At 51.1% G+C, this 69,822-nt stretch overlaps 7 non-coding genes and 3 pseudogenes across 7 annotated transcripts; 4 read left to right on the top strand and 6 right to left on the bottom strand.

Annotated features, from left to right (window-relative positions):
* Positions 1-27,550: 27,550 nt before the first annotated feature.
* Positions 27,551-27,650, bottom strand: LOC140383040 (U2 spliceosomal RNA; annotated as a pseudogene).
* A 165-nt stretch (positions 27,651-27,815) lies between these two features.
* LOC140383037 (U1 spliceosomal RNA) lies at positions 27,816-27,981 on the bottom strand. The gene has a single exon (XR_011932092.1). It is a non-coding gene; the product is annotated as a U1 spliceosomal RNA (small nuclear RNA).
* A 287-nt stretch (positions 27,982-28,268) lies between these two features.
* Positions 28,269-28,382, bottom strand: LOC140383047 (U5 spliceosomal RNA). Its single transcript, XR_011932097.1, has one exon. It is a non-coding gene; the product is annotated as a U5 spliceosomal RNA (small nuclear RNA).
* Positions 28,383-28,516: 134 nt separating this feature from the next.
* trnav-aac (transfer RNA valine (anticodon AAC)) lies at positions 28,517-28,589 on the top strand. Its single transcript has one exon. It is a non-coding gene; the product is annotated as a tRNA-Val (tRNA).
* A 14,911-nt stretch (positions 28,590-43,500) lies between these two features.
* Positions 43,501-43,598, bottom strand: LOC140383042 (U2 spliceosomal RNA; annotated as a pseudogene).
* A 165-nt stretch (positions 43,599-43,763) lies between these two features.
* Positions 43,764-43,929, bottom strand: LOC140383036 (U1 spliceosomal RNA). The gene has a single exon (XR_011932091.1). It is a non-coding gene; the product is annotated as a U1 spliceosomal RNA (small nuclear RNA).
* A 7,504-nt stretch (positions 43,930-51,433) lies between these two features.
* trnav-aac (transfer RNA valine (anticodon AAC)) lies at positions 51,434-51,506 on the bottom strand. Its single transcript has one exon. It is a non-coding gene; the product is annotated as a tRNA-Val (tRNA).
* A 134-nt stretch (positions 51,507-51,640) lies between these two features.
* On the top strand, positions 51,641-51,754 carry LOC140383045 (U5 spliceosomal RNA). Its single transcript, XR_011932096.1, has one exon. It is a non-coding gene; the product is annotated as a U5 spliceosomal RNA (small nuclear RNA).
* A 9,158-nt stretch (positions 51,755-60,912) lies between these two features.
* Positions 60,913-61,075, top strand: LOC140383039 (U1 spliceosomal RNA). The gene has a single exon (XR_011932094.1). It is a non-coding gene; the product is annotated as a U1 spliceosomal RNA (small nuclear RNA).
* A 165-nt stretch (positions 61,076-61,240) lies between these two features.
* LOC140383041 (U2 spliceosomal RNA) lies at positions 61,241-61,352 on the top strand (annotated as a pseudogene).
* The last annotated feature ends 8,470 nt before the right edge of the window (positions 61,353-69,822 follow it).

Below are 69,822 nucleotides of genomic sequence, written 5' to 3'. Positions count from 1 at the left end.
AATGAAAAGTGGGTCAAAGGAAAAAGGCTGAAAAACCAAGAATGTTCAGGTCTAAAGTGAGGATGCATTAGAAAACAGAATATTCACTATTTATGACTGTATTAAAATATATGAGTCCCACGATGTCCCTCTAACAGTGGAAGAACATGTCTGTATTTAATCTGAAAGTGATAAAGTGACAAAAGTCTGACTAAAGTCTGACTAAAGTCTGACAAAAGTCTGACAAAAGTCTGACAAAAGTCTGACTAAAGTCTGACTAAAGTCTGACTAAAGTCTGACAAAAGTCTGACTAAAGTCTGACAAAAGTCTGACTAAAGTCTGACAAAAGTCTGACTAAACTCTGACAAAAGTCTGACTAAAGTCTGACTAAAGTCTGACTAAAGTCTGACAAAAGTCTGACAAAAGTCTGACTAAAGTCTGACTAAAGTCTGACAAAAGTCTGACAAAAGTCTGACAAAAGTCTGACAAAAGTCTGACAAAAGTCTGACAAAAGTCTGACTAAAGTCTGACTAAAGTCTGACTAAAGTCTGATAAAAGTCTGATAAAAGTCTGACAAAAGTCTGACAAAAGTCTGACTAAAGTCTGACTAAAGTCTGACAAAAGTCTGACAAAAGTCTGACAAAAGTCTGACAAAAGTCTGACTAAAGTCTGACTAAAGTCTGACAAAAGTCTGACAAAAGTCTGACAAAAGTCTGACAAAAGTCTGACTAAAGTCTGACTAAAGTCTGACAAAAGTCTGACAAAAGTCTGACAAAAGTCTGACTAAAGTCTGACTAAAGTCTGACAAAAGTCTGACAAAAGTCTGACAAAAGTCTGACAAAAGTCTGACAAAAGTCTGACTAAAGTCTGACTAAAGTCTGACAAAAGTCTGACAAAAGTCTGACAAAAGTCTGACAAAAGTCTGACTAAAGTCTGATAAAAGTCTGACAAAAGTCTGACAAAAGTCTGACAAAAGTCTGACAAAAGTCTGACTAAAGTCTGACAAAAGTCTGACTAAAGTCTGACTAAAGTCTGACAAAAGTCTGACAAAAGTCTGACAAAAGTCTGACAAAAGTCTGACTAAAGTCTGACAAAAGTCTGACAAAAGTCTGACTAAAGTCTGACTAAAGTCTGACTAAAGTCTGACTAAAGTCTGACAAAAGTCTGACTAAAGTCTGACTAAAGTCTGACTAAAGTCTGACAAAAGTCTGACAAAAGTCTGACTAAAGTCTGACTAAAGTCTGACTAAAGTCTGACAAAAGTCTGACTAAAGTCTGACAAAAGTCTGACAAAAGTCTGACAAAAGTCTGACTAAAGTCTGACTAAAGTCTGACTAAAGTCTGACAAAAGTCTGACTAAAGTCTGACAAAAGTCTGACAAAAGTCTGACAAAAGTCTGACAAAAGTCTGACTAAAGTCTGACTAAAGTCTGACTAAAGTCTGACTAAAGTCTGACAAAAGTCTGACAAAAGTCTGACTAAAGTCTGACTAAAGTCTGACTAAAGTCTGACTAAAGTCTGACAAAAGTCTGACAAAAGTCTGACAAAAGTCTGACTAAAGTCTGACTAAAGTCTGACTAAAGTCTGACAAAAGTCTGACAAAAGTCTGACAAAAGTCTGACTAAAGTCTGACTAAAGTCTGACAAAAGTCTGACAAAAGTCTGACTAAAGTCTGACAAAAGTCTGACAAAAGTCTGACTAAAGTCTGACTAAAGTCTGACTAAAGTCTGACAAAAGTCTGACTAAAGTCTGACTAAACTCTGACTAAACTCTGACAAAAGTCTGACTAAAGTCTGACTAAAGTCTGACTAAAGTCTGACAAAAGTCTGACAAAAGTCTGACAAAAGTCTGACAAAAGTCTGACTAAAGTCTGACAAAAGTCTGACAAAAGTCTGACAAAAGTCTGACAAAAGTCTGACAAAAGTCTGACAAAAGTCTGACTAAAGTCTGACTAAAGTCTGATAAAAGTCTGACAAAAGTCTGACAAAAGTCTGACTAAAGTCTGACAAAAGTCTGACAAAAGTCTGACAAAAGTCTGACAAAAGTCTGACTAAAGTCTGACTAAAGTCTGACAAAAGTCTGACAAAAGTCTGACAAAAGTCTGACAAAAGTCTGACTAAAGTCTGACTAAAGTCTGACTAAAGTCTGACAAAAGTCTGACAAAAGTCTGACAAAAGTCTGACAAAAGTCTGACTAAAGTCTGACTAAAGTCTGATAAAAGTCTGACAAAAGTCTGACAAAAGTCTGACTAAAGTCTGACTAAAGTCTGACTAAAGTCTGACAAAAGTCTGACAAAAGTCTGACAAAAGTCTGACTAAAGTCTCACAAAAGTCTGACAAAAGTCTCACAAAAGTCTGACAAAAGTCTGACTAAAGTCTGACAAAAGTCTGACAAAAGTCTGACTAAAGTCTGACTAAAGTCTGACTAAAGTCTGACTAAAGTCTGACAAAAGTCTGACTAAAGTCTGACTAAAGTCTGACTAAAGTCTGACTAAAGTCTGACAAAAGTCTGACAAAAGTCTGACTAAAGTCTGACTAAAGTCTGACAAAAGTCTGACTAAAGTCTGACAAAAGTCTGACTAAAGTCTGACTAAAGTCTGACTAAAGTCTGACAAAAGTCTGACTAAAGTCTGACAAAAGTCTGACAAAAGTCTGACAAAAGTCTGACTAAAGTCTGACTAAAGTCTGACTAAAGTCTGACTAAAGTCTGACTAAAGTCTGACAAAAGTCTGACTAAAGTCTGACAAAAGTCTGACTAAAGTCTGACAAAAGTCTGACAAAAGTCTGACAAAAGTCTGACTAAAGTCTGACTAAAGTCTGACTAAAGTCTGACTAAAGTCTGACTAAAGTCTGACAAAAGTCTGACTAAAGTCTGACTAAAGTCTGACAAAAGTCTGACAAAAGTCTGACTAAAGTCTGACTAAAGTCTGACTAAAGTCTGACAAAAGTCTGACTAAAGTCTGACAAAAGTCTGACAAAAGTCTGACTAAAGTCTGACTAAAGTCTGACTAAAGTCTGACTAAAGTCTGACAAAAGTCTGACAAAAGTCTGACTAAAGTCTGACTAAAGTCTGACTAAAGTCTGACTAAAGTCTGACTAAAGTCTGACTAAAGTCTGACTAAAGTCTGACAAAAGTCTGACAAAAGTCTGACAAAAGTCTGACTAAAGTCTGACTAAAGTCTGACTAAAGTCTGACAAAAGTCTGACTAAAGTCTGACTAAAGTCTGACAAAAGTCTGACTAAAGTCTGACTAAAGTCTGACTAAAGTCTGACTAAAGTCTGACTAAAGTCTGACAAAAGTCTGACTAAAGTCTGACTAAAGTCTGACTAAAGTCTGACTAAAGTCTGACTAAAGTCTGACAAAAGTCTGACAAAAGTCTGACAAAAGTCTGACAAAAGTCTGACTAAAGTCTGACTAAAGTCTGACAAAAGTCTGACTAAAGTCTGACTAAAGTCTGACTAAAGTCTGACTAAAGTCTGACAAAAGTCTGACTAAAGTCTGACTAAAGTCTGACTAAAGTCTGACTAAAGTCTGACAAAAGTCTGACAAAAGTCTGACTAAAGTCTGACTAAAGTCTGACTAAAGTCTGACTAAAGTCTGACTAAAGTCTGACAAAAGTCTGACAAAAGTCTGACTAAAGTCTGACAAAAGTCTGACAAAAGTCTGACAAAAGTCTGACTAAAGTCTGACTAAAGTCTGACTAAAGTCTGACAAAAGTCTGACAAAAGTCTGACAAAAGTCTGACAAAAGTCTGACTAAAGTCTGACTAAAGTCTGACTAAAGTCTGACTAAAGTCTGACAAAAGTCTGACTAAAGTCTGACAAAAGTCTGACAAAAGTCTGACTAAAGTCTGACTAAAGTCTGACTAAAGTCTGACAAAAGTCTGACTAAAGTCTGACTAAAGTCTGACTAAAGTCTGACTAAAGTCTGACTAAAGTCTGACAAAAGTCTGACTAAAGTCTGACTAAAGTCTGACTAAAGTCTGACTAAAGTCTGACTAAAGTCTGACTAAAGTCTGACAAAAGTCTGACAAAAGTCTGACAAAAGTCTGACTAAAGTCTGACTAAAGTCTGACAAAAGTCTGACAAAAGTCTGACAAAAGTCTGACAAAAGTCTGACTAAAGTCTGACTAAAGTCTGACTAAAGTCTGACAAAAGTCTGACTAAAGTCTGACTAAAGTCTGACTAAAGTCTGACTAAAGTCTGACAAAAGTCTGACTAAAGTCTGACTAAAGTCTGACAAAAGTCTGACAAAAGTCTGACAAAAGTCTGACTAAAGTCTGACTAAAGTCTGACTAAAGTCTGACAAAAGTCTGACAAAAGTCTGACTAAAGTCTGACTAAAGTCTGACTAAAGTCTGACTAAAGTCTGACAAAAGTCTGACAAAAGTCTGACTAAAGTCTGACAAAAGTCTGACAAAAGTCTGACTAAAGTCTGACAAAAGTCTGACAAAAGTCTGACTAAAGTCTGACTAAAGTCTGACTAAAGTCTGACAAAAGTCTGACAAAAGTCTGACTAAAGTCTGACTAAAGTCTGACTAAAGTCTGACTAAAGTCTGACAAAAGTCTGACTAAAGTCTGACTAAAGTCTGACTAAAGTCTGACTAAAGTCTGACAAAAGTCTGACTAAAGTCTGACTAAAGTCTGACTAAAGTCTGACAAAAGTCTGACTAAAGTCTGACAAAAGTCTGACAAAAGTCTGACTAAAGTCTGACTAAAGTCTGACAAAAGTCTGACAAAAGTCTGACTAAAGTCTGACTAAAGTCTGACAAAAGTCTGACAAAAGTCTGACTAAAGTCTGACTAAAGTCTGACTAAAGTCTGACAAAAGTCTGACAAAAGTCTGACTAAAGTCTGACTAAAGTCTGACAAAAGTCTGACAAAAGTCTGACAAAAGTCTGACTAAAGTCTGACTAAAGTCTGACTAAAGTCTGACTAAAGTCTGACTAAAGTCTGACTAAAGTCTGACTAAAGTCTGACAAAAGTCTGACTAAAGTCTGACTAAAGTCTGACTAAAGTCTGACAAAAGTCTGACAAAAGTCTGACAAAAGTCTGACAAAAGTCTGACAAAAGTCTGACAAAAGTCTGACAAAAGTCTGACTAAAGTCTGACTAAAGTCTGACTAAAGTCTGACAAAAGTCTGACAAAAGTCTGACAAAAGTCTGACTAAAGTCTGACAAAAGTCTGACTAAAGTCTGACAAAAGTCTGACTAAAGTCTGACAAAAGTCTGACAAAAGTCTGACTAAAGTCTGACTAAAGTCTGACTAAAGTCTGACAAAAGTCTGACTAAAGTCTGACTAAAGTCTGACTAAAGTCTGACAAAAGTCTGACTAAAGTCTGACTAAAGTCTGACAAAAGTCTGACAAAAGTCTGACAAAAGTCTGACAAAAGTCTGACAAAAGTCTGACAAAAGTCTGACTAAAGTCTGACTAAAGTCTGACAAAAGTCTGACTAAAGTCTGACTAAAGTCTGACTAAAGTCTGACTAAAGTCTGACTAAAGTCTGACAAAAGTCTGACAAAAGTCTGACAAAAGTCTGACTAAAGTCTGACTAAAGTCTGACTAAAGTCTGACAAAAGTCTGACAAAAGTCTGACAAAAGTCTGACAAAAGTCTGACAAAAGTCTGACAAAAGTCTGACTAAAGTCTGACTAAAGTCTGACTAAAGTCTGACTAAAGTCTGACTAAAGTCTGACAAAAGTCTAACTAAAGTCTGACTAAAGTCTGACTAAAGTCTGACTAAAGTCTGACAAAAGTCTGACTAAAGTCTGACTAAAGTCTGACTAAAGTCTGACAAAAGTCTGACAAAAGTCTGACAAAAGTCTGACAAAAGTCTGACTAAAGTCTGACTAAAGTCTGACTAAAGTCTGACTAAAGTCTGACTAAAGTCTGACTAAAGTCTGACAAAAGTCTGACAAAAGTCTGACTAAAGTCTGACTAAAGTCTGACTAAAGTCTGACTAAAGTCTGACAAAAGTCTGACAAAAGTCTGACTAAAGTCTGACTAAAGTCTGACAAAAGTCTGACAAAAGTCTGACTAAAGTCTGACAAAAGTCTGACTAAAGTCTGACAAAAGTCTGACTAAAGTCTGACTAAAGTCTGACTAAAGTCTGACTAAAGTCTGACTAAAGTCTGACAAAAGTCTGACAAAAGTCTGACAAAAGTCTGACAAAAGTCTGACTAAAGTCTGACTAAAGTCTGACAAAAGTCTGACAAAAGTCTGACAAAAGTCTGACTAAAGTCTGACTAAAGTCTGACTAAAGTCTGACTAAAGTCTGACTAAAGTCTGACTAAAGTCTGACAAAAGTCTGACTAAAGTCTGACTAAAGTCTGACTAAAGTCTGACAAAAGTCTGACAAAAGTCTGACAAAAGTCTGACTAAAGTCTGACAAAAGTCTGACTAAAGTCTGACAAAAGTCTGACAAAAGTCTGACTAAAGTCTGACTAAAGTCTGACTAAAGTCTGACAAAAGTCTGACAAAAGTCTGACTAAAGTCTGACTAAAGTCTGACAAAAGTCTGACTAAAGTCTGACTAAAGTCTGACTAAAGTCTGACAAAAGTCTGACAAAAGTCTGACAAAAGTCTGACTAAAGTCTGACTAAAGTCTGACTAAAGTCTGACAAAAGTCTGACTAAAGTCTGACTAAAGTCTGACTAAAGTCTGACTAAAGTCTGACAAAAGTCTGACTAAAGTCTGACTAAAGTCTGACTAAAGTCTGACTAAAGTCTGACAAAAGTCTGACTAAAGTCTGACTAAAGTCTGACAAAAGTCTGACTAAAGTCTGACAAAAGTCTGACTAAAGTCTGACAAAAGTCTGACAAAAGTCTGACAAAAGTCTGACAAAAGTCTGACAAAAGTCTGACTAAAGTCTGACTAAAGTCTGACAAAAGTCTGACTAAAGTCTGACTAAAGTCTGACTAAAGTCTGACTAAAGTCTGACTAAAGTCTGACTAAAGTCTGACAAAAGTCTGACAAAAGTCTGACTAAAGTCTGACTAAAGTCTGACAAAAGTCTGACTAAAGTCTGACTAAAGTCTGACAAAAGTCTGACTAAAGTCTGACTAAAGTCTGATAAAAGTCTGATAAAAGTCTGACTAAAGTCTGACAAAAGTCTGACTAAAGTCTGACTAAAGTCTGACTAAAGTCTGACTAAAGTCTGACTAAAGTCTGACTAAAGTCTGACTAAAGTCTGAAAATATGTGTTTATGGACTTCAATGTGACATAATCCTACTTTGAGATTCAGGAGTTTGTTCTGGACAGTGAATAATCTTTCATAGTTTATTTGAATCCTCTTGACATTAGATATGAGACATTGCCTGTACTTCAGAACTGTGAACTTTGACCTCACAAACTCCCTCCATGGACACAGTAAGTCCATACCTTTGGAATGTACTTTTGGCTGAAGGAAAAGAGGTGAGCGACATGGGAACAGACATCAGGCAATGTGACTGACTCTGAACCCAGTGGGACTCCTATTTGAATTCTGTCAAATGGTTTTCATGTTTGTGTTGGTGGATGTCTGACATTTGACTCATTTGTATTCTTCATTTCTCTGTCTTTATGTCTGTTCTTTGTTCTGTCTGAAACTTTTACACATTGGAAGAAAAAACAACCTTTATACAATTTTAAAAAAGAAATGACAAAACGATAATAACGACGACAAAAAAAAAGAGGAAAGAAGTGTCACTCACCCGAGATGTAAAGGGACAAAACCAAGACGAGTGCTCCGAGATCCATGTCCATGAACCAGGACTAAAACAAGACTAAAACCAGTCTAAAACTAGACTAAAGCAGGACTAAAACAGGACTAAAACAAGACTAAAACCAGTCTAAAACTAGACTAAAGCAGGACTAAAACAGGACTAAAACAAGACTAAAACCAGTCTAAAACTAGACTAAAGCAGGACTAAAGCAGGACTAAAGCAGGACTAAAACCAGTCTAAAACTAGACTAAAGCAGGACTAAAGCAGGACTAAAACAAGACTAAAACCAGTCTAAAACTAGACTAAAGCAGGACTAAAGCAGGACTAAAGCAGGACTAAAACCAGTCTAAAACTAGACTAAAGCAGGACTAAAGCAGGACTAAAACAAGACTAAAACCAGTCTAAAACTAGACTAAAGCAGGACTAAAGCAGGACTAAAACAAGACTAAAACCAGTCTAAAACTAGACTAAAGCAGGACTAAAGCAGGACTAAAACAAGACTAAAACCAGTCTAAAACTAGACTAAAGCAGGACTAAAGCAGGACTAAAACAAGACTAAAACCAGTCTAAAACTAGACTAAAGCAGGACTAAAGCAGGACTAAAGCAGGACTAAAACCAGTCTAAAACTAGACTAAAGCAGGACTATAGCAGGACTAAAACAAGACTAAAACCAGTCTAAAACTAGACTAAAGCAGGACTAAAGCAGGACTAAAACAAGACTAAAACCAGTCTAAAACTAGACTAAAGCAGGACTAAAGCAGGACTAAAACAAGACTAAAACCAGTCTAAAACTAGACTAAAGCAGGACTAAAACAGGACTAAAGCAGGACTAAAACCAGTCTAAAACTAGACTAAAGCAGGACTAAAACAAGACTAAAACAAGACTAAAACCAGTCTAAAACTAGACTAAAGCAGGACTAAAGCAGGACTAAAACAAGACTAAAACCAGTCTAAAACTAGACTAAAGCAGGACTAAAGCAGGACTAAAACAAGACTAAAACCAGTCTAAAACTAGACTAAAGCAGGACTAAAGCAGGACTAAAACCAGTCTAAAACTAGACTAAAGCAGGACTAAAGCAGGACTAAAACAAGACTAAAACCAGTCTAAAACTAGACTAAAGCAGGACTAAAGCAGGACTAAAACAAGACTAAAACCAGTCTAAAACTAGACTAAAGCAGGACTAAAGCAGGACTAAAACCAGTCTAAAACTAGACTAAAGCAGGACTAAAGCAGGACTAAAACAAGACTAAAACCAGTCTAAAACTAGACTAAAGCAGGACTAAAGCAGGACTAAAACAAGACTAAAACTAGACTAAAGCAGGACTATAGCAGGACTAAAACAAGACTAAAACCAGTCTAAAACTAGACTAAAGCAGGACTAAAGCAGGACTAAAACCAGTCTAAAACTAGACTAAAGCAGGACTAAAACAGGACTAAAACAAGACTAAAACCAGTCTAAAACTAGACTAAAGCAGGACTAAAGCAGGACTAAAGCAGGACTAAAACCAGTCTAAAACTAGACTAAAGCAGGACTAAAGCAGGACTAAAGCAGGACTAAAGCAGGACTAAAACCAGTCTAAAACTAGACTAAAGCAGGACTAAAGCAGGACTAAAGCAGGACTAAAACAAGACTAAAACCAGTCTAAAACTAGACTAAAGCAGGACTAAAGCAGGACTAAAACAAGACTAAAACCAGTCTAAAACTAGACTAAAGCAGGACTAAAGCAGGACTAAAGCAGGACTAAAACCAGTCTAAAACTAGACTAAAGCAGGACTAAAACAAGACTAAAACAAGACTAAAACCAGTCTAAAACTAGACTAAAGCAGGACTAAAACAAGACTAAAACAAGACTAAAACCAGTCTAAAACTAGACTAAAGCAGGACTAAAGCAGGACTAAAACAAGACTAAAACCAGTCTAAAACTAGACTAAAGCAGGACTAAAGCAGGACTAAAACAAGACTAAAACCAGTCTAAAACTAGACTAAAGCAGGACTAAAGCAGGACTAAAACAAGACTAAAACCAGTCTAAAACTAGACTAAAGCAGGACTAAAGCAGGACTAAAACAAGACTAAAACCAGTCTAAAACTAGACTAAAGCAGGACTAAAGCAGGACTAAAACAAGACTAAAACCAGTCTAAAACTAGACTAAAGCAGGACTAAAGCAGGACTAAAACAAGACTAAAACCAGTCTAAAACTAGACTAAAGCAGGACTAAAACAAGACTAAAACAAGACTAAAACCAGTCTAAAACTAGACTAAAGCAGGACTAAAGCAGGACTAAAGCAGGACTAAAACCAGTCTAAAACTAGACTAAAGCAGGACTAAAGCAGGACTAAAATAAGACTAAAACCAGTCTAAAACTAGACTAAAGCAGGACTAAAACAGGACTAAAATAAGACTAAAACCAGTCTAAAACTAGACTAAAGCAGGACTAAAACAAGACTAAAACAAGACTAAAACCAGTCTAAAACTAGACTAAAGCAGGACTAAAGCAGGACTAAAGCAGGACTAAAACCAGTCTAAAACTAGACTAAAGCAGGACTAAAGCAGGACTAAAACAAGACTAAAACCAGTCTAAAACTAGACTAAAGCAGGACTAAAGCAGGACTAAAACAAGACTAAAACCAGTCTAAAACTAGACTAAAGCAGGACTAAAGCAGGACTAAAACAAGACTAAAACCAGTCTAAAACTAGACTAAAGCAGGACTAAAGCAGGACTAAAACAAGACTAAAACCAGTCTAAAACTAGACTAAAGCAGGACTAAAGCAGGACTAAAACAAGACTAAAACCAGTCTAAAACTAGACTAAAGCAGGACTAAAGCAGGACTAAAACAAGACTAAAACCAGTCTAAAACTAGACTAAAGCAGGACTAAAGCAGGACTAAAACAAGACTAAAACCAGTCTAAAACTAGACTAAAGCAGGACTAAAACAAGACTAAAACCAGTCTAAAACTAGACTAAAGCAGGACTAAAACAAGACTAAAACCAGTCTAAAACTAGACTAAAGCAGGACTAAAGCAGGACTAAAACAAGACTAAAACCAGTCTAAAACTAGACTAAAGCAGGACTAAAGCAGGACTAAAACAAGACTAAAACCAGTCTAAAACTAGACTAAAGCAGGACTATAGCAGGACTAAAACAAGACTAAAACCAGTCTAAAACTAGACTAAAGCAGGACTAAAACAAGACTAAAACAAGACTAAAACTAGACTAAAGCAGGACTAAAACAAGACTAAAACCAGTCTAAAACTAGACTAAAGCAGGACTAAAGCAGGACTAAAACAAGTCTAAAACTAGACTAAAGCAGGACTAAAGCAGGACTAAAACAAGACTAAAACCAGTCTAAAACTAGACTAAAGCAGGACTAAAGCAGGACTAAAACAAGACTAAAACCAGTCTAAAACTAGACTAAAGCAGGACTAAAGCAGGACTAAAACCAGTCTAAAACTAGACTAAAGCAGGACTAAAGCAGGACTAAAACAAGACTAAAACCAGTCTAAAACTAGACTAAAGCAGGACTAAAGCAGGACTAAAACAAGACTAAAACTAGACTAAAGCAGGACTATAGCAGGACTAAAACAAGACTAAAACCAGTCTAAAACTAGACTAAAGCAGGACTAAAGCAGGACTAAAGCAGGACTAAAACCAGTCTAAAACTAGACTAAAGCAGGACTAAAGCAGGACTAAAACAAGACTAAAACCAGTCTAAAACTAGACTAAAGCAGGACTAAAACAGGACTAAAACAAGACTAAAACCAGTCTAAAACTAGACTAAAGCAGGACTAAAGCAGGACTAAACAAGACTAAAACCAGTCTAAAACTAGACTAAAGCAGGACTAAAGCAGGACTAAAACAAGTCTAAAACCAGTCTAAAACTAGACTAAAGCAGGACTAAAGCAGGACTAAACAAGTCTAAAACCAGTCTAAAACTAGACTAAAGCAGGACTAAAACAAGACTAAAACCAGTCTAAAACTAGACTAAAGCAGGACTAAAACAAGACTAAAACAAGACTAAAACCAGTCCAAAACTAGACTAAAGCAGGACTAAAACAAGACTAAAACCAGTCTAAAACCAGTCTAAAACTAGACTAAAGCAGGACTAAAGCAGGACTAAAACAAGACTAAAACCAGTCTAAAACTAGACTAAAGCAGGACTAAAACAAGACTAAAACCAGTCTAAAACTAGACTAAAGCAGGACTAAAGCAGGACTAAAACAAGACTAAAACTAGACTAAAGCAGGACTAAAGCAGGACTAAAACAAGACTAAAACCAGTCTAAAACTAGACTAAAGCAGGACTAAAGCAGGACTAAAACAAGACTAAAACCAGTCTAAAACTAGACTAAAGCAGGACTAAAGCAGGACTAAAACAAGACTAAAACCAGTCTAAAACTAGACTAAAGCAGGACTAAAACAAGACTAAAACCAGTCTAAAACAAGACTAAAGCAGGACTAAAACAAGACTAAAACTAGACTAAAGCAGGACTAAAACAAGTCTTAACCAGGACGAAAACAGGACTAAAACAAGTCTTAACCAGGACTAAAACCAGTCTAAAACTAGACTAAAGCAGGACTAAAGCAGGACTAAAACTAGACTAAAGCAGGACTAAAGCAGGACTAAAACAAGACTAAAGCAGGACTAAAGCAGGACTAAAACAAGACTAAAGCAGGACTAAAACAAGACTAAAACTAGACTAAAGCAGGACTAAAACAAGTCTTAACCAGGACTAAAACCGGTCTGAACCTGGTCTATGAAAGTTTCCTGTTTTCGGCACATTTTTATCTCTTCATCGTTTGTGGCTTTTCTGGGTAAAACTCAGAGCCTCGTCCTTAATCTGATGTTTTACACGATTGAAGAGTTTATTGAACCTTAAGGCCAGATACAATGAAAAAGCATTTACCCATTTATGTCTATATGTATGTATTTATTTAACATTGTCCAATCCGCTCCTGTTTTACTATTTCATTCAAACATTTCATGTCTGTAGATTTCTGTGGGACATCGTTTGGTCCAAATGCACTTTTCTCTCACATAAAGATTCTGACAGAAGCAACAGGAGGATTTGTTCACGTCTGATCCTGAGTCTGAAGAGAAAGAGAAAAGAGAATGTAACACGCGCTCATTATAAAGCATTAGAGTGAAGCTGCTATGGAACTAAACACAACACACTGGCCTAACGGGCTCTTTTAGTTCCTGTTGATAATCTTACTGCTCATTTTAGACTTGTTCAGATCTTTTAGGACACGCTGCTGTTCAGATCCTCCTTTACGTTACTCGGGCGTGGACACATTTCAACCCGTGTCACTGTTTGGAAACATGTCTCTAAGTGGACGTTACGCGCCTGTAAAAAGTCTGTGATCAAAGGATCAGACGTCAGCCTCAGCTCAGAGCTGCTCAGGACAAAACGCCCCATTGGATCAGTTTATCTCTGAAGAAATGACCATGATGTTTTCAAAGATTTTGTGGCCCCTAGGCTTTTGTGGACGGGAAAGTAAATGGGGACTAGAGAGAAGGGAGGACATGCAGCATATTGTCAGGGTTAGGGAATTGAACTCACGACACTCTTTTTCCTTTTTCATTTAATTTACATTTATTTTCAGAATACCAAAATCACAACAGCAATAAGAATCAGAAAATGTTTTATTTCTACAGTGAAAAGCAGGTTCAGAAAAGCAATAGATGAAACAAGAAGAAATTGGTGCAATGTTCAATATTATCAATATTATTAAAAGAGCTGGAGAAACAAAAGGAAAAATGGTCGATAAAACCATAAATTTCAAGTGAAGAAAAACACAAAAGGTGTTATCTAGTCTACGGAGAGGAAGGAAAATAGGACGGAAGAGACAATAAATCAATGTAGAATATTGAAATGGGTAATTGTATTAGTTGTTTCTGTTCAAAATTAGGCAAAGAATTGGAGGGAGATGCAAAATATATGCAGGGTAATTATGGAAAAACAGCAATTAAAGACATAAAACATTGGGAAAAGAGACAATTAAGCGTGCAAAGTACCATTGAATTGAAAAGAAAGGTTCTCAAGAAAAAACTAAAAAGGCAAAGAAAAAAGATGAAGGTAAAAAATGACAGCATTTTGCTCTGCACCAGCAGGAGGCCGCTCCATGTTTAGTCCTGACTCTGGCACCAGCAGGAGGCCGCTCCATGTTTAGTCCTGACTCTGGCACCACCAGGAGGCCGCTCCATGTTTAGTCCTGACTCTGGCACCAGCAGGAGGCCGCTCCATGTTTAGTCCTGACTCTGGCACCAGCAGGAGGCCGGTCCATGTTTAGTCCTGACTCTGGCACCAGCAGGAGGCCGCTCCATGTTTAGTCCTGACTCTGGCACCAGCAGGAGGCCGCTCCATGTTTAGTCCTGACTCTGGCACCAGCAGGAGGCCGCTCCATGTTTAGTCCTGACTCTGGCACCAGCAGGAGGCCGCTCCATGTTTAGTCCTGACTCTGGCACCAGCAGGAGGCTGGTCCATGTTTAGTCCTGAATCTGGCACCAGCAGGAGGCCAGTCCATGTTTAGTCCTGACTCTGGCACCAGCAGGAGGCCGCTCCATGTTTAGTCCTGACTCTGGCACCAGCAGGAGGCCGCTCCATGTTTAGTCCTGACTCTGGCACCAGCAGGAGGCCGGTCCATGTTTAGTCCTGACTCTGGCACCAGCAGGAGGCCGGTCCATGTTTAGTCCTGACTCTGGCACCAGCAGGAGGCCGGTCCATGTTTAGTCCTGACTCTGGCACCAGCAGGAGGCCGCTCCATGTTTAGTCCTGACTCTGGCACCAGCAGGAGGCCGCTCCATGTTTAGTCCTGACTCTGGCACCAGCAGGAGGCCGGTCCATGTTTAGTCCTGACTCTGGCACCAGCAGGAGGCCGCTCCATGTTTAGTCTTGACTCTGGCACCAGCAGGAGGCCGCTCCATGTTTAGTCCTGACTCTGGCACCAGCAGGAGGCCGGTCCATGTTTAGTCCTGACTCTGGCACCAGCAGGAGGCCGCTCCATGTTTAGTCCTGACTCTGGCACCAGCAGGAGGCCGCTCCATGTTTAGTCCTGACTCTGGCACCAGCAGGAGGCCGCTCCATGTTTAGTCCTGACTCTGGCACCAGCAGGAGGCCGCTCCATGTTTAGTCCTGACTCTGGCACCAGCAGGAGGCCGCTCCATGTTTAGTCCTGACTCTGGCACCAGCAGGAGGCCGCTCCATGTTTAGTCCTGACTCTGGCACCAGCAGGAGGCCGGTCCATGTTTAGTCCTGACTCTGGCACCAGCAGGAGGCCGCTCCATGTTTAGTCCTGACTCTGGCACCAGCAGGAGGCCGGTCCATGTTTAGTCCTGACTCTGGCACCAGCAGGAGGCCGCTCCATGTTTAGTCCTGACTCTGGCACCAGCAGGAGGCCGGTCCATGTTTAGTCCTGACTCTGGCACCAGCAGGAGGCCGGTCCATGTTTAGTCCTGACTCTGGCACCAGCAGGAGGCCGCTCCATGTTTAGTCCTGACTCTGGCACCAGCAGGAGGCCGCTCCATGTTTAGTCCTGACTCTGGCACCAGCAGGAGGCCGCTCCATGTTTAGTCCTGACTCTGGCACCAGCAGGAGGCCGCTCCATGTTTAGTCCTGACTCTGGCACCAGCAGGAGGCTGGTCCATGTTTAGTCCTGAATCTGGCACCAGCAGGAGGCCAGTCCATGTTTAGTCCTGACTCTGGCACCAGCAGGAGGCCGCTCCATGTTTAGTCCTGACTCTGGCACCAGCAGGAGGCCGCTCCATGTTTAGTCCTGACTCTGGCACCAGCAGGAGGCCGGTCCATGTTTAGTCCTGACTCTGGCACCAGCAGGAGGCCGGTCCATGTTTAGTCCTGACTCTGGCACCAGCAGGAGGCCGCTCCATGTTTAGTCCTGACTCTGGCACCAGCAGGAGGCCGCTCCATGTTTAGTCCTGACTCTGGCACCAGCAGGAGGCCGCTCCATGTTTAGTCCTGACTCTGGCACCAGCAGGAGGCCGGTCCATGTTTAGTCCTGACTCTGGCACCAGCAGGAGGCCGCTCCATGTTTAGTCTTGACTCTGGCACCAGCAGGAGGCCGCTCCATGTTTAGTCCTGACTCTGGCACCAGCAGGAGGCCGGTCCATGTTTAGTCCTGACTCTGGCACCAGCAGGAGGCCGCTCCATGTTTAGTCCTGACTCTGGCACCAGCAGGAGGCCGCTCCATGTTTAGTCCTGACTCTGGCACCAGCAGGAGGCCGCTCCATGTTTAGTCCTGACTCTGGCACCAGCAGGAGGCCAGTCCATGTTTAGTCCTGACTCTGGCACCAGCAGGAGGCCGCTCCATGTTTAGTCCTGACTCTGGCACCAGCAGGAGGCCGGTCCATGTTTAGTCCTGACTCTGGCACCAGCAGGAGGCCGGTCCATGTTTAGTCCTGACTCTGGCACCAGCAGGAGGCCGCTCCATGTTTAGTCCTGACTCTGGCACCAGCAGGAGGCCGGTCCATGTTTAGTCCTGACTCTGGCACCAGCAGGAGGCCGCTCCATGTTTAGTCCTGACTCTGGCACCAGCAGGAGGCCGCGTCCATGTTTAGTCCTGACTCTGGCACCAGCAGGAGGCCAATCCATGTTCAGTCCTGACTCTGGCACCAGCAGGAGGCCGCTCCATGTTTAGTCCTGACTCTGGCACCAGCAGGAGGCCGGTCCATGTTTAGTCCTGACTCTGGCACCAGCAGGAGGCCGCTCCATGTTTAGTCCTGACTCTGGCACCAGCAGGAGGCCGCTCCATGTTTAGTCCTGACTCTGGCACCAGCAGGAGGCCGCTCCATGTTTAGTCCTGACTCTGGCACCAGCAGGAGGCCGGTCCATGTTTAGTCCTGACTCTGGCACCAGCAGGAGGCCGCTCCATGTTTAGTCCTGACTCTGGCACCAGCAGGAGGCCGGTCCATGTTTAGTCCTGACTCTGGCACCAGCAGGAGGCCGGTCCATGTTTAGTCCTGACTCTGGCACCAGCAGGAGGCCGGTCCATGTTTAGTCCTGACTCTGGCACCAGCAGGAGGCCGGTCCATGTTTAGTCCTGACTCTGGCACCAGCAGGAGGGCGCTCCATGTTTAGTCCTGACTCTGGCACCAGCAGGAGGCCGCTCCATGTTTAGTCCTGACTCTGGCACCAGCAGGAGGCCGCTCCATGTTTAGTCCTGACTCTGGCACCAGCAGGAGGCCGCTCCATGTTTAGTCCTGACTCTGGCACCAGCAGGAGGCCGCGTCCCCATGTGTTTACATTTTGGTTTCTTGGTGTGACTGTGGCGCTGCTGCTCGTTCCTTCTTTTTGGACTGAGGCAGGACATTTGCCTTGGATTGGAAGGAACTGACTTTGGAGACAAGGCAAGGTACCTAGGCTCAGGTCAGTTCTTTAAACCAAACATTTCCAGCATTCTATTTATATTGAAAATACTCGACTCTTAAGTTCTTGTCGACCCGACCAACACTGGAACACGTTTTGAAGGCTCTTCATCACATGTCACATTCATACTGACATTGGAGAGTGTGAATATTTGTCGCATACTATTGAATTGTTGAAAGTACAAATACTGCACGTGATTTGATTGCCATGTTATTTAAAACTTGTTTTATTATATATTGTGTACACCGGGTTAATTTAAGATTAGCTAAAAATGTAGCCTACAATGTTTTACTGGGTCCTGTTTATTCTATACAGGCAGGTGCCCTCATTTGGGTTTAACCCTTGTGCGCCCAAGAGGGTCTTGACCCCCCCCGTCGAGTGGCACGTTAGGAGGGGGGGAAACGTGATGAGGTTGAGTGTGGTGGTGGTGAGGGGTGGTGGTGAGGGGTGGGGGGTGGGGTGGGGGGGTATCACAGACCCCCCATTGGCCCATCGACGAGGGACCCCCCCCCCGTAGACTGAGGCTGTGTATCGCTGACCCCCCCGTGGACGGAGGCCGGGTCTAAAAATAAAAACAAAAACAAAAACAAAAATAAAAATAAAAATAAAAATAAAAATAAAAATAAAAATAAATAATAATAAAAAATAAATAAAATGTTAACACTAAAACCAAATATGCTCAGACGTCGTCGGCAGGATTCAAACTGGCGCAGGGTTAAAGTTGTGGCACACCATAAATTACTTTAGAGCAGGTGAGGAGCTCTGGTTTACATGAACAAATTGGAACCTATCAGATAAATAGGATTTAAACCAGCTGAGGGCGGGGCCTCTGAGGGCGGGGCCTCTGACACCTACATCACATTCTAACCTCTGCAGTAGAATGTTGTGGTCGATGGTCAAACGCTGCGCTGAGGTCCAACAGAACCAGGACTGAGACCAGTCCATCGTCAGCGGCTAATAACAAATCATTTGTGACTTTAACTAGTGCAGTTTCAGTGCTGTGGTGGGCTCTGAACCCTGCTGTGGTGGGCTCTGAACCCTGCTGTGGTGGGCTCTGAACCCTGCTGTGGTGGGCTCTGAACCCTGCTGTGGTGGGCTCTGAACCCTGACTGGAAAACTTCACATAAGTGATTGTCCTGTAGGGGGCGACAAAGCTGTTTTACTACAACTTTTTCAAGGATTTTAGAGACGAAGGGAAGATTATAAATAGGTCTGTAGTTTACCAATAGGTCGGGATCTAGATGAGTCCTTTTCAGAAGAGGTTTAATGACGTCATGTTTGAAGGACTGTGGAACATAAACACTTTCTACTGAAGTATTTATTATATTCAGAATAGAGTCTATATTAGGGGGAGAATGTCTTTGAGGAGCTTGGAATGGGGTCTAGGACACAAGTGGAGCTTTTAGAGGACATAAGGGCTGAAGTTCTCTCTCTTAATCAACAGCTGTGAACCTTTCTAAGTTTACAGGTGGATTTATATGGGACGTTAGTTTTACAGCTTGGGCTAGTTCAGGACTTTTTTGATCGGGACGCCGAAAATCAAATTTTGTGCAAAATTATTTTTTTCTTCCAAAAAGTAAAATTTCCACGGACCATATACAATTTCATTTCACTCTGTAAGGTAAGTATGAAATGGAAATGTCAGAGATTGAGATTTTCCCGTTGGAGGTTTATGCAAAATTTCAAACATTTTCAACAACGTTACATTTTTACATCCTATATACAATTTGATTTCACTCTGTAGGGGGTGCTATCATGGCCCTTTTCTTAACTATGAGCAGGTCCAGGCTTGAAAGTCTATGAACCAATTTAAATTTGGGCAAAATCGGACTTGGGATGAGCAAATGGGAGCAATTTTGTTAATGATAATTTGTCTTTGTCGGACAAATTTGCACCTGCGCCGCACAAATACATTGTATAATTGAAATGTGGATACCTTTTGATGCCACACTCCTGAAGATGATTTCCCCCAAATTTGAGCTTGATCAGGCAATCGCCCAAAGAAGAGTTTGTTAAAGTGTGAAGCGTAAACATTTGGACATTTCAGAGATTTTGTACAAGGGCTATTAAGCCATTAACTTTCGACATTAAAGTCATAATCGTATGAGATGAAAGTCAAAGTCAAAAAGTTGTAATTTAACAAGAATAAAGTCATGATTTGATGAGAACAAAGTTGTGGTTTAGGGGCTCTGAATGTTCTGATTCAAAGTGACATGAGCAGTTCACTTTCAGCACGCCAGGACGCAAATGAACGGGCTTGGATGAGTTGACAGTTTAGAACTACACAAAAGCCTGCAATAGATGTTAAAGTGTTTCCTGGCCTTTAAAACAATGTCTTACGTGTGTGCTGATTACAAGACAAGACACTGCAGTTTATCAGCGCCAGGACAGGAGGAGACGCCTCTGTGTTATATTCACACATGTTCTGCTCCTCTAAGTTGTTTTTCTACCTGGGCACTTTGCGCACAATCACAATTCTTACTCATGGTGTGCACTTACGTTTTATGCACCGATTCTAACCTTTTTGTCGTCCCTTGGACAAACTCAGTAAAAACACACGGAACACAAAACAGCTGTTTGCTGTCTGCGCTTCCTCTCAGATCCTCCTGTCTAACGCTTGGATCGTGTTTGGCACAGCCAAAAAGCGATATGTTTTACGCACACGCCATCATCCATACAAGTCATTCCACCTCCTATAGCCGAGTAACACAAGTACAACCTGATATACCCATGTAGCCCAGGCTGATGACTACAATGAGAGGATACTATAAAGCTCCAACAACACAAGTGCACCCAACACCGGAGTACGTCATTTTACACATCAATCCTTGTTAACTGTGAGGCACTGCAGCTCCACCAGCCGTAGTGCTCTGATATAAAACCTATGCAACAAAAAACTTATATGAACAGTGACTTTGTACAAAGTTTAGGAGGTTGAAGAGGCAGATGTCGAGGGAGCAGATTATTGGTGAAAATGGTCCGAGACTCCCTCGTCTTCTGTGGCTCTGAGTGCGGTCAGTGTCCTACCCAGTGTCCAGGACCTGAGCCATGCGCAGGCCATTAACCAGAAGGACATGGGGACACTGCACCTGGGAAATGATTGTATGCAGTTTTTTGCAGAAAGGGAAAACTCCTGGCTTGTGCTTGGCACGATACTAAACGTCTCACCATGTTGTCCACAGTCCATGGAAATGATTGTGTTCAGAGGAGGATCCGATCCAAGACAGATGACACTGGCTTCCGTGACATCAAAAGACCTGTATGTGTCGACCAGTACAACGCCTACATGGGTGGAGTGGACACTGCTGACCAGAGGATGAAGACATACCTCTTTCCACACAGGTCCCGGAAATGGTATCATCGCATATTCAATGCCATTATAAGCATAAGTATTGTCAACTCACACATCATATACACCAAATCCACTCCAGGCCCACACAAACCTTTAAAGGTTTACATTCAGAACATTATTGATGCATTACTGGCTGATCACTCCAAAAAACAAGAAAGGCGCTCAAGACCGGAGGGTGAAATGCCACAGAGACTCACAGAGCGTCATTGGCTTTGTCAAGCAGAGGGACGTCCAGACTGCGCCGTGTGCTCTGACCGCTCTCGTACCAAAGGCAGGCGGCAAACAAAGTACAGGTGCCGTCAGTGTGGCGTTGGCCTCTGTGCGGTTCCATGCAACGAGAGATACCATACGCTAAAAAACTTTAAATGCTGTCATTTGGATATGTAAAAGTGCAGGGTACCTTGACCCTGGATGGACATCTTTTCTGTGATGGCTCTCTCCTTTCTTCACTGCTTTCTCCACAACCTGCCTGGCACCAATGATGGATGTATAAGTTGGAAAAATAAAAAAAAAGAAAAAAAATACATAATAAATACCGTGTTTGTCATCATTTGGTCAGAACTTGTAATCAGGGCCCGAGTTTGAAGATGTGAGCAAAAGGGGTGAAAATGGGTTAAAATGTGAAAAAACACCAAAATGAGCAAAATGAAATAATCCCCCATCATCAGTGCACAGTTTGCCCCCAGAAAAGCACTCCCCTGGTGCCTGGAGGTGATCTGACCACCAGAATATAGTACCATATACCCCTGCTGGTCTTAGAAAAAAAACCGAGCTTCCAGCCAATAGTACACTATACCCGAGGGACTCTGTCGTTTTTCGGCAATAGTACACTATACCCGAGGGACTCTGTCGTTTTTCGGCAATAGTACACTATACCCGAGGGACTCTGTAGTTTTTCCGGGCCGTAGTATGAAGTTGTGAGCAAAAGGGGTGAAAATGGGTTAAAATGTGAAAAAACACCAAAATGAGCAAAATGAAATAATCCCCCATCATCAGTGCACTGTTTGACCCCAGAAAAGCACTCCCCTGGGGCCTGGAGGTGATCTGACCATCAGAGTATAGCACCATATGCCCCTGAGGGACTTAGAGTAAAAACCGAAATAGTACACTATACCCGAGGGACTCTGTCGTTTTTCTGCAATAGTACACTATACCCGAGGGACTCTGTCGTTTTTCCGGGCCGTAGTATGAAGTTGTGAGCAAAAGGGGTGAAAATGGGTTAAAATGTGAAAAAACACCAAAATGAGCAAAATGAAATAATCCCCCATCATCAGTGCACTGTTTGCCCCCAGAAAAGCACTCCCCTGGGGCCTGGAGGTGATCTGACCATCAGAGTATAGCACCATATGCCCCTGAGGGACTTAGAGTAAAAACCGAAATAGTACACTATACCCATCGACTCTGTCGTTTTTCCGGGCCGTAGTACGAAGTTGTGAGCAAAAGGGGTGAAAATGGGTTAAAATGTGAAAAAACACCAAAATGAGCAAAATGAAATAATCCCCCATCATCAGTGCACTGTTTGACCCCAGAAAAGCACTCCCCTGGGGCCTGGAGGTGATCTGACCATCATAGTATAGTACACTATACCCCTGAGGGACTTAGAGTAAAAACCGAAATAGTACACTATACTCGAAAAATTTCAAAGTGTGGTTAAGAGTACCAAGGGCACGGGCTTCCAGGCGGCTGCCTCTAAGGGGTTTAGCCCGCGAGGGGGTGCTTAAGGGTGGGTCCCCGGGTTCGGAGGGAGAGCCTGGTCCCCGGTGGTCATCCCCGGAGTCCCGGAGCCCAGGACCCGGGGAAGAGTGTGCCCGGGTCGGGGCTGAGTCTGGTGGAGTGGGGGGGTGGCCCTGGAGGTGCTCCAGGGGCTCCAGGGGTTCCAGGGGGTGCTCAGTGGAGGCCATGCCCAGCCAGAGTGTCCCTTCCCCGGGGTGAGTCTGGGGAGAGTGGGGGGTGGCTCTGGGGGTGCTCCGGGGGCTCCAGGGGGTGCTCGGCGGAGGCCATGCCCAGCCAGAGTGTCCCTTCCCCGGGGTGAGTCTGGAGGAGTGGGGGGTGGCTCTGGAGGTGCTCCGGGGGCTCCAGGGGGTGCTCGGCGGAGGCCATGCCCAGCCAGAGTGGCCCTTCCCCGGGCAGAGTCTGGGGAGAGTGGGGGGTGGCTCTGGAGGTGCTCCCGGGGCTCCAGGGGTTCCAGGGGGTGCTCAGTGGAGGCCATGCCCAGCCAGAGTGTCCCTTCCCCGGGGTGAGTCTGGGGAGAGTGGGGGGTGGCTCTGGGGGTGCTCCGGGGGCTCCAGGGGGTGCTCGGCGGAGGCCATGCCCAGCCAGAGTGTCCCTTCCCCGGGGTGAGTCTGGAGGAGTGGGGGGTGGCTCTGGAGGTGCTCCGGGGGCTCCAGGGGGTGCTTGGTGGAGACCATGCCCAGCCAGAGTGGCCCTTCCCCGGGGTGAGTCTGGGGAGAGTGGGGGGTGGCTCTGGAGGAGCTCCGGGGGTTCCAGGGGGTGCTCGGCGGAGGCCATGCCCAGCCAGAGTGGCCCTTCCCCGGGCATAGTCTGGGGAGAGTGGGGGGTGGCTCTGGAGGTGCTCCGGGGGCTCCAGGGGGTGCTCAGTGGAGGCCATGCCCAGCCAGAGTGGCCCTTCCCCGGGGTGAGTCTGGAGGAGTGGGGGGTGGCTCTGGAGGGGCTCCAGGGGTTCCAGGGGGTGCTCGGCGGAGGCCATGCCCAGCCAGAGTGGCCCTTCCCCGGGCATAGTCTGGGGAGAGTGGGGGGTGGCTCTGGAGGTGCTCCGGGGGCTCCAGGGGGTGCTCAGTGGAGGCCATGCCCAGCCAGAGTGGCCCTTCCCCGGGCATAGTCTGGGGAGAGTGGGGGGTGGCTCTGGAGGTGCTCCGGGGGCTCCAGGGGGTGCTCAGTGGAGGCCATGCACAGCCAGAGTGGCCCTTCCCCGGGCAGAGTCTGGAGGAGTGGGGGGTGGCTCTGGAGGTGCTCCGGGGGCTCCAGGGGGTGCTCGGCGGAGGCCATGCCCAGCCAGAGTGGCCCTTCCCCGGGCATAGTCTGGGGAGAGTGGGGGGTGGCTCTGGAGGTGCTCCGGGGGCTCCAGGGGGTGCTCAGTGGAGGCCATGCCCAGCCAGAGTGTCCCTTCCCCGGGCAGAGTCTGGAGGAGTGGGGGGTGGCTCTGGAGGTGCTCCGGGGGCTCCAGGGGTTCCAGGGGGTGCTCAGCGGAGGCCATGCCCAGCCAGAGTGGCCCTTCCCCGGGGTGAGTCTTGGGAGAGTGGGGGGTGGCTCTGGAGGTGCTCCGGGGGCTCCAGGGGGTGCTCAGCGGAGGCCATGCCCAGCCAGAGTGGCCCTTCCCCGGGGTGAGTCTGGAGGAGTGGGGGGTGGCTCTGGAGGAGCTCCAGGGGTTCCAGGGGGTGCTCGGCGGAGGCCATGCCCAGCCAGAGTGGCCCTTCCCCGGGCATAGTCTGGGGAGAGTGGGGGGTGGCTCTGGAGGTGCTCCGGGGGCTCCAGGGGGTGCTCAGCGGGGGCCATGCCCGGCCGGAGGTGCCCGGAGCTCTCCAAGGTGGCTCCAGGGGCCCGGAGCTGTCCATGGTGGCTCCAGGGGCCCGGAGCTCTCCGAGGTGGCTCCAGGCGGTGCTCAGCGGAGGCCATGCCCGGCCGGAGTGGCCCTTCCCCGGGGTGAGTCTGGGGAGAGTGGGGGGTGGCTGTGGAGGTGCTCCGGGGGCTCCAGGGGTTCCAGGGGGTGCTCAGTGGGGGCCATGCCCAGCCAGAGTGTCCCTTCCCCGGGGTGAGTCTGGAGGAGTGGGGGATGGCTCTGGAGGTGCTCCGGGGGCTCCAGGGGTTCCAGGGGGTGGTCAGCGGAGGCCATGCACAGCCAGAGTGGACGTTCCCCGGGGTGAGTCTGGAGGAGTGGGGGGTGGCCCTGGAGGGGCTCCAGGGGTTCCAGGGGGTGCTCGGCGGAGGCCATGCCCAGCCAGAGTGTCCCTTCCCCGGGGTGAGTCTGGAGGAGTGGGGGGTGGCTCTGGAGGTGCTCCGGGGGCTCCAGGGGGTGCTTGGTGGAGGCCATGCCCAGCCAGAGTGGCCCTTCCCCGGGCAGAGTCTGGGGAGAGTGGGGGGTGGCCCTGGAGGGGCTCCGGGGGTTCCAGGGGGTGCTCGGCGGAGGCCATGCCCGGCCAGAGTGTCCCTTCCCCGGGCAGAGTCTGGGGAGAGTGGGGGGTGGCTCTGGAGCTGCTCCGGGGGCTCCAGGGGTTCCAGGGGGTGCTCGGCGGAGGCCATGCCCGGCCAGAGTGTCCCTTCCCCGGGCAGAGTCTGGGGAGAGTGGGGGGTGGCTCTGGAGGGCCTCCGGGGGCTCCAGGGGTTCCAGGGGGTGCTCGGCGGAGGCCATGCCCAGCCAGAGTGTCCCTTCCCCGGGGTGAGTCTGGAGGAGTGGGGGGTGGCTCTGGAGGTGCTCCGGGGGCTCCAGGGGGTGCTTGGTGGAGGCCATGCCCAGCCAGAGTGTCCCTTCCCCGGGGTGAGTCTGGAGGAGTGGGGGGTGGCTCTGGAGGTGCTCCGGGGGGCTCCAGGGGGTGCTTGGTGGACGCCATGCCCAGCCAGAGTGGCCCTTCCCCGGGCAGAGTCTGGGGAGAGTGGGGGGGTGGCTCTGGGGGTGCTCCGGGGGCTCCAGGGGGTGCTCGGCGGAGGCCATGCCCAGCCAGAGTGGACCTTCCCCGGTGTTAGTCTGGGGAGAGTGGGGGGTGGCTCTGGAGGGTCTCTGGGGGCTCCAGGGGCTGCTCGGCGGAGGCCATGCCCAGCCAGAGTGTCCCTTCCCCGGGGTGAGTCTGGAGGAGTGGGGGGTGGCTCTGGAGGGTCTCCGGGGGCTCCAGGGGCTCCAGGGGGTGCTCAGCGGAGGCCATGCTCAGCCAGAGTGGCCCTTCCCCGGCCTCATATGCGGCAGAGTGCAGGGTGAGCAAAATGGGTGAAAATGGGTTAAAATGTGAAAAAACACCAAAATGAGCAAAATGAAATAATCCCCCATCATCAGTGCACTGTTTGACCCCAGAAAAGCACTCCCCTGGGGCCTGGAGGTGATCTGACCATCATAGTATAGTACACTATACCCCTGAGGGACTTAGAGTAAAAACCGAAATAGTACACTATACTCGAAAAATTTCAAAGTGTGGTTAAGAGTACCAAGGGCACGGGCTTCCAGGCGGCTGCCCCTAAGGGGTTTAGCCCGCGAGGGGGTGCTTAAGGGTGGGTCCCCGGGTTCGGAGGGAGAGCCTGGTCCCCGGTGGTCATCCCCGGAGTCCCGGAGCCCAGGACCCGGGGAAGAGTGTGCCCGGGTCGGGGCTGAGTCTGGTGGAGTGGGGGGGTGGCCCTGGAGGTGCTCCAGGGGCTCCAGGGGTTCCAGGGGGTGCTCAGTGGAGGCCATGCCCAGCCAGAGTGTCCCTTCCCCGGGGTGAGTCTGGAGGAGTGGGGGGTGGCTCTGGAGGTGCTCCGGGGGCTCCAGGGGGTGCTCGGCGGAGGCCATGCCCAGCCAGAGTGGCCCTTCCCCGGGCAGAGTCTGGGGAGAGTGGGGGGTGGCTCTGGAGGTGCTCCCGGGGCTCCAGGGGTTCCAGGGGGTGCTCAGTGGAGGCCATGCCCAGCCAGAGTGTCCCTTCCCCGGGGTGAGTCTGGGGAGAGTGGGGGGTGGCTCTGGGGGTGCTCCGGGGGCTCCAGGGGGTGCTCGGCGGAGGCCATGCCCAGCCAGAGTGTCCCTTCCCCGGGGTGAGTCTGGAGGAGTGGGGGGTGGCTCTGGAGGTGCTCCGGGGGCTCCAGGGGGTGCTCAGTGGAGGCCATGCCCAGCCAGAGTGGCCCTTCCCCGGGGTGAGTCTGGAGGAGTGAGGGGTGGCTCTGGAGGGGCTCCAGGGGTTCCAGGGGGTGCTCGGCGGAGGCCATGCCCAGCCAGAGTGGCCCTTCCCCGGGCATAGTCTGGGGAGAGTGGGGGGTGGCTCTGGAGGTGCTCCGGGGGCTCCAGGGGGTGCTCAGTGGAGGCCATGCCCAGCCAGAGTGGCCCTTCCCCGGGCATAGTCTGGGGAGAGTGGGGGGTGGCTCTGGAGGTGCTCCGGGGGCTTCAGGGGGTGCTCAGTGGAGGCCATGCCCAGCCAGAGTGGCCCTTCCCCGGGCATAGTCTGGGGAGAGTGGGGGGTGGCTCTGGAGGTGCTCCGGGGGCTCCAGGGGGTGCTCAGTGGAGGCCATGCCCAGCCAGAGTGTCCCTTCCCCGGGCAGAGTCTGGAGGAGTGGGGGGTGGCTCTGGAGGTGCTCCGGGGGCTCCAGGGGTTCCAGGGGGTGCTCAGCGGAGGCCATGCCCAGCCAGAGTGGCCCTTCCCCGGGGTGAGTCTGGGGAGAGTGGGGGGTGGCTCTGGAGGTGCTCCGGGGGCTCCAGGGGGTGCTCAGTGGAGGCCATGCCCAGCCAGAGTGGCCCTTCCCCGGGGTGAGTCTGGAGGAGGGGGGGGTGGCTCTGGAGGAGCTCCAGGGGTTCCAGGGGGTGCTCGGCGGAGGCCATGCCCAGCCAGAGTGGCCCTTCCCCGGGCATAGTCTGGGGAGAGTGGGGGGTGGCTCTGGAGGTGCTCCGGGGGCTCCAGGGGGTGCTCAGTGGAGGCCATGCCCAGCCAGAGTGGCCCTTCCCCGGGCATAGTCTGGGGAGAGTGGGGGGTGGCTCTGGAGGTGCTCCGGGGGTTCCAGGGGGTGCTCAGTGGGGGCCATGCCCAGCCAGAGTGGCCCTTCCCCGGGCAAAGTCTGGTCGTGTGCGGGGTGGATGATCCCTGCTCCGCCTCACGCGAGTTCGAGACCGGCTGGGTGCCCTTTTATCCATGAGGCACTGCACTGCCTCCGGCAGCCGAGTTCGGGGCCCGGTGAGGGCTCCAGGCTCCAGGGCCTCCGACCCGGAGCCTCCGACCCGCAGAAGGTGCTCCCTGGCCGGGAAGAGTCTGGCCGTGTGCGGGGTGGAAGATCCCTGCTCCGCCTCACGCGAGTTCGAGACCGGCTGGGTGCCCTTTTATCCAAGAATCAACTGGAGTGTGGAGCTTCTACGGGCCTCCAGGGGCACTGTCGACCCAGAGCTGTGCCCCGGCTTCAGTTCTCTGTATCTCAGGAATTTTTTTATTTATACATTCATTTCATCCATAATCTCTCGCGCATAAAGGGTTAATATATGGTCCCCGGGTAGGGGACGTATCAGATATTAAACTGATAAGAACAGATACTACACTTGATCTTAGCCAAAAGGCCGAGAAGCGATGCCCACAATGGGTTCGGGGAGCAGTGAGCTCTCCCCACGCTGACCCTCCCGTCAACGGTCCAAAGCGGCGCCCGCGCAAAGCGCCCGGCGGAGGGGCCGGAGCGCGAGCGGCGTACATGGAAACGACCCTTTGGGTTTTTTTTTTTTTCCTCTGACAAAAAACAAGAGGGGAGAGCGCGAACGCAGTCCCCCACTACCAGAAATTATGCAGTTGAGATTCCCACATTTGGGGAATTCACAGGGGTCAGCACATCCTGTTTGTGCAATGGACGAGCCTCGCCCTGGGTGAACCACCTTCCTGATCATGGTGTCGCCCCTGCCAGGTAAGTATGAGTTGCTCCGCTCCGAGCCAAGGCCCAGGCCCTGGAAGAGGCAATGTGGCAGCATGGTCCTTCCGGCCATTTGCATGGACCAGCTTCCACCCGACGATTGAGCCCCAGGTTAAACGGCAGCGATACACACGCAAGTCTGTGCGTTCTAAGCACTCTTTTTTACTTTTAAAGTTCTTGAACACGGGATGCCAAACGGAGGGTACGCAAGGGCATGTTTAAAGGCCGACAAGACACAACCTTTGCTCTTGGAGGATGACCGCTTGCTTGCTTTAGACATAGGTAGAAAAGCCCCGCATTGAAGCAGGGCATCAAAAAATTGGAAAGATCTCTTGTTGTCCCTCTCCACGGAAATCTTTAGTAAAAGGCGAAAGATTTATACGCTCTGAAGAGAAACAAGAGTGCCACGTTGCAGCGCCACACGGCGTCCAGTACTTGAGGGCACACGGGGCTTCATCACGGGCAGTGTACTTCTGTTCACGCGCTCATTTGCATCGGCGGTCGCGCGGCAAAAGGGACACGACAGGCTCGCACGTCGTTTCTGTAGTGTAGCGGTTATCACGTTCGCCTAACGCGCGAAAGGTCCTCGGCTCGAAACCGGGCAGAAACAAAGCCTCCTTTTATGTTTGCTTCAATCTTTGACACGGTTCATTCCAAACTCGATGGTTTATTCCTAGAAAAGAGGGAGGAGCGGCGGAATTGTCGGCGTAGTCCTTCAAACTTTTCATCACAGAGATCGGGGGAAAAAGACACCGACACACACGCCCAAAAAAAAAAAAAAAAAAAAAAGGGGCCCCCCTGCAGCCCCATATGTCCTCGTTAGTATAGTGGACAGTATCTCCGCTTGTCACGCGGGGGCCAGCCGTGGATAGTGGGCATAGAGCGTCAGCCAATCAGAATGAGCCTGTGTGCCATGTGCCACTGTGATGAAGGCCAACCAATCAGAATGCAGAGATTCGTGTTGTTCACAAATTCATCTCAAGAGACCAGAGTTCAAATCCTGCTGTGCCCAGAAGAAGAGGAACGTTTCAAAGGATCAAAACTTTAAATATATGAAGTTTATGAGTTCAAACTTTAAATATATGAAGTTTATGAGTTCAAACTTTAAATGTATAAAGTTTATGAGTTCAAACTTTAAATGTATAAAGTTTATGAGTTGGTGTGTCAGTTTGCACTTGTTAAAGGTCAGATCATGAGAAGGACTCACATGCAGCTGCTGGGACTGATTTGCAATATTAATAAAATCACAAATTGATCACAAATAGTGATTTCTGCTTCACCTTAAGAGATTTACCCACGTCACATCTTCTGCATGAATAAACTTGGAGTGGGTCAGAAACAGGGAGTTTAGTCCGCAGGGGTCAGAGGTCACACTATCACATCTCTAACACTGCAGCACTGAACTGTACTATTGTGTTCAGTTTATGTTCTGCAGAGAAATAAAACATTGACTCATATTATTAATGATATGATATCTCAATCATGTATGGAATATTATTGTATTATTATATAAGAAAACACAATAACATATACTTTTAAGAATATTTATTGACAGGGAAATACCAGAAATATTAAGTTTCATTTATTTACAATTCAGACAGCATTCATTACTTGACAGTAGTATTTACAATAAATATACAGATATATACAGTCCAGGGAAGTATGTGTGGATGTGAGGACTGTGAGGGCCTGCTTCAGCACCAGTTTGCAGAACCTGCACGTTCTCCCTGGGGCAGAACCTGCACGTTCTCCCTGGGGCAGGTGACTCCTCTCTCTTCCTCTTCTGCTGCTTCCTTTTTCCTCTCTCTGTCTTGTGGCCTCCAGCTCCCTGTGGAAGAACTCTGTGTCCACAAAGTCCTTAAAAGGTGGTGTTTCTTCAGGGCTGCTGCTGCTGCTCAGGGCGTCCTGAGAAAGAGACGGTGATGGTCAGAACTGTAGGAGGTGAGGTGATGGTCTGAGGAGGAGGCTTCACTGTGGCAGGTGTCGTGGTGACGGCAGTCGTCGTGGTGACGGCAGTTGTCATGGTGACAACAGGCAGAGTTGTGGTGGTGCTGCCAGAGTGTCTGTGTTTGCTCCAGTTTTTCGGGCTGATGTTGAGTGAAGATGTGGCATTTAATAATCTGATGTGATGATGATGTAATGATAAATATGTAGTTTTGTGGTCGGGTGTAGCGTGCTGTTGGCTGATTGGCTCAGGGACAGTGGAGGGGGAGGCGGCCTGTTGTGACGACTGCGGCTGAAGCTTCACTGGAGGAGGAACTACAGAACAAAACAGATGAATGTTTTAGTGATAAGCAACACGTGAAATACAAGACATGACACACATTTAGAACCACTGCACTGGCTGTCAAACTACAGTCAGCATGAAGCATTCATCTGTTCACTCTGTGATGGTTTGACTGAGACAGACACACATGGAGCATGAAGCATTCATCTGTTCACTCTGTGATGGTTTGACTGAGACAGACACACATGGAGCATGAAGCATTCATCTGTTCACTCTGTGATGGTTTGACTGAGACAGACACACATGGAGCATGAAGCATTCATCTGTTCACTCTGTGATGGTTTGACTGAGACAGACACAGACACACATGGAGCTCACTCACTTTGGGTTCTCTCTTCTCCAGGAGCATCAGATGCAGAATGTGTGGGACGAGCTGCATCTGAAACAACTAAAACACCACAATATAGCTTTATGTTTGTTTAGATTATTCTATTAAAATGTCAGACCTGGAGCTGAAGTACTTCCAGACTCGGGCGGAACAAACCTCAGCTCCTGTGGAAGTGGCACTGGAGGCTTAAGGGGCAGCACATCTGCAGCAGCTGAAGAGAGGAAAGAAATGTATGATACGTTTGATCAACTTTGATCTTACAGTGAATAAGCAACAAGTAAAAGCTCTTACCGTCCTGTGGTTCCTCCAGAACAGTCTGTTTGGACTGTGCAGCTGCTGTAAGAGAAGAAGACGAATAATGAGTCATATTTAGCCGTTAGTAACAACGCACACTTACATTTGACCTGTTGTTTATATCATAAGTAAGTTTATATGGCTGTTTTATTTAGCAATGTTAGTGTGAATGAGCAGAAGAAGCTCTCACTCATTCATATTGAACACCAGATAATATGACTTACTCTCATCACAGATGCATGAATTCAGAGCAGGACCTGAACAGGGTCAGGAACAACTGAACTCATGCACAGGACAGAACGTGTCCCAAAGTGTCTTTCATGGCAGGACATCTGTGTGTGAACTTCTGTAAACCTGAGGATGATGGAGCTCAGCAGCGACTGGTGCAGACACGGCTGGAATAAAAGACAAACCTTTTTAACACATGGTACATCCAAAATGGAGCTAAAGCGTTACAGACACATTACACACATCCACGTGTTGATTGGACGGAGATGCTGAACATTGTCCTCTCCAGCGCGTCCTCTTCAGCCACTACTAAAGGAAAAGACATGAAATGAAACAGAAGTGACTGCTCCTCTACACGGTGTGACTCTGTGTGACTCCACACAAACCAAGAACACATGATTTATGTAGTTATACTCACCCAAGGGCTCACGAAGAGAGCTGGTGGGGACACGAGTGGGTGGGACAGAGGACGGGACAGAGGAGGGCAGGAGAGAGGAGGACAGGACAGAGGAGGACAGGATAGTGGAGGACAGGACAGAGTAAGACAGGACAGAGGAGGACAGGGTAGAGGAGGACAGGAGAGAGGAGGACAGGATAGTGGAGGACAGGACAGAGGAGGACAGGGTAGAGGAGGACAGGGCAGAGGATAGGGCAGAGGAGGACAGGGCAGAGGAGGACAGGATAGTGGAGGACAGGGCAGAGTCCTCCTCCCCAAACGCTCCTGTCTTCCTCCCAAACGCTCCTGTCTTCCTCCCAAACGCTCCTGTCTTCCTCCCAAACGCTCCTGTCCTCCTCCCAAACGCTCCTGTCCCGGCCCGTGTCCCTGAGGCCCGGCACGTGTCCCTGAGGCCCGGCCCGTGTCCCTGAGGCCCGGCCCGTGTCCCTGTGGCCCGTGTCCCTGAGGCCCGGCCCGTGTCCCTGTGGCCCGTGTCCCTGAGGCCCGGCCCGTGTCCCTGAGGCCCGTGTCCCTGAGGCCCGGCCCGTGTCCCTGTGGCCCGTGTCCCTGAGGCCCGGCCCGTGTCCCTGAGGCCTGGCCTATGTCGGCAAAACCATCAGGAACCATCATTTTAACGACCGTCAACACAACGTCTGTAACTCAGTTTTTGCAGTATTGAACATGTTCCTCCCTAAGAGGAGGGACCACGACTTACTATTAAAACAGCGCAAAGTGTTTTGGATTCATGCCCTGCAGACACTGGCTCCTCAGGGGCTGAATGACGAGTTCAATCTCAACATTTCCCTGTAACAGCTCTGAGGATGATCTGCAGTACACATACAGTACACGTGCAGCCCGCGTGCAGCCCGCGTGCAGCCCGCGTGCAGCCCGCGTGCAGCCCGCGTGCAGCCCGCGTGCAGCCCGCGTGCAGCCCGCGTGCAGCACACGTGCAGTACACGTGCAGTACACGTGCAGTTTTGAATATAACTCACAGGGTTTTCCCATTGACCTGTTTACTTTATTCAACACATTTATGTATACTTTTATTCTGCTATACATTTTGTACTGTATTAATCACTATTTTTGACGTATGTGTAATTCATCATGAGTTGTCACTATTTGTCTATCGTTTTGGGTATTGTTAACGTGTATGATCATGTTAGTGTTAGTTGTTCTAAAACATCTGTGATTGGCCACCCCTATTTTTTAGGCCACTCCTTTTTAACTCCTCAGTTTCCCATTTGCCTGACGAAGGCCCAGTTGCCGAAACGTTGCCTCTTTACGAATACATTTTTATTTGCAAGTAACACAGTGTGCGGGATTTCTTTCCCTGTCAAGACGAAAGGAAAAAGGTCAATAATAATAATAATAATAATAACTTTTATTTATATAGCGCTTTTCAGTGACCCAAAGACGCTGAACATAATAAAAAAGGGGGGGTATTTACAGACAGGGGGGACAACATGTACAATACACATTAATATACAGATAAAATGAACAAGACAGAAGAAGTAGAGAGAAAAAGATGGGGATGTAACAGGGGGTAGAAGAGTAGGCAATGGGGTAGAGGAGGCTAGGGGTAGGGGAGGTCATAGGCTTGGGTGAAGAGGTCATGTTTTTAGGCGGGATTTGAATGTTGTGAGTGAGGGCGAGTGGGACGGGGGGGGAGGGAGTTCCAGAGTCGGGGTGCTGTTCGGGAGAATGCTCTGTCGCCAAAACTTTTGAGTCGGGATGTTGGTGCAGTCAGGGTGAGAGAGGAGGAGGATCGGAGAGCTCGGGTGGGGCGGTGGGGGATGAGGAGGTCAGACAGGTAGGGGGGGGGGCAAGGTGGTGAAGAGCTTTGAAGGTGAGGAGGAGTATTTTAAAGTTTATGCGCTGCTTGATGGGGAGAGAGTGGAGAGAGCGGAGAACGGGAGTGATGTGATCACGGGACCGGGTGTGGGTGAGGAGGCGGGTGTGGGTGAGGAGGCGGGTGTGGGTGAGGAGGCGGGTGTGGGTGAGGAGGCGGGTGTGGGTGAGGAGGAGGGTGTGGGTGAGGAGGCGGGTGTGGGTGAGGAGGCGGGTGTGGGTGAGGAGGCGGGTGTGGGTGAGGAGGCGGGTGTGGGTGAGGAGGCGGGTGTGGGTGAGGAGGAGGGTGTGGGTGAGGAGGCGGGTGTGGGTGAGGAGGCGGGTGTGGGTGAGGAGGCGGGTGTGGGTGAGGAGGCGGGTGTGGGTGAGGAGGCGGGTGTGGGTGAGGAGGCGGGTGTGGGTGAGGAGGCGGGTGTGGGTGAGGAGGCGGGTGTGGGTGAGGAGGCGGGCAGCGGAGTTTTGGACCATTTGGAGTCTATGGAGGGAATGGGAGGAGATGCCAGGGAGGAGGGAGTTGCAGTAGTGGAGGCGGGAGGAGATGAAGGCATGGATGAGGGATTCAGCAGCGGGGAGGGTGAGGCAGTGTCGGATTTTGGCGATGCGGCGGAGGTGGAAGTATGAGGTCTTGACGATGTGGCTGACATGGGGAGTGAAGGAGAGGGTGGGGTCCATGATGACACCGAGATTGCGTACCAGGGTAGAGGGGGTGATGGTCGAGGTGTCGATGCTGAGTGAAAAGGGACCAGTTTTATTGAGAGTGGATTTGGTGCCAATGAGGAGGAGCTCTGTTTTGTCACTGTTCAGTTTGAGGAAGTTGAGAGTGAGCCATGATTTTATTGTAGAGATGCAGGTTTGGGTGTGGCTGAGGGGAGGGTGTGGGTGAGGGGGGGTGTGGGTGAGGGGAGGGTGTGGGTGTGGGTGAGGGGGTGTGGGTGTGGGTGAGGGGGTGTGGATGTGGCTGAGGGGAGGGTGTGGGTGGATTTGGTGGTGAGGTATATCTGGGTGTCGTCAAAGTAGCAGTGAAAGTCCAGGTTGAGTTGGCGGAGGATGTGACCAAGGGGGAAGATGTAGCAGATGAAGAGGAGGGGCCCGAGGACTGAGCCCTGGGGGACCCTGCGTTACTGGGGAGAGGGTAGATGAGTGACCGGAGAGGGAAATGAACTCTTGCCTGTTGGTGAGGTAGGATGTGAGCCAGTCAAGTGCAGAGCCCTCAACACCCAGTTGGCGCAGCCTTTGTAGGAGGATGGAATGGTTTATAGTGTCAAAGGCTGCGCTGAGGTCTAGTAGTAACAGGATGTTGAGGGCCCCGGAGTCTGCAGAGGTGAGGAGATCGCTGAGTACTTTTACCAGGGCTGGTTCAGTGCTGTGAAGTGGGCGGAAGCCAGATTGGTGGGGTTCATAGAGGTTGTTTGACTGGAGGTGGGTGTGAAGTTGGGCGGCGACGATGCGTTCCAGCGTTTTTGAGAGGAACGGCAGGTTGGAGATGGGGCGGTAGTTGGAGAGGTTGGCGGAGTCTAGGGTGGGTTTTTTGAGGATGGGGGTGATGGAGGCCAGTTTGTAGATGAAGGAACATGGCCGAGGGATAAAGACTGGTTGAAGAGGGTGGTGAGATGGGGGATGAGAGCAGGGAGGCAGGCCTTGGTTAGAGTCGTTGGGAGGGGGTCGAGAGAGCAGGTGGTGGTTTTGGAAGCGGTGATGAGGTCTATGATATGAGAGGAGTTAACAGAGGAGAAGGTGGTGAGGGGAGGGAAGGGTGGGTGGTCAGGGAGAGGAGGGGGGGCAGGGGTGGGGGTGGTGATGGAGTTAATGGAGACGGCAGTCATGGAGCTGTTGATTTTGGAAATTTTGTCATTGAAGGCAAGGAGGAAAGAGTTGCAGAGGTCAGGGGAGGAGGGTGGAGTGATGTCCGGTGGCTGGAGCAGCTTGTTGACGGTGGAGAACAGGGTGCGAGGGCTCCGGTGGGAGCTGTTGATGAGGGTGGAGAGGTGGGCAGATTTGGCGGCTTGGAGAGCGTCACGGTAGGAGGAGATGTGTAATTTGAAAGCTTCGGCGTGGACGGTGAGGCGGGTTCTTTTGAGGAGTCGTTCGAGTTGGAGGCCAGTCTGCTTCATGGTGCGGAGTTCAGGGGTGTACCAGAGGGCGGGGTTGATGTATGAGACGGAGGAGGTTTTCCAGGGGGCTAGGGAGTCAAGGGAGTCGGAGAGGGTGGTGTTGAGCATGACAGCATAGTCGTCTGGGGAAGAGGGGGGGGAGTCAGGGGGGAAAGCAGAGGATATGAGCTGGGAGAGCGTGAGGGGGTTGACTGACTTGATATTGCGGTAGGTGATGGTGCGTTTTTTGGGGTTGTGGGGCGAGGGTAGGGGGGCGGAGAAAAGGATGCAGAGATGATCAGAGAGTGGGAAGGGGAGGGGGTGGGGCTTAGATATGGGTAGGAGAGAGGAACAGACTAAGTCCAGAGTGTGGCCTTTGGTATGGGTGGGGAAGTCAATATGTTGGGTGAGATGGAAGCAGTCCAGGAGAGAGAGGAAGTCGGATGTCAGTGGGGCGTTGGGGCAGTCAATGTGGATGTTGAAGTCACCAGTGAGTAGGAGGCGGGCAGAGAGAGAGGATGCAATGGTGAGGAGTTCAGACAATTCAGTGAGGAAAGAGGGGTGGGACTTTGGGGGACGATAGATCAGGATAGCGGTGATAGAGTTGGGGAGGGAGAAGGCGAGGTATTCAAATGATGAGATGGATGGAAGGTTGAGGTTCAGTTCAGTGATGGATGTAGATTTTTTATGAATAACAGCAAGACCTCCCCCACGCCCGGAGAGGCGGGGTTTGGCAGTGTAAGTGTAGTTGGAGGGAGTGGCTTGGTTGAGAGCATAGAAGTCCAGGGGCTGTTGCCATGTTTCACAGAGGAGAAGCAGATCAATGTTATTGTCCAGTAGCAGTTCAGATATAACAGGTGATTTGTTGGAGAGGGAGCGGCAGTTCAGCAGTGCAAGGGAGATGGATGGGGGCGCGGAGATGGATGGGGGCGCAGGGGTGGGGGGGCGGAGGTTGCTGAGGTTGGCAGTGCGGCAGGTGGGGGTGACGGGGGGGCGAAAACTAGTCCAGAGTGAGGGGATAGGTGAGCCGTCGTTGGAGTGTTGGTTATGGGAGAGACCAGAGCCCCTGTGGATGTAGCGGGGCCGGCGAAGGATCCCAGCTGAGCTAGCTGCAGAGGCAGCAGCAGCTGGGAGACGGTGGTTATGGTTGAGGAGGTGAAGGTCAGCAGCGGTGTAGGTGAGTAGGCGAGAAGTTGGTGGAGCGGTGGCCTGGAGGCGTGGGAGTGATAGTCCGAGGAGGAGATGGAACGTAGCAGCAGATGAGAGTAATCCAGTTAGAATGTTGGCGGTGGCTAGAAGCTGGTTAACTAGAAGCTGGTGGGCAGAGAGTTGTGAAAAAGCAGCAGTGGACCGGGTGTTGAAGCTGGTGGAGTGAGTGGCGTTGGTTGCCCCAGACCTTGTCTGCACAGCAGGGAGGCCCCGCGTTACCATGACGGACCTCAGCAGGTGTTAAGCCAGCTGTTAGCTGGCGGCTAGGGCAGTAGATAGTCCAGGAGTGAGGGAGGAGATGAGCGATGGACGGTGCAGTAATGTCCGATGAAGTGAAGGAACAGGGATGTAGACAGAAGACAACACAGAGACGCGGGAACAAAACAAAACAATGGAAACGACTAACAAAACAAAGACGTTGGGACAGAAGCGGCAGTCCACATACCAGACGCCGGCGTTGCTCTAGCCCAATCAAGACGCATTTGAGTCCAGTTTTGTGACCAGATCGCCCCCGTCTGTGGAGCGGGGAAAGCAGAGAAACGGGGCTGTACCTTGGTTGTATGGGGCTGCTTTTCTCCGGGTGGAGCCGGTGCCCCGCTCTCCGTGTCTGCTCCTGTGGCGGGCTGGGGCCACACCTTCGCCCAGGTACAGACCTCCGGGGCGGCGGGTGCGGGAGCGCGGAGCCGGTGTTCGGGCGTGGAAACGCCGGTGCAGCGGAGGAGAAGCGGAGCCGCGTGCGGCTCGTGGTGGTGCGTGCCGCTCGTGGTGGAGCCGGTGATTGGACGTGGAAACACCGGTGCAGCGGAGGAGAAGCGGTGACGCTCGCTCGTGGTGCGTGCGGCTCGTGGTGGTGCGTGCGGCTCGTGGTGGAGCCGGTGTTCAGACGTTGAAACGCCGGTGCAGCGGAGGAGAAGCGGTGCCGCTCGCTCGTGGTGCGTGCCGCTCGTGGTGGAGCCGGTGTTCGGACGTGGAAACGTCAAACGTTCCCGATGAAGGAATGTTGTGAACAACAGACAGGAAAACAAGAGAGCGTCTTCAGACGACTGCGCCTTTTCTAACTTTGCGCCGGGGGCGTGACTAAAAAGGAAAAGGGGCGGGGGCTGCTGCAGCACGGTTTCTCTTTGGCAATAACTTTGTGTTAACATTTCATTCAGGTTAATACAATTTTAGATGTTTGTGTATATTATTCCCTTAGAAACATACATTTTCTTCTACCTTTGGTGCATATACTCTGGTTTCACTCTAAATAACATAAAACAGTGTTAATTATAAGACAAAGTTAGGAAACAGTACACTTCACATGAAATTCTTGGTAGTTCACACTTCTTCTCATTTTCATCAATTGTAGCATATCTGTAACACATTGTCCACGCAAAGAAGGTTAATGTCCGTCCAGAGTTATTCTGGCTGGTCTCAGATTGTTATCTAAGACTTAGTCAGGTCACTGCATGTGGCTCCGCCCAGGGGCCTGTGGTGTGACAACAGGCACTAGGAACCCCTGTGATCCTTCAGGAGGTGTTCCTCTGTTTGATCTGCAGTTTGCCCGTAGATCAAACAAGGCATTCCTGAGGAATGTCAGATGGTCATTCATTCCTCTACTTTATGTTACATCATCATGCTGTTGCGCCGTGCGTCAGTTGGTCATCGGCTGCATATAAACCGGAAATAAGTTGCGGCTCGGGACACGCCGGTCGGGGAATTGGTTTCACTTCCTGCTTCTGAAGAGTGCAGACGCGTTCTTGCTCGCTCCATCCAGCTTGCCATCGCTTCTTTACTTATTTTTCCAGTTTTAACGACATATCTGACGCCAGCGACATGTCCGGGAGAAGAAGGAAGAGAGACTGTGAACGCTGTCGGAAATATCAACAAGAAATTAATGAGCTGAAAACACGGATATTTGTTTTGGAATCTGAAAAAGGTCTTCACGATACAATTCCTGTGTCAACCGATGGTAAGAAGAGCACACTTTTTACAACTAAACCTCAGTGACTCTTTGTCGTTTCCAAAACTGTCTAAAAACCAGAAGGACCAGGCTGTGTCTTGGAACAAACTTGGGGCAAAGCCTAAACAATACAAATATAACGTAAAGTCACCTAAAATACAGCTCACAAACAGATTTTTTTTATTTTTTATTTTAACATTAAAATGTAATACATGACGTGGCCAAAATGCCGCAGACAGTGGGAAGTTCTGTGCCATTCTTCAAGGTCACAGAGACACAGGCTTTGCTTATTGGAGATGGTGCGATAAGTCACGTGACGCATGAAAAGATCAACACACACTGTTTTCCAAGCACCACAGTGAGTGAGATAACATCACTCCTTCCAAATGTTTTGGCTAAACATCGAGGAGCTAAACAGCTGGTTGTGCTCGTGGTGCAGTGGACATGCGGCGAGAACAGACTGAAGTTTAGAAAAAAGACTTCTTGAAGTTATTCGACGTGCTGATAAAATGGAAATCAAAACATTCATAAGTGGACCTCTTCCAAACATCGACAGGAAGAGAAATAAGTTTAGCTGCTTCAGCTGAACACATGGCTGTCCAAAGAGTGTGCCCCTAGAGGACTGCACTACATTGAGAACTTCTATCTATTCTGGAAACGAGAGGGGCCCCCACCTATGCAGAGGTGGAGTGAGGGTGCAGAGGTGGAGTGAGGGTGCAGAGGTGGAGTGAGGGTGCAGAGGTGGAGTGAGGGTGCAGAGGTGGAGTGACGGTGCAGAGGTGGAGTGAGGGTGCAGAGGTGGAGTGAGGGTGCAGAGGTGGAGTGAGGGTGCAGAGGTGGAGTGAGGGTGCAGAGGTGGAGTGACGGTGCAGAGGTGGAGTGACGGTGCAGAGGTGGAGTGAGGGTGCAGAGGTGGAGTGACGGTGCAGAGGTGGAGTGAGGGTGCAGAGGTGGAGTGACGGTGCAGAGGTGGAGTGACGGTGCAGAGGTGGAGTGAGGGTGCAGAGGTGGAGTGACGGTGCAGAGGTGGAGTGAGGGTGCAGAGGTGGAGTGAGGGTGCAGAGGTGGAGTGAGTGGAGTGCTGACAGAGAACCTGCTCCACGCTCTGAGGCATTGGACTGGGCCTGGACAGGGTCCTGAGCAGATAGTTAGAGAAGAGAGGAATGAGAGAAGAATTCCTGCTCCATCAGCCAGAGACCGAGCCAATGTTTCAAGATCAACAGCACCACAACCTCAGCCTCCACCAAAGGATTCATCAGCAGCTGCTCCACCACCACCAGCAAAGGATTCAGCTCCAGCTGCTCCACCTTCACCTCCACCGCCTCCAGCGAAGGACTCATCAGCAACAGCACCGCAACAATCTTCAAAGGCCTCGGACCCATCTGTGACAGGCTCGACTACATCCCTGTCATCGCCCCTGCCTTCAGACCAGCCCTGGGTTCCCCCTGCAACTACTCCCACTGCAGACTCCTCACTCTCCTTCTCATCTCCACTCTCACCCATGGGCCTTCCCAACCATTTCGAAAGTCTGATCAAATCAGGACTTAAGATGGCTCCACTCACGCCCATAATAGCAAGATCAAGAGTTATGTCAATTCATAACTCTTCCCTGCACAAGCCGACTACACCAACAAAAGCCCCAACACCCATCCAACCTCGCCTTTCACCTGGTATCTCCCATAGCTAGGATGCACTGGGTCTCAGCGTTGCCGGGACTTATTGTCACATTAAAAATCTAACCAACCTGGGGCCCTATGTAAAAAGAGCCCCCCCTAGTGCTATTTCTGTAGTCACATCATCACACAGATGGAAAAACAAAATGCGAGTCAGGCCCAATCTGAGAAATGTGATTCATATTCCCTGTGAAAAGATAAAGCCCAGTCCCACTGAAACTAGTCTGAAACTTGCTGTGCTAAATGTCAGATCCTTATGTAACAAATCTCTCTTAATTAATAATTTTATTTCTTCTTATGATCTTGATTTTATGTTTTTAACTGAAACATGGCTTGACAAAAACACAGGAAATGTAGTTCTGATAGAATCTGCTCCACCCAACTTTAAGTTTGAATCTGAAACACGAGAAAACAAAAAAGGGGGTGGAGTCTGTGCTGTCTTTAGAGATGAAATAATTACCCGCAGGTTGTCTTTTGGGGTGTTTTCATCATTTGAGTATGTCTCCTTTAAAATGGAGCTAAAACGGTCTCCATCCATTCTCTTCATTGTTTTATACAAGCCTCCCCAGCACTGCCAAAGTTTTATTGATGATTTTACTGAGATGCTTTCAGTCATATGCACAGACTTTGATGGTTTGGTCATTACAGGTAATTTCAACGTGCATGTTGATAATATTTGTGACAGAAACGCTAAAGAGCTTGATGCTGTCCTTGAAACCTTCAGTCTTACTCAGCATGTGAGAGGCCCCACCCACAGCAAAGGACACACTCTAGATCTCATAATTACAAAGGGGGTAAATATTTCAAATGTTAATGTGATCGATGTTGCTCTGTCTGATCATTTCTGTGTCTTCTTTGACCTGTCTGTTTCTCCCCAACCTCCGGTTGGTCCTGCAGTTGTTCAGAGGAGACACATAAGTGATGGCACAGGTGCACTGTTTATGGAAATGATAAACTTTGAAAATGTCTCATGTTCTAATGTAAATGATTTGTTGAACTCTGTTACATCTAGTGTTTTGAATGTTCTGGACACCATCGCCCCTATAAAGGCTAAAATGGTTAAAAATAAGCAGAAGGCGCCGTGGAGAAATGATGATTCGGTCAGGGCACAGAAAAGGGAGTGCCGCAGGGCCGAACGGAAATGGCGCAAGTCAAAGCTCCAGGTTCAAAAAGAGATTTACAAAGAAAAGCTGAACATGTACAACCTAATCTTATGTAGAACTAGGGAAAGATATTTTTCTGAAATAATTGGAAGCTGCAGTAACAACTCGCGTGTCCTGTTTGCCACAGTAAACAGATTAACAAACCCTCCAGCTCAGCTGCCGTTAGAACTCATTTCCACATCCAAGTGTAATGAGTTTGCATTATTCTTTAATGACAAAGTTCAGGGCATTAAAAATGCTATAAATCCCACAATGCAAAAAATTACCCTAAAACCACCAAGACACTTAGAGCTAACTCACTTTGCACCAGTAACTGACAAAACTGTCCATGAGATCATCACCAGTCTGAGTTCATCTACATGCTGCCTTGATGTGTTACCCACCAGATTTCTAAAGTCTGTGCTGAACAGTTTGTTAGCACCATTCACTCACATAGTTAACATGTCGCTTCAATCTGGAACATTCCCAATGTCTTTGAAAACTGCGGTCATAAAGCCTCTCCTAAAGAAGAGCAGTCTTGATGCCGCAGTACTGAGTCATTACCGGCCCATCTCTAATCTGCCATTTTTGGGCAAAGTCCTTGAAAAGGTTGTTTACCAACAGCTCACAGATTTCCTCTTAATAAACAACTCATTTGATGTTTTTCAGTCAGGTTTTAGACCTCATCACAGCACTGAGACTGCTCTTGTCAAGGTGACAAATGACATCCGCCTGAACACTGACACGGGCAAAGCCTCAGTCTTAATTCTGTTAGATCTGAGTGCTGCTTTTGACACTGTCGATCATGGGATCCTCTTACAGAGACTAGAGGACTGGGTGGGCATCACTGGCACTGCCCTAAACTGGTTAAGGTCCTATCTGGAAGACAGGAAGTACTTTGTTGAAATTGGTAGCTGTGTCTCAGACCACATGGCCCTGACCTGTGGAGTGCCCCAAGGGTCAGTCCTGGGTCCCCTTCTGTTCAACCTCTACATGCTGCCGTTAGGTCAGTTGATGCGCAGTGAAAATGTGTCCTATCACAATTATGCAGACGACACTCAGATCTATGTTTCACTATCGGCAGGTGACTATGGACCAGTAGATTCACTCTGTCACTGCATCCAACAGATCAGTTTGTGGATGCAAAACAACTTTCTCCAGCTGAACTCAGACAAGACTGAAATAATCGTTTTTGGCCCACAGAAACAAAGAGAAAGTGTTAGCGGTCACCTCCAGAGTCTCGCTCTAAAACCTACAAACCAAATTAGAAATCTGGGGGTAATAATGGACTCAGACTTGAACTTTCATAGCCACGTCAAATCAATAACATCAGCAGCTTTTTACCATCTAAAAAACATTGCCAAAATCAAAAATATAGTGTCAAAACCAGATTTAGAGAGACTTATCCACGCGTTTGTCTCCAGTAGATTAGACTGTAAGGGCCGCTCACTGGCCTCTCCAAACGAGCTGTAAAACAGCTGCAGTACATCCAGAACGCTGCTGCTCGGGTCCTGACTAGAACCAGGAAGTATGATCACATTAGTCCTGTTCTCAGGTCTCTGCACTGGCTCCCTGTGGCTCAGAGAATAGACTTTAAAGCAGCTCTGCTTGTGTACAAGTCTCTCCATGGCCTAGCACCAAAGTACATCTTGGATATGTTAGTGCCATATGAACCATCTCGGACTCTGAGGACCTCAGGGACCGGCCTCCTGCTGGTGCCCAGAGTCAGGACAAAACATGGGGAATCTGCGTTTCAGTTTTATGCAGCTAAAATCTGGAACAGTCTTCCTGAAGATGTGAGACAGGCTTCTACTCTGACAATGTTCAAATCTAAGCTAAAAACTGTTTTGTTTAGCTGCGCATATGACTGAAAGGATTTTTTCTTTGCACTCTTCTCTTTTGTTTGTGATTTTATTAGTTTAGAAAATCAGTTGGATTGATACTTTTTAATTTAGTTAATTTTATTGTATTTCTGTTTCTGTAATTTCTTTGTGATTTGAATGCATTTTACCTGCTGTGAAGCACTTTGAATTGCCTTGTGTATGAAATGTGCTCTACAAATAAACTTGCCTTGCCTTGCCTTGCCTAAACTGATAAGAACAGATACTACACTTGATCTTAGCCAAAAGGCCGAGAAGCGATGCCCACAATGGGTTCGGGGAGCAGTGGGCTCTCCCCACGCTGACCCTCCCGTCAACGGTCCAAAGCGGCGCCCACGCAAAGCGCCCGGCGGAGGGACCGGAGCACGAGCGGCGTACATGGAAACGACCCTTTGGGTTTTTTTTTTTTTCCTCTGACAAAAAACAAGAGGGGAGAGCGCGAACGCAGTCCCCCACTACCAGAAATTATGCAGTTGAGATTCCCACATTTGGGGAATTCACAGGGGTCAGCACATCCTGTTTGTGCAATGGACGAGCCTCGCCCTGGGTGAACCACCTTCCTGATCATGGTGTCGCCCCTGCCAGGTAAGTATGAGTATGGGGGTCCGTGGCACACGGGGCAGTCCGCAGCGTAGCTGTCGGGAAGAAATGCGTGCAGTGCTGCGGATGTAAAGACAATCCTGTGTCTAAATCTGAAGTCAAAATGACCTACGTTATGTGGGGTGTACCAATTAAAGATGTTGGCCCAGATGGTTGCGATGGTGCGTGCGGGGAATGTTAATGACCATTTGTGTTCCGAGGCAAGACGCCTGAGCACTCCCGGCAACAACAACTGATACAGGATGCGGGTGGGTAGGTCTGTGAAGATCCTAAAACTCCCCGTGCTAACAAATACATTAAAATTCAACTTACCTGTCGTGCTCCCTATTTGGCCCAAAGTGCTTCCCCAATGCCTGACCAGATTCCTGTTAAAAATACTTACCATACCACTAATATACTTTCTCCTAAACACTTTACCTGCTAACCTAAAACACTTCCCTATATAATCTACACTAAAATTACCTTTCACGTCAAATACCTTACCTACATATTCCAGCCCAGCCTCCTCCATCGCCCCACTGATCATGCACTCGCGCTTCCCGGGGGGAGCAGAGAGCAAGTCAGGGTTATGACGGAGGGGCATGTGCGCGAGACCCTCACCGCTGTCTGGAACCGCCACAGTCAGGGGCCTGAAAGTCCTCCACGCCTCCAAGAGTTCCCTCTCGAAGGGGGGGAGGCCCTCCAGGACCGAAACAGGGGGCAACAAACACAAATTATAAACACCAAACTTACCTAGACTATTAACAAACTCACCTATATAATCCTTCCATGGAGCATCTACCTCAACGTCTAGAAATTTCCGAATTGTTTTCAGCCTGAAGGCCTTCTTCCTTAACTCTAAATCTGCTAACTTTAAACCTCCCTGATCGTACTCACCTATCATAACCTTATGTGCAATAAAGCCCCTCTCACGATTCCACAAAAAGTGGTTTATCACTAACCTTAATTTGTTAGCATAGACCCCCGGCAGGCCGTACACGGAGAGTGCATGGTTCAACATGGACATGCACAAAGAATTTACAACTAAGACTTTACCTTTTAATGTCAGATTACGACGTCTCCAAAAATTCAAGCGCGCTGTAATTTTCTCGCACAAAGGCGACCAAAGTGCAGTACGACACGCCTCCTCGTCTCTGCCCAGGGGGACGCCGAGGACCTTGTAGGAGTCCCCGGCCTCCCGGAGCTGGACAGGGAGAGGAACAGGCGTGACGCTGCCGCAAAATTTAACCGTGGTTTTATCGAAATTGATTTTGGCCCCTGAAGCGAGGCCGTAAACATTGAGCACGTGGAGAGAGGCGTTCAGGCTCTCCACGTCTCGGAGGATCAGATTCGTGTCATCTGCGTACTGAAAAATTTTGACTTCCCTACCCGCAGGCGTGGTCAGTCCCCTCACCGCCGCGTCCGCCCTCAACATGGCCGCCAAAGGCTCAGCGGCGATGCTGTAGAGGAGCGACGAGAGGGGACAGCCCTGCCTGACTGATCTTTTTAAGGGGAAAGAGTCAGTTAGAAACCCGTTGACTTTGACCTTACTGACCGCAAAGGAATAGATGAGCTGTAGCCAATTAACAAACCGTTCGCCGAAACCTAACTTACCTAATACAGTCCAGAGGAACGAATGCTCAACTCTGTCGAACGCCTTGTTAAAGTCTACACTAACGTGAATACCACCGGTCGCGTGCATCTGCCGAAGGAGATATCTCAGAGACAAAACTGTGTCTGAGATGTCCCTCCCGGGGACGCTGTAGGCCTGCGAGGGGTGTATGACGGATCCAATCACACGCTTTAACCTACCTGCTAATACCTTTGCTAAAATTTTATAGTCTACGTTCAAAAGGCTAATGGGCCTGTAGTTGGCGAGGCTGCTCCTGTCGCCCTTCTTAAAAAGCAGAGTGACGACACTCATCGCAAAACCATCGCCAACTCTACTCTCACTCTCAAAATCCTGATATAATAGGAGTAGGATCGGAGCTAACCTGGAAGCGAAACGCTTGAAAAACTCACAGGTTAGTCCGTCCTCTCCGGGGCTTTTCCCTGTATTTAAACTCTTGACTGCAGCCTCTATCTCCATGAGAGACAGAGGCGCGTCGCACAGCTCCCTATCCTCCCTGCTCAGTGTGCGCTCCAGAGCACCTACAGCCTGGTCTAAAGCCTGCTCTGCCACTCCGTCTGAACTAAAAAGCCTACTATAGAAATCCTGCGCTGTCTCTAAAACCTCACTTACCTCGGAAACAATCTTACCTGTCTTATCTATCAACTTATCTATGTGCATCTTTCCCTGTGTAGCCTTCTCACAGCCGAAGAAGAACGCTGTCGAGCGTTCTCCTTCGACTGTGTGTCTGGCTTTTGCCCTCAAAATTGCACCCTGACACCTACTTACCTCCAGCTGCTCCAGCTCAGCGCGCACCACCAGGTACTCTGGATCCACAGGGCCAGTGGTGGAAGCTGCGCCCTGGTCCAGGACCTGCAGGCGCTGGCGGAGAGCGGTCTCCCTCCTGGTCGACAGCCACGCCTTGTGTTTGCTGTAATTGACACAGAGCTTTTTAATGCGTGTTTTTGCCGTCGGCCACCAATCGACCACGCTGTCGATCAGCTCCAGCTCCATGTCAAATACATCAAACAAAAAGTCCATTTTCCTACAAAAAGTTTCATCACCGAGGATGGAGCTGTTTAGGACCCACAGTCCTCCATTCCTCGGTGATGAAACTAACCCAAAATAAATATCTAAAGTGGAGTGATCACTCAAGCCTGACCACTTGTAGGAAGCACCACTGACTCTCTGTGCCAGGTCTGAGGAGGCAAAACAGAGGTCAATGCGGGACTGCTTCAGGACGCCCTGGACGACCTGCCGCCTGGAGAAATCCTTCAGGAAGGGGTGGAGGAACCGCCACACCTCCGTCAGGTTCCTGCTGGCGGCTTCTTCCAAGAGGGCTGTCCTGGCAGTGCTGTTTTTAAAAGAGTTGTTAATGCCGATGTCTGTCTTGCAAAGTGTTGTATTAAAGTCACCGATTATGATTGTAGTGTCGTTCGCAAAGCGAAATATTTTTTTGAAGAATTGCCTCCTCAGACCATCATCGTTCGGGGCGTAGATGTTAATTAGTCTGAACTTCACTGTGTCCGTGAAGTCCAGGACCAGGAAGGAGCCCTCTGGGTCGGCGTGTACCAGGGTGGGTTGGCCTAAGACACCAGGCCTCACCACCGTGGCCACACCGCGCGAGCACGCCGTGCCCAGGGCCCAAAAAACAGAGCCTACCGCACTTGTTGCGCGTGGCTGACATCCCAGTGCGTTTCTTGGATGCAGAGCACGTCCCACTTGGAAAAGTGTAACGCGCTCTGCATCCGCACTGGGCTCCGCAGGCCGCCTGCGTTCCAAGAGGACAAGGAGAACGCCATTAAGAGGAGACTTTGGAGGATATAACCCATCTTTTATTTCGACTTCTTTTTGGCGCCCGTCGCATCTGACTGCCACACTCTTTTTCTGACTTCACGGGTGGAGAAATCCATGAAGTCATCATTAAAAACAGTCTCGAGCTCACCTCGTGGGGCAGAGCTGCGTGTGGAGGATGGTGGGTTGATGGAGCTTTCTGCTGGCGCTTTTGAGGTGGTTGGAACGGAGGAGGCAGAGCCGCTCTCAGCAGCAGCGCCCTCTCCGTCTCCTGCCACCTGCTTCCTGCGTCTTGCCCCCTTCTTTTCTTTCTTCTCCACCTGTCCCCTCTTACCACCGTCCGACTGGAGCTTGGGATCATCACCCAGCCCTGTGGTGATGTCCCCCCCTTTGGAGGTAAGATGCGGGGCCTGTCCCGCACCCATCCTCCTCCCGGGTTCAGCCTCTTCCTCCACGGGCTTAGGAGTTGGACCCTCACGAGTCCCCTCCCTCTGGTCAGGAGGAGCAGTTTGTCCTACTCCCACCCTCCCAGACGCCAGCGCTGAGCCGAGCACCATCTCCAGTGCGACGGGCGCCTCCTCGTCTGAGGAGTCAGAGGAGCAAGAGGAGCCAGACACCTCTGGCTCCCCTGACTCCTCCACAGCCTCCTCCTCCAAAAACTCCTCTACTTCGGAGAGAGCAGTTGCGGGCACGTTCTGGGCCACGTCACTGCTCTCTCCTCCAATGGCGTCCTCCCTGTCCTCCCCCCTGTCCTCCCCTCTGTCCTCCTCTCTGTCACCCGCACCACACGGACATAAGTGGCGGAACATGCGGCACTCTCTGCACTTCGGGGCCCGCTGCGCGACGCACTCGCGCGCGTAATGCCCCTGGCTCCCGCAGTTGCGGCACAGAAAGTCAGGGCACTCCCTCAGAATATGGCCAGGCTGGAGACACCCCCTACACACCCGCACCTGCCTGTCGTGTATTACCCTGAAGTACTCGGGGGCCCCCCGCGGTGTCAAACCTGACAGAATACGGTAAGGACTGCACCGTGTCCGTGAACCTTACCCGTACAAACCTGGTGCCGTCCGCCACGTTCGTCCCCGGCCACATTCTCCTCCTCACCTCGGAGACCGCAGAGACCCCCCAGGCGTAGAGCTTGGCCAGGATCTCCTCGTCCTCGATATAAGCCGGCAGCCCCATGAAGGACACGACCAGCTCATCCACCGAGATGTCACGGGCGTGAACCCTGACTCCTCCAATGCAGTACCCGTCCAGGAGCCGCTCCTTCGCTTTGGTGGTACTGACGGTTACTTCATATTTGTCCTTTGAGATGAGTCTGCACGCTACTATGGAGCCGTACACCTCCTGAGTCGATTTCAAAAAAGCTAGTGGAGTGATTTGTGCTCCCTCCGTCAACTCCAACACCACAGTGAGTTCTTTCATAAATTTCATTCTTCTTTCTTCGTTCTTTCTATTATTTACAGATTCTTTCAAACTTTGTCTTGCCTTTGTCGTGTCCATTCCAGTGTCCGATGCCGTGATGTCCGTCCTTTGAGCCATGCTCACAAAAAACAAAAAATCCACCTCCCAGTAAGTTTACTGGGAGGGGAACAAACAAAAGAACTGAAAAAAGTAAATGAAAATGATCAAAATAACGATTAAAAACTCACAAAAAAAACTCCCAAACCTCCAGCTCCAGACCATGCAGCACACCACAAATTGCACGCACCTGCACTGATTGCAAAGGGGCTGGTCCAGGGTGGTATGGCCGTGAGCGAAATGTTCCAGGCCAAAACTCGTATAAATGGCTTTTTTGCATCAAACGCTGTCTTTTTGTGAAGAGTACCTTGTCTCCTACAGCTCCGACCATCACCTCGTCTCCTCCTACAGTTCCGACCATCACCTCGTCTCCTCCTACAGCTCCGACCATCACCTCGTCTCCTCCTACAGCTCCGACCATCACCTCGTCTCCTCCTGCAGCTCCGACCATCACCTCATCTCCTCCTACAGCTCCGACCATCACCTCATCTCCTCCTACAGCTCAAACCATCACCGTTTCTTACTCAGGACGCCCTGAGCAGCAGCAGCAGCAGCAGCAGCAGCAGCAGCAGCAGCCAGAAGAAACCCTTTAAGGACTTTGTGGACACAGAGTTCTTCCAGAGGGAGCTGGAGGCCACAAGACAGAGAGTGGAAAAAGGAAGCAGCAGAAGAGGAAGAGATAGGAGTCACCTGCCCCAGGGAGAACGTGCAGGTTCTGCCCCAGGGAGAACGTGCAGGTTCTGCAAACTGGAGCTGAAGCAGGCCCTCACAGTCCTCACATCCACACATACTTCCCTGGACTGTATATATCTGTATATTTAATGTAAATACTACTGTCAAGTAATGAATGCTGTCTGAATTGTAAATAAATGAAACTTAATATTTCTGGCATTTTCCCTGTCAATAAATATTCTTAAAAGTATATGTTATTGTGTTTTCTTATATAATAATACAATAATATTCCATACATGATTGAGATATCATATAATTAATAATATGAGTAAATGTTTTATTTCTCTGCAGAACATAAACTGAACACAGTGGTACAGTTCAGTGCTGCAGCGTTAGAGATGTGATAGTGTGACCTCTGACCCCTGCAGACTAAACACCAGAGTTTTCTGACCCACTCCAAGTTTATTTATGCAGAAGATGTGACGTGGGTAAATCTCTTAAGGTGAAGCAGAAATCACTATTTGTTAAACAATCAATATTTTCCATTGATGTAACAAGATTATTTATTTCAAATCTATTTGTAAACATTCTATTTAACAAAAAAAAACTCCTAAAAAATGAACTTTTAAACACTTTAAACATTTTTTTTTAAACCCAGAAAACTTGCAAATAAAATTAGTTGTTGAACAAATTAATTAACACCAAGTTAGATTAACTTATTTACAACTTTCTTCCACATCATCATCATCATCATCATCAGATGACTATTTGCAGGAGTCTCATTTACATATTAATTGTCTTTACACTCACAAAAAATATGTGTTAAGCTTCTGATGGTAAAATAAAGGTTGCTGTGGCGACCATCATGGTGTATTTATTGTGTTATTCAAATTGTACCGCTCTATTTGACGTTCCATTCCAGCTATAAAACATTTCAATTTTTCGTTTTGCTATTTGATGACGGTCCCTAAGCACTCGCCTCAGCTCCGGCTGAACGTTTGATGACGGTCCCTAAGCACTCGCCTCAGCTCCGGCTGAACGTTTGATGACGGTCCCTAAGCACTCGTCTCGGCTCTGCACATTCGGATCAGTGTAATTCGTTGCGCCCAAAATACGCATCTGATTGTTAAAAACGAGGTTGTGTCACTGCAGTGTAAATATGAATATTTTGGATGTGAATGATCTGCAAAGACTGTTGCGTTAAGGAGCTGTTGACCTCGGAAGTCTGAATCTGTGACGCTAACTTCACCGCACGTGGCTCCTCCCACTTTCAGACTCGTGGTCTGAGACAGCAGCGGGACTCGTCATGTCCACACATCCTACATGTGTCATGACGTTATTGACGCTCGATTGACGAGTGATCAGTACTTTTAGCCCTTTTTTCTGACGAACGCATCGCATTTGAGAGAAATTGCGTCGCATTTTGCGACATCGCTTATTCTGAACCCTGCATTTAATGTTTGAACTCATAAACTTAATACATTTAAAGTTTTGATCCTTTGAAACGTTCCTCTTCTTCTGGGCACAGCAGGAATTGAACTCGGGTCTCTTGAGATGAATTTATCAATGAACACGAATCTCTGCATTCTGATTGGTTGGCCTTCATCACAGTGGCACATGGCACACAGGCTCATTCTGATTGGCTGGCGCTCTATGCCCACTATCCACGGCTGGCCAGCGCGTGACAAGCGGAGATACTGTCCACTATACTAACGAGGACATATGGGGCTGCAGGGGGGCCCCTTTTTTTTTTTTTTTTTTTTTGGGGCGTGTGTGTCGGTGTCTTTTTCCCCCGATCTCTGTGATGAAAAGTTTGAAGGACTACGCCGACAATTCCTCCGCTCCTCCCTCTTTTCTAGGAATAAACCATCGAGTTTGGAATGAACCGTGTTAAAGATTGAAGCAAACATAAAAGGAGGCTTTGTTTCTGCCCGGTTTCGAGCCGAGGACCTTTCGCGCGTTAGGCGAACGTGATAACCGCTACACTACAGAAACGACGTGCGAGCCTGTCGTGTCCCTTTTGCCGCGCGACCGCCGATGCAAATGAGCGCGTGAACAGAAGTACACTGCCCGTGATGAAGCCCCGTGTGCCCTCAAGTACTGGACGCCGTGTGGCGCTGCAACGTGGCACTCTTGTTTCTCTTCAGAGCGTATAAATCTTTCGCCTTTTACTAAAGATTTCCGTGGAGAGGGACAACAAGAGATCTTTCCAATTTTTTGATGCCCTGCTTCAATGCGGGGCTTTTCTACCTATGTCTAAAGCAAGCAAGCGGTCATCCTCCAAGAGCAAAGGTTGTGTCTTGTCAGCCTTTAAACATGCCCTTGCGTACCCTCCGTTTGGCATCCCGTGTTCAAGAACTTTAACCCTTTAAGCGCCAAAGTCGCAGAAATGCAACTTTACCGTACAAGGAAATTAATGAAATAATAGTAGAAAATGAATCACTTCAGTCATTGGTCGGTTCGGTGCAACTTCCCTTTATTAGCCAGGTATGATCCAGGGCAGATCCGGTAAGGAAAAAAATGGCTGGAGGAAGTACACGTGGCATGCAATTTACAGCAGATTCTGACTCTGAAGGGTATTATCTCCCCGAGAGTGACGATGGATTTCCAAGTGGAGATGAAGGGACTTCGAAACAACGGACAGGTGCAAAGGACAGACGGAGGCGAGGAACCAGTGGAACCAGTGGCTGCAGTAAAACTTGCCCGGTGGATGAGAGCTGGGACATGCTGAGAGAGGTCGAGGTATTTGAGGCATGGATCAAACCTTTTGAAGACCCAGTTGGCTACACAGGAGAGATGGATCTGACGGATGCTAATCCATTTGATATTCTGTCACTCTTTCTGACCGATCAGTTTTGGACTTTCATTACTGATGAGACAAATAGATATGCACATCAGTGTATGGCACCTATGATTCTGAAGCCACATTCAAGATTTCTTGAGTGGTATGATGTATCAGTCACCGAAATGAAAGCTTTCTTCGCTTTGCATCTCTCCATGGGCCTTGTTGAGAAACCTGAAATCGAGGATTACTGGGGAACATTTTGGCTTACACAAACGCCTGGATTTGGAAATGTAATGTCAAGAAACAGATTTGAAATCATTCTTTCGTTCTTTCATTTTGTCAACAATAATGATTATGTGAGAACAGGCGAGCCCGGGCACGATAAACTGTTCAAAGTCCGCCCAATAATAGATTTGATTATTCCCAAATTTGCAGCAGTTTACAGTCCAATCAAGGAGCTTTCTTTAGATGAAATGACAATAGCTTTCAAGGGGAGATCTTCACTAAAATGTTACTCTCCGAATAAACCTGACAAATATGGCTATAGAGTGTATGCCCTGAGTGAAAGCTGTTCAGGGTATGTTTTGCGCTGGTCAATGCACACTGGACAGTACAAAAATAATGCAAGCAACATCAGTGCAACACACGCAGTTGTCCGTGAGTTGGTTTCTCCCTTTACGGGCAAAGGACACGAGATTTACATGGACAGTTACTATACCTCGCCTGTAATTGCAAATGAATTAGCAGATTTGGAAACTGGACTGTGTGGGACGGTAAGGATTACCAGGTTGGGGATGCCAAAATGCCTTGGTAAAAGTGTCTTACAGCTGAAAAAAGGAGATGACCCAGTTTTTTGCAGAAAGGGAAAACTCCTGGCTTGTGCTTGGCACGATACTAAACGTCTCACCATGTTGTCCACAGTCCATGGAAATGATTGTGTTCAGAGGAGGATCCGATCCAAGACAGATGACACTGGCTTCCGTGACATCAAAAGACCTGTATGTGTCGACCAGTACAACGCCTACATGGGTGGAGTGGACACTGCTGACCAGAGGATGAAGACATACCTCTTTCCACACAGGTCCCGGAAATGGTATCATCGCATATTCAATGCCATTATAAGCATAAGTATTGTCAACTCACACATCATATACACCAAATCCACTCCAGGCCCACACAAACCTTTAAAGGTTTACATTCAGAACATTATTGATGCATTACTGGCTGATCACTCCAAAAAACAAGAAAGGCGCTCAAGACCGGAGGGTGAAATGCCACAGAGACTCACAGAGCGTCATTGGCTTTGTCAAGCAGAGGGACGTCCAGACTGCGCCGTGTGCTCTGACCGCTCTCGTACCAAAGGCAGGCGGCAAACAAAGTACAGGTGCCGTCAGTGTGGCGTTGGCCTCTGTGCGGTTCCATGCAACGAGAGATACCATATGCTAAAAAACTTTAAATGCTGTCATTTGGATATGTAAAAGTGCAGGGTACCTTGACCCTGGATGGACATCTTTTCTGTGATGGCTCTCTCCTTTCTTCACTGCTTTCTCCACAACCTGCCTGGCACCAATGATGGATGTATAAGTTGGAAAAATAAAAAAAATGAAAAAAATACATAATAAATACCGTGTTTGTCATCATTTGGTCAGAACTTGTAATCAGGGCCCGAGTTTGAAGATGTGAGCAAAAGGGGTGAAAATGGGTTAAAATGTGAAAAAACACCAAAATGAGCAAAATGAAATAATCCCCCATCATCAGTGCACAGTTTGCCCCCAGAAAAGCACTCCCCTGGTGCCTGGAGGTGATCTGACCACCAGAATATAGTACCATATACCCCTGCTGGTCTTAGAAAAAAAACCGAGCTTCCAGCCAATAGTACACTATACCCGAGGGACTCTGTCGTTTTTCGGCAATAGTACACTATACCCGAGGGACTCTGTCGTTTTTCGGCAATAGTACACTATACCCGAGGGACTCTGTCGTTTTTCGGCAATAGTACACTATACCCGAGGGACTCTGTCGTTTTTCGGCAATAGTACACTATACCCGAGGGACTCTGTCGTTTTTCGGCAATAGTACACTATACCCGAGGGACTCTGTCGTTTTTCCGGGCCGTAGTATGAAGTTGTGAGCAAAAGGGGTGAAAATGGGTTAAAATGTGAAAAAACACCAAAATGAGCAAAATTAAATAATCCCCCATCATCAGTGCACTGTTTGCCCCCAGAAAAGCACTCCCCTGGGGCCTGGAGGTGATCTGACCATCAGAGTATAGCACCATATGCCCCTGAGGGACTTAGAGTAAAAACCGAAATAGTACACTATACCTGAAAAGACTCTGTCATTTTTCGGCAATAGTACACTATATACCGTTGGACTTAGTCGTTTTTTGGGCTCGTGGGAATAAGCGTTCAGCTCAAAATTCCCGGGCTAAATCACGCTGCTCCCGAGAAATTCTTACGCTGCTCTCACGCGGAATGTGCAAAATGGTAATGCTGGGAGGGAGGGGCGGGCGGTTTTTGAGAATGACGTTTTTCGCAATCGAAACAGGTACATTTCCTGGTTGTGCGGATACCGGGCAAGGAGCTCGTTTGACGGGCACACGAGAACCGCGATCGATGGGCCCCGTTCTGGTTTTATCCAGCTTCCAAGGCTCCTTCACAGCCGTAATGTCAAGTCATGGTTCGGAGGTGCGGAGGTGAGCGTCGGATCACGGAGCCTCTGAATGGAGCCCCGCGCTCCGCGCTCCACCGGGCTCTAAGCGCCGCTCAGACCCGGCATGAGAGGGTCTATTTTCGGCTTGATTTTACCAGACTCCCGGGCACTTCCAGAAGCTTCCAGTTTGCTCTGATTGCTCGGGGCAGAGCACGGTGTCACGCTGACCACGGGCTGTACGCGGAGGTGAGAGCTGGTTGTAAGGCGGATCACGGAGCCTCTGAATGGAGCCCCGCGCTCCGCGCTCCTCCGGGCTCTAAGCGCCGCTCAGACCCGGCATGAGAGGGTCTATTTTCGGCTTGATTTTACCAGACTCCCGGGCACTTCCAGAAGCTTCCTGTTTGCTCTGATTGCTCGGGGCAGAGCACGGTGTCACGCTGACCACGGGCTGTACGCGGAGGTGACCCGCTCCGTGATCTTAGCGCCGCCCAGACCCAGGGCCATCCACCCCGCATACGGCCAGACTTTGCCCGGCCAGGGAGCACCTTCTGCGGGTCGGAGGCTCCGGGTCGGAGCCCCTGGAGCCTGGAGCCCTCACCGGGCCCCGAACTCGGCTGCCGGAGGCAGTGCAGTGCCTCATGGATAAAAGGCACCCAGCCGTCCAACTCGCGTGAGGCGGAGCAGGGATCATCCGTGAATCAACCATGAAAATGGTACAAATCATGGTTCTATGTATACCAGACAAGGAGCTTGGTCTATTGGCACTCAAGACCCGCCATCGTAGGGCCCCGTTCTGGTTTTATCCAGCTTCGAAGGCTCCTGCGCACTGCGGGTTTGTTTACATTTTGCGGCTGTGGTTTGCTCCGGCTAACCTCACGCCGGACACGTTGGAAGCGAGGCCGAGACAGAGGTCCCACCAGGCGCGGGGCTTCAGTCTGACTGGCTTCCCCCGCGCCTGGCCCCTTGTCTCCGGAGATGGGACCGTCACTCACCCCCGCACTGAAGGACGCGCGGCTTGAAGGATGATGGCTGCGCTTAGCCCCTGGCACAGGGGCTCTGCACCAGTCCCCTTCAGCCTCAACGCGTCCGGTGGAACAACAGTCCAGGCCCACTGTCACTCACCCCCGCACTGAAGGACGCGCGGCTTGGAGGATGATGGCTGCGCTTAGCCCCTGTTACAGGGGCTCTGCGCCAGTCTCCTTCAGCCTCAACGCGTCCGACGGAACCACAGTCCGAGCCCATTGTCACTCACCCCCGCGCAGCAGGAGGCGCGGCTTGAAGGATGATGGCTGCGCTTAGCCCCTGGGCCCAAGGGCTCTGCGCCAGTCCCCTTCAGCCTCAACGTGTCCGATGGCTCTGCGCGGGGCGGGGGGCAGGGCCGGCGCATATTTTTGGTCCGACTCCGGTCCCTTCCTCGTCTCTGAGTTTGTCAAATGCAGCTCCTGTCCAGGGCTCACTTTGCTATCAACTGGCTGGTCACCGCCATCGTAGGGCCCCGTTCTGGTTTCATCCAGCTTCGAAGGCTCCTGCGCACTGCGGGGTTGTTGGCATTTGTGGTCCTGATTTGCGCTGGCTCACCCTTACGCTGGACACAGCGCCAGATGATATATTTGGTCCGACTCCGGTCCCTTCCTCGTCTCTGAGTTTGTCAAATGCAGCGCCTGTCCAGGGCTCACTTTGCTATCAACTGGCTGGTCACCGCCATCGTAGGGCCCCGTTCTGGTTTCATCCAGCTTCGAAGGCTCCTGCGCACTGCGGGGTTGTTGGCATTTGTGGTCCTGATTTGCGCTGGCTCACCCTTACGCTGGACACAGCGCCAGATGATATATTTGGTCCGACTCCGGTCCCTTCCTCGTCTCTGAGTTTGTCAAATGCAGCTCCTGTCCAGGGCTCACTTTGCTATCAACTGGCTGGTCACCGCCATCGTAGGGCCCCGTTCTGGTTTCATCCAGCTTCGAAGGCTCCTGCGCACTGCGGGGTTGTTGGCATTTGTGGTCCTGATTTGCGCTGGCTCACCCTTACGCTGGACACAGCGCCAGATGATACATTTGGTCCGACTCCGGTCCCTTCCTCGTCTCTGAGTTTGTCAAATGCAGCTCCTGTCCAGGGCTCACTTTGCTATCAACTGGCTGGTCACCGCCATCGTAGGGCCCCGTTCTGGTTTCATCCAGCTTCGAAGGCTCCTGCGCACTGCGGGGTTGTTGGCATTTGTGGTCCAGAGCCCCGGCTCTAAATTAAACCTGTTACCCTAGTAGGCCGGCCTCCGGGTCCCCCTCTCTTCTTCGGTTATGGAGTACATTGGGCGCGGGGGCAGCCAGTGGAGGGCAAGGGCCCTGCCTCCAAGTGTGGTGTAGGGGACAGGGGAGCCAGGGCCTTGGGGTCCTGGTGCTTTTTATCTTTTAAAGTGGCTCAGAGTACCAAGGGCACGGACTTCCAGGGGGCTGCACCAAGGGTGTGTAGCTCGTGTTGGGGTGCTTAAGTGTGGGTACCCAGGGACGAAAGGTGGGCCGGGGCCGGCGCGAGCCTCTGTGGTGAGTGCTGGGCCGTTCCCTTGGTACTCCAGTCGGAGTACCAAGGGCACGGACTTCCATGGTATAGTACCAAGGGCACGGACCTCCAGGGGGCTGAAACAAGGGTGTGTAGCCCGTGTGGGGGTGCTTAAGTGTGGGTCCCCGGGTTCGAAGGGAGGGCCTGGTCCCCGGTGGTCATCCCCGGAGTCCCAGAGCCTGCAACCCGGGGAAGAGTGGCCCGTCCCCAGTCTGAGTTTGGGGGAATGCGGGGTGGCTCTGGAGGGGCTCCAGGGGTTCCAGGGGGTGCTCGGCGGAGGCCATGCCCAGCCAGAGTGGCCCTTCCCCGGGCAGAATCTGGGGAGAGTGGGGAGTGGCTCTGGAGGTGCTCCGGGGGCTCCAGGGGTTCCAGGGGGTGCTCAGTGGGGGCCATGCCCAGCCAGAGTTGCCCTTCCCCGGGGTGAGTCTGGAGGAGTGGGGGGTGGCTCTGGAGGTGCTCCGGGGGCTCCAGGGGGTGCTCAGTGGAGGCCATGCCCAGCCAGAGTGTCCCTTCCCCGGGCAGAGTCTGGAGGAGTGGGGGGTGGCTCTGGAGGTGCTCCGGGGGCTCCAGGGGGTGCTCGGCGGAGGCCATGCCCAGCCAGAGTGGCCCTTCCCCGGGCATAGTCTGGGGAGAGTGGGGGGTGGCTCTGGAGGTGCTCCGGGGGCTCCAGGGGGTGCTCAGTGGAGGCCATGCCCAGCCAGAGTGTCCCTTCCCCGGGCAGAGTCTGGAGGAGTGGGGGGTGGCTCTGGAGGTGCTCCGGGGGCTCCAGGGGTTCCAGGGGGTGCTCAGCGGAGGCCATGCCCAGCCAGAGTGGCCCTTCCCCGGGGTGAGTCTGGGGAGAGTGGGGGGTGGCTCTGGAGGTGCTCCGGGGGCTCCAGGGGGTGCTCAGCGGAGGCCATGCCCAGCCAGAGTGGCCCTTCCCCGGGCATAGTCTGGGGAGAGTGGGGGGTGGCTCTGGAGGTGCTCTGGGGGCTCCAGAGGGTGCTCAGTGGAGGCCATGCCCAGCCAGAGTGTCCCTTCCCCGGGCAGAGTCTGGAGGAGTGGGGGGTGGCTCTGGAGGTGCTCCGGGGGCTCCAGGGGGTGCTCGGCGGAGGCCATGCCCAGCCAGAGTGGCCCTTCCCCGGGCATAGTCTGGGGAGAGTGGGGGGTGGCTCTGGAGGTGCTCCGGGGGCTCCAGGGGGTGCTCAGTGGAGGCCATGCCCAGCCAGAGTGTCCCTTCCCCGGGCAGAGTCTGGAGGAGTGGGGGGTGGCTCTGGAGGTGCTCCGGGGGCTCCAGGGGTTCCAGGGGGTGCTCAGCGGAGGCCATGCTCAGCCAGAGTGGCCCTTCCCCGGGGTGAGTCTGGGGAGAGTGGGGGGTGGCTCTGGAGGTGCTCCGGGGGCTCCAGGGGGTGCTCAGCGGAGGCCATGCCCAGCCAGAGTGGCCCTTCCCCGGGCATAGTCTGGGGAGAGTGGGGGGTGGCTCTGGAGGTGCTCTGGGGGCTCCAGAGGGTGCTCAGTGGAGGCCATGCCCAGCCAGAGTGTCCCTTCCCCGGGCAGAGTCTGGAGGAGTGGGGGGTGGCTCTGGAGGTGCTCCGGGGGCTCCAGGGGGTGCTCGGCGGAGGCCATGCCCAGCCAGAGTGGCCCTTCCCCGGGCAAAGTCTGGGGAGAGTGGGGGGTGGCTCTGGAGGTGCTCCGGGGGCTCCAGGGGGTGCTCAGTGGAGGCCATGCCCAGCCAGAGTGTCCCTTCCCCGGGCAGAGTCTGGAGGAGTGGGGGGTGGCTCTGGAGGTGCTCCGGGGGCTCCAGGGGTTCCAGGGGGTGCTCAGCGGAGGCCATGCCCAGCCAGAGTGGCCCTTCCCCGGGGTGAGTCTGGGGAGAGTGGGGGGTGGCTCTGGAGGTGCTCCGGGGGCTCCAGGGGGTGCTCAGCGGAGGCCATGCCCAGCCAGAGTGGCCCTTCCCCGGGCATAGTCTGGGGAGAGTGGGGGGTGGCTCTGGAGGTGCTCTGGGGGCTCCAGAGGGTGCTCAGTGGAGGCCATGCCCAGCCAGAGTGTCCCTTCCCCGGGCAGAGTCTGGAGGAGTGGGGGGTGGCTCTGGAGGTGCTCCGGGGGCTCCAGGGGGTGCTCGGCGGAGGCCATGCCCAGCCAGAGTGGCCCTTCCCCGGGCATAGTCTGGGGAGAGTGGGGGGTGGCTCTGGAGGTGCTCCGGGGGCTCCAGGGGGTGCTCAGTGGAGGCCATGCCCAGCCAGAGTGTCCCTTCCCCGGGCAGAGTCTGGAGGAGTGGGGGGTGGCTCTGGAGGTGCTCCGGGGGCTCCAGGGGTTCCAGGGGGTGCTCAGTGGGGGCCATGCCCAGCCAGAGTGGCCCTTCCCCGGGCAAAGTCTGGTCGTGTGCGGGGTGGATGATCCCTGCTCCGCCTCACGCGAGTTCGAGACCGGCTGGGTGCCCTTTTATCCATGAGGCACTGCACTGCCTCCGGCAGCCGAGTTCGGGGCCCGGTGAGGGCTCCAGGCTCCAGGGGCTCCGACCCGGAGCCTCCGACCCGCAGAAGGTGCTCCCTGGCCGGGCAAAGTCTGGCCGTGTGCGGGGTGGATGATCCCTGCTCCGCCTCACGCGAGTTCGAGACCGGCTGGGTGCCCTTTTATCCATGAGGCACTGCACTGCCTCCAGCAGCCGAGTTCGGGGCCCGGTGAGGGCTCCAGGCTCCAGGGGCTCCGACCCGGAGCCTCCGACCCGCAGAAGGTGCTCCCTGGCCGGGCAAAGTCTGGCCGTGTGCGGGGTGGATGATCCCTGCTCCGCCTCACGCGAGTTCGAGACCGGCTGGGTGCCCTTTTATCCATGAGGCACTGCACTGCCTCCGGCAGCCGAGTTCGGGGCCCGGTGAGGGCTCCAGGCTCCAGGGGCTCCGACCCGGAGCCTCCGACCCGCAGAAGGTGCTCCCTGGCCGGGCAAAGTCTGGCCGTGTGCGGGGTGGATGATCCCTGCTCCGCCTCACGCGAGTTCGAGACCGGCTGGGTGCCCTTTTATCCATGAGGCACTGCACTTCCTCCGGCAGCCGAGTTCGGGGCCCGGTGAGGGCTCCAGGCTCCAGGGGCTCCGACCCGGAGCCTCCGACCCGCAGAAGGTGCTCCCTGGCCGGGCAAAGTCTGGCCGTGTGCGGGGTGGATGATCCCTGCTCCGCCTCACGCGAGTTCGAGACCGGCTGGGTGCCCTTTTATCCAAGAATCAACTGGAGTGTGGAGCTTCTACGGGCCTCCAGGGGCACTGCCGACCCAGAGCTGTGCCCCGGCTTCAGTTCTCTGTATCTCAGGAAGTTTTTTATTTATACATTTATTTCATCCATAATCTCTGGCGCCTAAAGGGTTAAAAGTAAAAAAGAGTGCTTAGAACGCACAGACTTGCGTGTGTATCGCTGCCGTTTAACCTGGGGCTCAATCGTCGGGTGGAAGCTGGTCCAGGGGCGACACCATGATCAGGAAGGTGGTTCACCCAGGGCGAGGCTCGTCCATTGCACAAACAGGATGTGCTGACCCCTGTGAATTCCCCAAATGTGGGAATCTCAACTGCATAATTTCTGGTAGTGGGGGACTGCGTTCGCGCTCTCCCCTCTTGTTTTTTGTCAGAGGAAAAAAAAAAAAACCCAAAGGGTCGTTTCCATGTACGCCGCTCGCGCTCCGGCCCCTCCGCCGGGCGCTTTGCGCGGGCGCCGCTTTGGACCGTTGACGGGAGGGTCAGCGTGGGGAGAGCTCACTGCTCCCCGAACCCATTGTGGGCATCGCTTCTCGGCCTTTTGGCTAAGATCAAGTGTAGTATCTGTTCTTATCAGTTTAACCCTTTAGGCGCCAGAGATTATGGATGAAATAAATGTATAAATAAAAAACTTCCTGAGATACAGAGAACTGAAGCCGGGGCACAGCTCTGGGTCGGCAGTGCCCCTGGAGGCCCGTAGAAGCTCCACACTCCAGTTGATTCTTGGATAAAAGGGCACCCAGCCGGTCTCGAACTCGCGTGAGGCGGAGCAGGGATCATCCACCCCGCACACGGCCAGACTTTGCCCGGCCAGGGAGCACCTTCTGCGGGTCGGAGGCTCCGGGTCGGAGCCCCTGGAGCCTGGAGCCCTCACCGGGCCCCGAACTCGGCTGCCGGAGGAAGTGCAGTGCCTCATGGATAAAAGGGCACCCAGCCGGTCTCGAACTCGCGTGAGGCGGAGCAGGGATCATCCACCCCGCACACGGCCAGACTTTGCCCGGCCAGGGAGCACCTTCTGCGGGTCGGAGGCTCCGGGTCGGAGCCCCTGGAGCCTGGAGCCCTCACCGGGCCCCGAACTCGGCTGCCGGAGGCAGTGCAGTGCCTCATGGATAAAAGGGCACCCAGCCGGTCTCGAACTCGCGTGAGGCGGAGCAGGGATCATCCACCCCGCACACGGCCAGACTTTGCCCGGCCAGGGAGCACCTTCTGCGGGTCGGAGGCTCCGGGTCGGAGCCCCTGGAGCCTGGAGCCCTCACCGGGCCCCGAACTCGGCTGCCGGAGGCAGTGCAGTGCCTCATGGATAAAAGGGCACCCAGCCGGTCTCGAACTCGCGTGAGGCGGAGCAGGGATCATCCACCCCGCACACGGCCAGACTTTGCCCGGCCAGGGAGCACCTTCTGCGGGTCGGAGGCTCCGGGTCGGAGCCCCTGGAGCCTGGAGCCCTCACCGGGCCCCGAACTCGGCTGCCGGAGGCAGTGCAGTGCCTCATGGATAAAAGGGCACCCAGCCGGTCTCGAACTCGCGTGAGGCGGAGCAGGGATCATCCACCCCGCACACGGCCAGACTTTGCCCGGCCAGGGAGCACCTTCTGCGGGTCGGAGGCTCCGGGTCGGAGACCCTGGAGCCTGGAGCCCTCACCGGGCCCCGAACTCGGCTGCCGGAGGAAGTGCAGTGCCTCATGGATAAAAGGGCACCCAGCCGGTCTCGAACTCGCGTGAGGCGGAGCAGGGATCATCCACCCGCACACGGCCAGACTTTGCCCGGCCAGGGAGCACCTTCTGCGGGTCGGAGGCTCCGGGTCGGAGCCCCTGGAGCCTGGAGCCCTCACCGGGCCCCGAACTCGGCTGCTGGAGGCAGTGCAGTGCCTCATGGATAAAAGGACACCCAGCCGGTCTCGAACTCGCGTGAGGCGGAGCAGGGATCATCCACCCCGCACACGGCCAGACTTTGCCCGGCCAGGGAGCACCTTCTGCGGGTCGGAGGCTCCGGGTCGGAGCCCCTGGAGCCTGGAGCCCTCACCGGGCCCCGAACTCGGCTGCCGGAGGCAGTGCAGTGCCTCATGGATAAAAGGGCACCCAGCCGGTCTCGAACTCGCGTGAGGCGGAGCAGGGATCATCCACCCCGCACACGACCAGACTTTGCCCGGGGAAGGGCCACTCTGGCTGGGCATGGCCCCCACTGAGCACCCCCTGGAACCCCTGGAGCCCCCGGAGCACCTCCAGAGCCACCCCCCACTCCTCCAGACTCTGCCCGGGGAAGGGACACTCTGGCTGGGCATGGCCTCCACTGAGCACCCTCTGGAGCCCCCAGAGCACCTCCAGAGCCACCCCCCACTCTCCCCAGACTATGCCCGGGGAAGGGCCACTCTGGCTGGGCATGGCCTCCGCTGAGCACCCCCTGGAGCCCCCGGAGCACCTCCAGAGCCACCCCCCACTCTCCCCAGACTCACCCCGGGGAAGGGCCACTCTGGCTGGGCATGGCCTCCGCTGAGCACCCCCTGGAACCCCTGGAGCCCCCGGAGCACCTCCAGAGCCACCCCCCACTCCTCCAGACTCTGCCCGGGGAAGGGACACTCTGGCTGGGCATGGCCTCCACTGAGCACCCCCTGGAGCCCCCGGAGCACCTCCAGAGCCACCCCCCACTCTCCCCAGACTATACCCGGGGAAGGGCCACTCTGGCTGGGCATGGCCTCCGCCGAGCACCCCCTGGAGCCCCCGGAGCACCTCCAGAGCCACCCCCCACTCCTCCAGACTCTGCCCGGGGAAGGGACACTCTGGCTGGGCATGGCCTCCGCCGAGCACCCCCTGGAGCCCCCGGAGCACCTCCAGAGCCACCCCCCACTCCTCCAGACTCTGCCCGGGGAAGGGACACTCTGGCTGGGCATGGCCTCCACTGAGCACCCCCTGGAGCCCCCGGAGCACCTCCAGAGCCACCCCCCACTCTCCCCAGACTATGCCCGGGGAAGGGCCACTCTGGCTGGGCATGGCCTCCGCCGAGCACCCCCTGGAGCCCCCGGAGCACCTCCAGAGCCACCCCCCACTCTCCCCAGATTCTGCCCGGGGAAGGGCCACTCTGGCTGGGCATGGCCTCCGCCGAGCACCCCCTGGAACCCCTGGAGCCCCTCCAGAGCCACCCCCCACTCCTCCAGACTCACCCCGGGGAAGGGCAACTCTGGCTGGGCATGGCCCCCACTGAGCACCCCCTGGAACCCCTGGAGCCCCCGGAGCACCTCCAGAGCCACTCCCCACTCTCCCCAGATTCTGCCCGGGGAAGGGCCACTCTAGCTGGGCATGGCCTCCGCCGAGCACCCCCTGGAACCCCTGGAGCCCCTCCAGAGCCACCCCGCATTCCCCCAAACTCAGTCTGGGGACGGGCCACTCTTCCCCGGGTTGCAGGCTCTGGGACTCCGGGGATGACCACCGGGGACCAGGCCCTCCCTTCGAACCCGGGGACCCACACTTAAGCACCCCCACACGGGCTACACACCCTTGTTTCAGCCCCCTGGAGGTCCGTGCCCTTGGTACTATACCATGGAAGTCCGTGCCCTTGGTACTCCGACTGGAGTACCAAGGGAACGGCCCAGCACTCACCACAGAGGCTCGCGCCGGCCCCGGCCCACCTTTCGTCCCTGGGTACCCACACTTAAGCACCCCAACACGAGCTACACACCCTTGGTGCAGCCCCCTGGAAGTCCGTGCCCTTGGTACTCTGAGCCACTTTAAAAGATAAAAAGCACCAGGACCCCAAGGCCCTGGCTCCCCTGTCCCCTACACCACACTTGGAGGCAGGGCCCTTGCCCTCCACTGGCTGCCCCCGCGCCCAATGTACTCCATAACCGAAGAAGAGAGGGGGACCCGGAGGCCGGCCTACTAGGGTAACAGGTTTAATTTAGAGCCGGGGCTCTGGACCACAAATGCCAACAACCCCGCAGTGCGCAGGAGCCTTCGAAGCTGGATGAAACCAGAACGGGGCCCTACGATGGCGGTGACCAGCCAGTTGATAGCAAAGTGAGCCCTGGACAGGAGCTGCATTTGACAAACTCAGAGACGAGGAAGGGACCGGAGTCGGACCAAATATATCATCTGGCGCTGTGTCCAGCGTGAGGGTGAGCCAGCGCAAATCAGGACCACAAATGCCAACAACCCCGCAGTGCGCAGGAGCCTTCGAAGCTGGATGAAACCAGAACGGGGCCCTACGATGGCGGTGACCAGCCAGTTGATAGCAAAGTGAGCCCTGGACAGGCGCTGCATTTGACAAACTCAGAGACGAGGAAGGGACCGGAGTCGGACCAAATATATCATCTGGCGCTGTGTCCAGCGTAAGGGTGAGCCAGCGCAAATCAGGACCACAAATGCCAACAACCCCGCAGTGCGCAGGAGCCTTCGAAGCTGGATGAAACCAGAACGGGGCCCTACGATGGCGGTGACCAGCCAGTTGATAGCAAAGTGAGCCCTGGACAGGAGCTGCATTTGACAAACTCAGAGACGAGGAAGGGACCGGAGTCGGACCAAATATATCATCTGGCGCTGTGTCCAGCGTAAGGGTGAGCCAGCGCAAATCAGGACCACAAATGCCAACAACCCCGCAGTGCGCAGGAGCCTTCGAAGCTGGATGAAACCAGAACGGGGCCCTACGATGGCGGTGACCAGCCAGTTGATAGCAAAGTGAGCCCTGGACAGGCGCTGCATTTGACAAACTCAGAGACGAGGAAGGGACCGGAGTCGGACCAAAAATATGCGCCGGCCCTGCCCCCCGCCCCGCGCAGAGCCATCGGACACGTTGAGGCTGAAGGGGACTGGCGCAGAGCCCTTGGGCCCAGGGGCTAAGCGCAGCCATCATCCTTCAAGCCGCGCCTCCTGCTGCGCGGGGGTGAGTGACAATGGGCTCGGACTGTGGTTCCGTCGGACGCGTTGAGGCTGAAGGAGACTGGCGCAGAGCCCCTGTAACAGGGGCTAAGCGCAGCCATCATCCTCCAAGCCGCGCGTCCTTCAGTGCGGGGGTGAGTGACAGTGGGCCTGGACTGTTGTTCCACCGGACGCGTTGAGGCTGAAGGGGACTGGTGCAGAGCCCCTGTGCCAGGGGCTAAGCGCAGCCATCATCCTCCAAGCCGCGCGTCCTTCTGCGCAGGGGTGAGTGACAGTGGACCCGGACTGTGTTCCCACCGGACGCGTTGAGGCTGAAGGGGACTGGCTCAGAGCCCCTGGCACAGGGGCTAAGCACAGCCATCATCCTTCAAGCCGCGCGTCCTTCAGTGCGGGGGTGAGTGACAGAGGGCCTGGACTGTTGTTCCACCGGACGCGTTGAGGCTGAAGGGGACTGGTGCAGAGCCCCTGTGCCAGGGGCTAAGCGCAGCCATCATCCTCCAAGCCGCGCGTCCTTCTGCGCAGGGGTGAGTGACAATGGACCCGGACTGTGTTCCCACCGGACGCGTTGAGGCTGAAGGGGACTGGCTCAGAGCCCCTGGCACAGGGGCTAAGCGCAGCCATCATCCTTCAAGCCGCGCGTCCTTCAGTGCGGGGGTGAGTGACGGTCCCATCTCCGGAGACAAGGGGCCAGGCGCGGGGGAAGCCAGTCAGACTGAAGCCCCGCGCCTGGTGGGACCTCTGTCTCGGCCTCGCTTCCAACGTGTCCGGCGTGAGGTTAGCCGGAGCAAACCACAGCCGCAAAATGTAAACAAACCCGCAGTGCGCAGGAGCCTTCGAAGCTGGATAAAACCAGAACGGGGCCCTACGATGGCGGGTCTTGAGTGCCAATAGACCAAGCTCCTTGTCTGGTATACATAGAACCATGATTTGTACCATTTTCATGGTTGATTCACGGATGATCCCTGCTCCGCCTCACGCGAGTTGGACGGCTGGGTGCCTTTTATCCATGAGGCACTGCACTGCCTCCGGCAGCCGAGTTCGGGGCCCGGTGAGGGCTCCAGGCTCCAGGGGCTCCGACCCGGAGCCTCCGACCCGCAGAAGGTGCTCCCTGGCCGGGCAAAGTCTGGCCGTATGCGGGGTGGATGGCCCTGGGTCTGGGCGGCGCTAAGATCACGGAGCGGGTCACCTCCGCGTACAGCCCGTGGTCAGCGTGACACCGTGCTCTGCCCCGAGCAATCAGAGCAAACAGGAAGCTTCTGGAAGTGCCCGGGAGTCTGGTAAAATCAAGCCGAAAATAGACCCTCTCATGCCGGGTCTGAGCGGCACTTAGAGCCCGGAGGAGCGCGGAGCGCGGGGCTCCATTCAGAGGCTCCGTGATCCGCCTTACAACCAGCTCTCACCTCCGCGTACAGCCCGTGGTCAGCGTGACACCGTGCTCTGCCCCGAGCAATCAGAGCAAACAGGAAGCTTCTGGAAGTGCCCGGGAGTCTGGTAAAATCAAGCCGAAAATAGACCCTCTCATGCCGGGTCTGAGCGTCGCTTAGAGCCCGGTGGAGCGCGGAGCGCGGGGCTCCATTCAGAGGCTCCGTGATCCGACGCTCACCTCCGCACCTCCGAACCATGACTTGACATTACGGCTGTGAAGGAGCCTTGGAAGCTGGATAAAACCAGAACGGGGCCCATCGATCGCGGTTCTCGTGTGTCCGTCAAACGAGCTCCTTGCCCGGTATCCGCACAACCAGGAAATGTACCTGTTTCGATTGCGAAAAACGTCATTCTCAAAAACCGCCCGCCCCTCCCTCCCAGCATTACCATTTTGCACATTCCGCGTGAGAGCAGCGTAAGAATTTCTCGGGAGCAGCGTGATTTAGCCCGGGAATTTTGAGCTGAACGCTTATTCCCACGAGCCCAAAAAACGACTAAGTCCAACGGTATATAGTGTACTATTGCCGAAAAACGACAGAGTCTTTTCAGGTATAGTGTACTATTTCGGTTTTTACTCTAAGTCCCTCAGGGGCATATGGTGCTATACTATGATGGTCAGATCACCTCCAGGCCCCAGGGGAGTGCTTTTCTGGGGGCAAACAGTGCACTGATGATGGGGGATTATTTCATTTTGCTCATTTTGGTGTTTTTTCACATTTTAACCCATTTTCACCCCTTTTGCTCACAACTTCATACTACGGCCCGGAAAAACGACAGAGTCGCTCGGGTATAGTGTACTATTGCAGAAAAACGACAGAGTCTTTTCAGGTATAGTGTACTATTTCGGTTTTTACTCTAAGTCCCTCAGGGGCATATGGTGCTATACTATGATGGTCAGATCACCTCCAGGCCCCAGGGGAGTGCTTTTCTGGGGGCAAACAGTGCACTGATGATGGGGGATTATTTAATTTTGCTCATTTTGGTGTTTTTTCACATTTTAACCCATTTTCACCCCTTTTGCTCACAACTTCATACTACGGCCCGGAAAAACGACAGAGTCCCTCGGGTATAGTGTACTATTGCCGAAAAACGACAGAGTCCCTCGGGTATAGTGTACTATTGCCGAAAAACGACAGAGTCCCTCGGGTATAGTGTACTATTGGCTGGAAGCTCGGTTTTTTTTCTAAGACCAGCAGGGGTATATGGTACTATATTCTGGTGGTCAGATCACCTCCAGGCACCAGGGGAGTGCTTTTCTGGGGGCAAACTGTGCACTGATGATGGGGGATTATTTCATTTTGCTCATTTTGGTGTTTTTTCACATTTTAACCCATTTTCACCCCTTTTGCTCACATCTTCAAACTCGGGCCCTGATTACAAGTTCTGACCAAATGATGACAAACACGGTATTTATTATGTATTTTTTTCATTTTTTTTATTTTTCCAACTTATACATCCATCATTGGTGCCAGGCAGGTTGTGGAGAAAGCAGTGAAGAAAGGAGAGAGCCATCACAGAAAAGATGTCCATCCAGGGTCAAGGTACCCTGCACTTTTACATATCCAAATGACAGCATTTAAAGTTTTTTAGCATATGGTATCTCTCGTTGCATGGAACCGCACAGAGGCCAACGCCACACTGACGGCACCTGTACTTTGTTTGCCGCCTGCCTTTGGTACGAGAGCGGTCAGAGCACACGGCGCAGTCTGGACGTCCCTCTGCTTGACAAAGCCAATGACGCTCTGTGAGTCTCTGTGGCATTTCACCCTCCGGTCTTGAGCGCCTTTCTTGTTTTTTGGAGTGATCAGCCAGTAATGCATCAATAATGTTCTGAATGTAAACCTTTAAAGGTTTGTGTGGGCCTGGAGTGGATTTGGTGTATATGATGTGTGAGTTGACAATACTTATGCTTATAATGGCATTGAATATGCGATGATACCATTTCCGGGACCTGTGTGGAAAGAGGTATGTCTTCATCCTCTGGTCAGCAGTGTCCACTCCACCCATGTAGGCGTTGTACTGGTCGACACATACAGGTCTTTTGATGTCACGGAAGCCAGTGTCATCTGTCTTGGATCGGATCCTCCTCTGAACACAATCATTTCCATGGACTGTGGACAACATGGTGAGACGTTTAGTATCGTGCCAAGCACAAGCCAGGAGTTTTCCCTTTCTGCAAAAAACTGGGTCATCTCCTTTTTTCAGCTGTAAGACACTTTTACCAAGGCATTTTGGCATCCCCAACCTGGTAATCCTTACCGTCCCACACAGTCCAGTTTCCAAATCTGCTAATTCATTTGCAATTACAGGCGAGGTATAGTAACTGTCCATGTAAATCTCGTGTCCTTTGCCCGTAAAGGGAGAAACCAACTCACGGACAACTGCGTGTGTTGCACTGATGTTGCTTGCATTATTTTTGTACTGTCCAGTGTGCATTGACCAGCGCAAAACATACCCTGAACAGCTTTCACTCAGGGCATACACTCTATAGCCATATTTGTCAGGTTTATTCGGAGAGTAACATTTTAGTGAAGATCTCCCCTTGAAAGCTATTGTCATTTCATCTAAAGAAAGCTCCTTGATTGGACTGTAAACTGCTGCAAATTTGGGAATAATCAAATCTATTATTGGGCGGACTTTGAACAGTTTATCGTGCCCGGGCTCGCCTGTTCTCACATAATCATTATTGTTGACAAAATGAAAGAACGAAAGAATGATTTCAAATCTGTTTCTTGACATTACATTTCCAAATCCAGGCGTTTGTGTAAGCCAAAATGTTCCCCAGTAATCCTCGATTTCAGGTTTCTCAACAAGGCC

The sequence above is a fragment of the Eucyclogobius newberryi genome, unplaced genomic scaffold (assembly GCF_026437365.1).
Source record: "Eucyclogobius newberryi isolate DKJ021-1_F unplaced genomic scaffold, fEucNew1.0.hap1 SCAF_50, whole genome shotgun sequence".
NCBI classification, from domain to species: domain Eukaryota; kingdom Metazoa; phylum Chordata; class Actinopteri; order Gobiiformes; family Gobiidae; genus Eucyclogobius; species Eucyclogobius newberryi.
This window is presented reverse-complemented; position numbering and strand designations above follow the sequence as displayed.